This window comes from Vidua macroura, chromosome 8 (genome assembly GCF_024509145.1).
Source record: "Vidua macroura isolate BioBank_ID:100142 chromosome 8, ASM2450914v1, whole genome shotgun sequence".
Lineage (NCBI taxonomy): Eukaryota > Metazoa > Chordata > Aves > Passeriformes > Viduidae > Vidua > Vidua macroura.
Genome location: NC_071578.1, coordinates 16576231 through 16648319, shown reverse-complemented (window position 1 = coordinate 16648319; position 72089 = coordinate 16576231). Strand labels below are relative to the sequence as shown.

Genomic DNA, 72089 nt, shown 5'->3' with positions numbered 1-72089 from the left:
AAGAGCTGTATTAAACAAAAGCGCACTTTAGAAAACCCACTAATTTTAGAATGATCATAAATATTTACACCAGACAGACCATAAACAGCACCTTAGAGACCATGCTCTGTTTATATAAATCCCTCCTAATTTGGAAAATGTTGAATTGATAGACTGAGACAGCCATAGCCAACAAATGCATATTTGAGAAAAGTGCTCTACAGTCTCCTGTGACCAAAATTTCCTCATTCATATAATATTCAGCTTTTGTTTCTGGTTAAACCTACTTATATGAGTTGCATGCCATATTTTTTATAACACTCTATTCATTGTGAGTTTTCATGTTAAAAAGTTTGCTCAGGCCCAGAGATTATAGCTGGCAGCAAAGAGGCAGGTCCTCCAGCCCTGCTGCCAGTCGTGCAGAGGGTTTCTGGGTTTCTGGGAGTCCCTTGGTGGGCTCAGGCTCTGGCTGCAAGCTCTGGGCACCAGGGACCACACAGGGCTGGAGGGTGGGCACACTGCAGCTCCCACCCTCCTGAGCTGCTGCAGCACAAACCAGGTTTTTCATTTACAGCATTCAATGAACTACTGGGATTGTACATGGCTCAAAAGCACTGCTGTAACCAAAACCATTGGTCTGCTTAATGCAGATGAGAAAGAGCCTGGTTTACAGCTGTGTTTTACAGTGCCCTGCTCCTGTCACTGTCTGATTCCACAGGTCCAGCAGAAGGCAGGAAACATAAAGGTAGTGGAGGATGGCAGGGCAAACACGCCTTACAGCTGGATTGATTTAGAGTTGTTGAGAAATCATCATGCTAGTAATTATTTCTCTAAGTGTTTCTAAACTTCTATCTTGGTCTCAGGCCATATAAATCTCATTATCTGCCCAGAACAGATGATTATCTCTGGAAATATGTTCTGCTATCCACAGGTTATAATTACAGTTGGAAGCTACTTTCAGATCTTTTTACCTCAAAAAGATATAATTAAATGTTAGTTCTGTACAGAAGCTGTGTATACAAGAAAACCATGTTCCTCATAATCTTTCCATTTCATTTTCAGATTGCAATGGATTGTGCAGCAGGGCTATCCACTTAAAAATCATCTTTTATTATCACAGAGTAAAGCCTGTGATTGTCATTTTCTGATCAAAAGGAGGGGTTACCCATCTGTGATCAGGTTCAAAGCTCTTGGATATGGGAAGTAAGGGAGTTGCTGAGTTTCAGAATCTTCACCCAAGCCACTCCTGGCAAGGCCACTGGATTCCCCAGGGATAATGAAGCCACATTCCCCAATACAAAAGTATTATGAAACTAATATTTCCTATCCCAGTGAAGAAAACAGGAACCCAGTTGACCCAAAACCTTGTTAATGAGAAGTTATTTGCCAAATTTACCTGTTGCATTAAGATGATTCAGTATTTTGTACTCTTGCATTATTGTACTTTTTTTCCTTGAGTTTGAGCCCAGTTTCTTGAAATAAAAGCAATTTCATACAAAATGGGAAGGCATGATGTGGGGAACAGTAGCTGAGGCTTTGTGTACACAAATACCACTGCTGCATCTAGTTTTAGTAGCATGGATTGTGGGAAAGGGCAGCTCTTCTAGAAGGATTTATAAGTTTATGTGATGGGAGCAAAGTGCAACAGAGCTACAGTATATTCTGCCTTTTCTCTCTGATATCCTCATCCTCTGAGATCCAGATTATGTTCCACTGTTCTTGGCCATGCTCTGTGCCTTAATATTATGATAGTTTAACAACATTCTGAGCTAATTTACTTAGTTAACCCAAATAAAACCAAATTCCCAAGAATCTGCTGGGTTTGGTGGTTTGTTGAATCTGCATTTTTAACAGAACATTTATTCTTGTGTTTTGCCCATCTGCTAGACCTCTCTTTTTGCTTTTTAACTTCATTACTCATTGTTGCTGCTGTGCACATAAATCAGTGATGGCATCATATGGTTTTGACTGCAACTTTTCCAAATATAACTGCTTTATATGGAATATGTTGTAGTTACTGGGTGGAATAATGAATTCTTCAGAGAACTAGCCAGAAAGATGCTTCTCAGGAAGCAATGAGGCTAGCATAGGGTTGTAATAAAGCATTTCTTGAATGCTACTGTCTCACTGGTCCTTTCTTGATTTTCTGTAGAGAGACTGAGTGTTTCTTATTGCATAGCATATTGTCTTCACATGAACTCTCTCCCTTATTAAAATTAACACTTTTTTGTTTGTTTGTTTGTTTTTTTATTTTGTAGCATCCAAAGGAGTGGAGAAAGAGTTTGGACTTGTGTGCACTGAGCTGAGGTATATGCAGGGGAATTTTTTAGAAGGGGAAGGGAGCATAAGGAGCAATCAGGACTCACTGTCTACAATGGATTTCGGGAGTAATCATAGAATTATTTAGGTTGGAAATTACCATTAAGGTCATTGAGTCCAACCATAACCATGACATTGTCTAGTCCACCACTAAACCATGTCCCTTAACAACATGTCTACACAACTTTTTAATACCTCTGGGGACAGTGACAACCACCCCCACTGTGGAACCTGATCCAGTGTTTCACCATTCTCATCATAAAAATTTCTTCCTTGTATTTAGTCTAAATCCACCCTGTTTTAGTTTAAAACTGTCTGTGGTTTGCAGGTTAAAGTCAAGTTGTGTTGAGCGTAAGAGTATCTCCTGACAGTAGGAATGTAAGCTTGGGGCCAAACTCTGGCATGGGCATGTGGAATATTTCTCATGGAAATCAAGTCCAGGACAAAGTGTTTTTAATGCAGCTCCAGCAAGGAAAACCTCCCACTGAGCATGGCTGGTGGGCTGGGGGTAGGAAAGGATGCCTACCACTGACACTTCTGGCATTTCTCCTCACTTCTTAAATTGCTCTTGTATTTTTTTTAAGGTTCATTTAGTTCTGGGTTCTGAGAGATATTATATGACTGCTAGATCCCAAAAGCACACGGAGTCCAGAGGGCAGACAAGGAGGCCTCACACCCTTCATTTTTCAGAGATTTAAGGCTATAAATACATCTATCTTCTGACTCTGCAGTAAGTTAAAATTGTGGGTCCTTCTCTTAGTCTTCATATATCTATGCTTTTAAACCCACAACCTGACTGCATATTTTGGGGATTTAGTAGTCTTTGTGCAATAAAGTAGTCTGGCAGAAGATGAACATCCCTTTTCCTCCTCTGTTTGTGAAGACTTATGTGGCTGTGATGCCCAAGAGCCTGCGGGTCTGCATTGCCCCTGTAGTCCCACGTGTAAGTCCCTGAGTCAGACTGACCTCAGGAAAGGTGTGGAGGACAAGCTGAAGAGTCAGGAATATAATCCGGCCAAAGTGTTCTTTGGACCAACAACTTCTAACTTAAGGCATTCCACCCTGCTCCTCAAAGCCACAATGAATGAGAGCAGCTCCTCGCTGAGCTGAGCTCTTCTTACCCTGTGGCCAGAACCAGAAGGTGCAAACCTGACTTAGTGCACTTTTAGCTCCCTTCAGTCTCCCTGGAGGTCCCTGGGAAGCTACTGGGGGTACAGTCTCTTCCTGAGATATTTCTTCTTCTTTACCCAATTCTGCTGTATACTCACTGCTCAATTATTCAGAAAAAGGGTGAGGTGGGATAACCTAGATAAAGAATCGTGATATAAAAAATATGCAAATGAGGCTATAAGAACATACTGAGTGTGTTCACCTTTGCTGTCAGCTGTCTAAAAAGAACTTTAACCAAAAGTAGGCAAAGCTGTGCTTGAGGCTGAGGCATCAAGGTGAGCATAAAACACTCCATAATAGAGGCATCAGCTAGAGACACGGCCTCATTAATCTATAGCTTGAGTAAGGGTATGTACATTTCAGATCATGTCTCATTTTTGAATTAAAAAGAAAATCCTGTTCATTGAAAAAGAAGCTGAAACATTGTTTAAATGTGATCTGTTGTGGGATCTCCTTGGAAATGTGGTAGTCATGGCCTTATGGTACTCTCTGATAAAGTGAATTGATGAATACATGTTTTGCTACATCAGCATCACTGAAATTAGAACAGATGACTGTGTTTTATTTCCTATTGTGGCATCTTTACTACCTTTAAACAAGGTATTTATCAAGTGCTCAGACACATGCTTCAGTGTTGACTGTTTCTAGCCATTGTTAAATGCACAATTAATCTATACGTACTTGGAAAAATTTAATTTGTCACAGCTAAGAACTGTATAGGAACTCTGCAAAACTATATAAAGAAATTTGGTGTGTTTTTTTCTCTGGAAAAGGCAAATACTGTATGCATTTGAGAGAGGGATTCTGCCATTTTTTTCCTGTTGCAGATAAGTGGAGGAATACATTTCCCCTGGACAGCTTCAGGAATTGCTTGTGCATTTTATCCAATGGCAATTTAAAAATACTTAAGTGTTCATAGGGCAGGGCAAGCCAGGCTAATGCTTTAAACAGTAGACTAAGATAAGTTAGTTAAGATAGATTCTTTTTTTATTGTATGCAAGGAAGCTTTTTTACTATAACACATAGTGCAATACTCTGAAAATGCTGTTTCCAAGAATTTTCACTTAGAATCAAAGGGAACATTAGCTTGTGGGCAGGAGATGCTTCTAGAAAATATTTATTTGCTTTCTCATATTTGAAAAGGAGTCAAACTGGATGTCCTGTACTGGTGTTGAGGAGGCTAGTGAGGATCTAAAAGTGAGGGTGTTAGACACCAGTGGCTGCAGGAGCTCCCTGAGCCTGTGCTCCACGAGGCAAGTTTGCCATCTGAATTATTATTGCCATCTGAATTATTATTGCCATCTGAATTCCATGTGGTCTCAGTGAAGGGCCAGCACTGAGCTGGTGATGAGGGCATTGACTGGCTCCATGCCTGTGGATACTCCTTGGAGCACTGGATGCCTGCAGTGCTGTCAGAGTCCTGCAGGAAGGAAAAGTGCTGAGCAGAAACTCAGTAGCTTTGTGCTTGCAGAAGGACTCGTTTGTGGTTCAGTGCCTGAAGGGCAAAGAGGGAGGAAATGATGGAGTTATCAGAGCCAAGCTACCAAAATCCCATTTCCATTTAATCTTAGTCTCTCTCTGCTATCTTTATATCACTCTTTCTGTTTCTTTTATTTGACAGAAATGGGAATCTTGAAAGGAGATGGGTAGCTTTCAATTCAGGCTTTTAGGAATAAGAGGGAAAACCAAAAGCATCAAAGCATTTAGCAGCAGTGAATTATGAGAAAATTTTGTAGTACAAATTAGTAAAATGCAAAGTAAGTTATTGAGACAAGCAAGACTTAACACACACTTTCATATTGGCTAACTTCAATGGTTTCCATAACCTTGTAGCTTTTACAGAATTATTCCTGAAATGCCTTTACTCCCCTTAGGAAGAGAAGTCTCAGTTGGGAATTTAAGGAAAAATTGTTGCATGTTTAAGATCCAGTAATAGGCTTAGCAGCTTTCACATCTGCTCTTGAATGTGACCCCCCCTGCATGGCCACAGCACTCTCATTCCACTCACATCTTTCCCTATTTGGCCTTCACACAGTCTCTTCTGTTGACATTAAACACCCAGTACTTCAGTTCTGACATCTGTTCAAAATACAGTCAGTCTTAAAGAGAATATTTGGAGAATATACTAAATAAACAAATAATGAAATGTGGTTTTGTAAAATTAGAACATCCATAAAATACACTGTCTTTATTAGCATCTGCAAATGCTGTTCAGGGTATTACACATATTTAGGAGATAAGGAAAGATAATCTTGCCTTGGCCTTATAAAGCACTGCAAGGACAGCATGTCATTGCTGCAAAATACTTATAGGAAAAATATGCTAAGCATTGCATTTCTTAAGCCATAAACTAGGAGTTTCTTGTTCTTTATTGATTTGTCTTGTACAAATTATCATATAATTCCTAGGCTCTGTTTGGAAGGGGACACCAGAAAGGAAGAAACCACACCCAGGGCTGGAGTGCTGGCAGGGCTGGAGAGGAGCATGCAGACTTACACGTCCCACAGAACAGCCCAGTCCAGTGAGGGCTCAGCCTCAGCCTCATAAAGAGCTATTCCCAGCCATACAGTGGGAAAAAGAAATTAGCAAAAGTTACATTTTGGAAGAAATTACTTTGACTTTGGTTTACATGGCTAATTACTGTAATTTATAACAAAAATTAACTAAGCCAATCAAACAATTAACTGCTGGTTCCTTTTATGATATTGGTATGCAGTGCTGGTTTGCTCTTGTTTTAATGAATGTGGCAACGTAATCCCATGGTGGATTCATTATATAAATCCAATAATTTTGATCAGGCAATAGATTTTAACTCTGCAGTTAGTCTGACATCAGTATGGCACATCGCTGTGATACCTGATCAGCTGTCTGTCTCCATCTCCTTCAAAGCAACCAGTAAGCCAGAAACACATGAGAAGTGGCAGTGATTAAAAGGGCAGAACAACTGGAGAATAAGGTTTAATTGCTAGTGCCTCAGTTGTGCCAGAATAATACTATGTGCTCTGACTCATCAGACTCAAATGACTTCCAGCTCCAGTGCTGTGTTTTGTGAGAACTGAGAGAACATTTGACATGAAGAACAAATGGGAAATTGCTCACAGCACTTAGCCACTATCCCTGCCTTGCCATGGTGCTCTGATTGGCAGTCTAAGTATAATGGGATAGCCAATTTCAGACTGCTGCAGAAATTCTTTAGGATGGCTGCCTATTACACAATGATCTATGACTGTGAAGCCCTCAACCTGAGGACTCAGGTGTGGTGATTTCCAGAGTGATATTGCCAATAAAGTGTTCTGCTGAATCACCTCCAACTCCTTCACCACTGTCTTTCCTACAGATGAAGTGTAATTACTGCTGACTCACACTAGCACATAACAGCCTGTGAATTTCAGGCAGGGCAGGAGGTGAGAATAGATCCACAGCAAGTTTGGGAATTGAGGGTGTATGACAGGAAAAATTGCAGGAAGCCCAAGAACAGGGGCAAGCACAATAGCAGAATTGTTGTGTCACCTGACCTACAGAACTGAGAGCTGTCCAAGAAAAATCTTAACTGTTTACTGCATGTTCAGAATAGAGTTGGAAATTCAGCTGGATATTGAAAAATAGCTCCTTCTACTTCAAGAAGGAGTCTTTGCACCAAGAATATATTTTTAAAATGTGTTTGAAATATTCAGGCCTGCAGAAACATGAAAACAGGTGAAATGGTTTAGATCAGCCACACCTCCATCTTCTACTCCACTCCTTGCTAAACAAAATCCAAGTTTGATTTGTAGCTCTGGCCTTGCTGAATGAAGGAGTAAAATGCCTGTGAAAGAAGTGAGAGATAAAAATACATCCTCAGTTTTGTTTCCAAATCAGTGAAATTAGCAGGAGGCTCTCAGCACTCATCCTCCCTTCACTGGTCCATCTGTCAAATGTAGGAGTAAAATAGGTGTCTAAGAGGAAGCAGATGCTGGCAGTACAACTATTTCAGCATCTCCTTAGAGCAGAGGACTATTTCCTCTAGAAGTGCTGAGCTGCAACCCAGCCCTCAGTTGCTGAGCCTTCCCTGTCCCCCTGTGTCAGGAGCTGACTGGGCTCTGCTTGGCAGCCGGCGTGGGAAGTGAGGAGCTGCGGCCGGATGGTGGAAAATATCCAGGGACTTCAGTCCACGAGCTGTCCTTTTTCACTTTTGTGCTTCTTGCCAGTTTGAGAGGCAGTCACACATATCCCAATTTTGCTGAAGGCCAGAGGCACTTAATTTGCACCATTATGTGAAGGAAAATCTAAACTGTCCAAGAAATCATGTGGGCTCATGGTCTTGAAAAGGAATGCCCTTTGGAGAACAAAAGATGCTTGAACATAAGGAGCCAAAGTCACTTCCAGCAGGACTGGCATGAGTTTCAGAGGAGCTGCCCTACTGACACTTCTCCCTCACCAGAGTAGTCACAAACCCAGCAAATTCATAGTAACATGAAAGGTTATTTGCGGGAGGCCAGAACTTCAGCTGAGAAAGAATACATCCCCAACCACTGTGCAGATTTGTGTCTAGAAAGGCACACAAATAAACCCTTATGTAAATTACTTCAGGAGCTGCTTTCTGCTCTCACAAACTTGTGACTCAGACCAGGAAAGGCAGGAAATTGCTCTCACAAAAATTGAAACCATAGATGAAAATACCCACCACTGTCCCAAGATTATTTTAAACCTGTGGCAAATAAGCCTCTGGCACCTAAGCCTCAGGTTATGTACCTGTGAATGACACTGCTCTATTTACCAAAAGAACAGTATAAAAATAGAGTTAAAATACTAGGAATTTATTCTAGTTTCTAGTCATGCAAGGGTGGTGTGGTAACCCTGTTTTCTGAGAAAATCCTTCAAAAATGTCATGAGAAACATTTTTGTAAGTACTGCTTTAATAGTTCTGCCTTCTGGGTTTAAAAAATATTCAGTAAACAAGACAAATTGGAAAATAATAGAATGGTGTCTGGAAATTATCTGTAGGCCACTTCAAAAAGCAAACACTAGAGCTGTTAATAATGTTCCACTGAAAGTGGAAAAAACACTCATTCCCTTTATTGTTTTTAATTAAGATTTTTAGTTTTGTACATCCAGTGAAAATCATAGGGGTTTACTCTTTCCTCAAACCACTTAATCACTAACTGCAGGTATCAGTAAAGCTGTGATGCAATCCTTTCCCTGGCCAACAGACAAAACCACTCTTCTCTTGTCTCCTGAAATAATACTTCAACAGATCTCCATGCCAGCAATGAACATTTGATAGGGCTTTTCTCCACAGACTCCCTCTCCTCCAGTTGCTCCTGTAGTTCCAGAGGGATTTCTGCCCCTACCCCTCTGGGCTGCCTGCAATGGGCTTTCTTCTCCCCACTGTGCTCACACTGCAGCTGTGTCCCTTGGGCCCTTCTGGCTTTATGTGCAGGTCAAGGACCATTTTCTCTATTGCTAATCTAAAAACAGAAGGTAGCAAATACGCTTTACATTTTTAATTCTGCACGTCAGCAATGCCAGGCATTAAATCTCAGAGCTGAGAAGTCTTTGAAAAGGCTCCCAAGGGGAATAAGCAAACACCAAAGGGGCTAATAGAATCCATATGGAAAGGAACAGGAAGCAATATTTTGCATTTGGAATTCGCTCTTCTCTTGCTGCCCTAACAAAATAATTAACTATAAATATATGTCTCTGCCTAATTATTCTTTGTAAAGGCATTGCAATATGTTCAGCAGTGACTGAAGAATATAGTACACACCTCTGCACCATAGGTCCTTAGGAGTAAGATTTTCCTTCTCTAAGGAGCTTTTAGTCCAGGAAAGGTGACTGATTATGTAAAAATGATTACACAGTCTTCTCTTTTTGACTCTGAGACAGAATCACCTCTCATTGATTCTGTGATTCTTCATCACTGCCATGCTGACAGAAAGTAACTCTTTCCCACACTACCACAAGAGACAAGAAAGACTACAGGGTGAATGACTTCACAGCCACCATGACCCTGCCCTGGGCATTCCCCTGGAGCTGGCAGGAGTAAAGATAGGAGTTCTATTAACCAGCTAGCAGCATGTGATCTTAGAAACACTTTTCATCCCTCCTTTTTTCCCCCCTTCTGAATGATGACTGAAGCATGATGGGAGAAATCCAGCACAACCTTCTCTGTCAGTCAGCTGCTTGAGGCTGTAGCTACATGACTCCTTAACTTGCACATGCTCAGGATGGACACCTGTAGCATTTGTAAGACATTTTATATTTGAGGTAGCATATTTTTCACTGTATACAATAAAGTGCAATGTTGAGAATAATAATACAATAATTGACATTTGCAGTTCACCGAAAATAAAAATTACTTTTTTTTTTCCTAATTACTAGCTAAAATGAATATTGGAGTTGAGTTCTTCAGAATTCAGCTGCTCATGGATTTTGCAGTAGAGGAGCAGACTCTTATCATATAGTGTAGTGCCTGATTGCTCTCTTCCAGCTAAGTAGAGATGCTCTGTACCACAACTGTTACTCCAGCAGGGTCTGCACTGCATTCAGCTCAGCCCCTGCTGCTTCTCTGTTAGTGACTTGACTTTCTGCTTTCACCATGATTCAACGCACAAAGTTGGGCAACTGCTCCCAGTATACCTCGGATGTAGAGATAGGGGCCTGTGAAACACCCCTCTTGTTTTTCCTCAGCATGATAAAGGTTTGATTTAGAGGAGGAGGAATGTAATTCTGTTATTTAGTAAATAACCACCATGTATGCCATACAAGCAGTACCTGCTATACCAATGCAGCACTCACCTACCCCCCCCCACCCCAGGATGACATCAAGCTTGCAGGGAATTTGCTTCAGCAATAGCAGCTATCCCTAAAGCATCATTTCCATCTCCTGCCACTGGAAGTGGCTCTTAGTTCCTGTCCTTTGGAGCTATGACTGGTCTTAACCTATCTCAATTGCTGGGTTGCCTTTGCACAAGCAGACAGTTCCTTTGTACTGGAGTCATATCCTGCCTGGTGTCCCTCCTGAACAAAGATGATGACAGACCTCTGAAAGTGATGTTTTCCAGAAATTCAGACAATCATGGTCTTTCAGATTACAGCAGGTAAGAAAAGGAGGATTTTACAGCCTGAAAAAAAAAAAAAAAAAAAAAGAAAAGAAACTCTAGGGCTGGTGAGTGTGGTTTAGAAGTTAACTTTTCCTGACTTCCCAGTGCAGAGCAAAGGGAAATGCTTTTGGTGGTGCAGGTGCTGAGTTGATAGTTACAGACACAGAGACCATGGGCTAGTTTGGGCTATGGAAGAATATGACTGTTCCAAGAAAACAAAAAAGTGGAGCAGAAAATATTAGGAGGTCTTCCATTACTTGCCTTTGCTAGATGGAGAGTTTGAAGGGTATCAATATTTGACATATGACTGTGTCACCCAAACACAAAAATCTTCTTTAACTCTCCCCATCCAACTCTGCAGCCCCTGTGGGTTTCTGTGCTGTATCAGTGTGTGACCTGAGTTTCTGATGAGTAGAAGAGGGATGGCTGCTACTGGTTTTGGCTGAGCTCTGAGTTTATGGACAGATCTATTTTCCTGGGGTCAGTAGATTTGCTGTGGTGCTCTGAGCCAAGTCAAAGATGTCTGTGCTGTACCAAAATATTCTTGGCACCTCACCTGATAGACCTGTGGTGTGTAATTAGCTTTAAACTGAGAACAAGAACTGGGGGTTTGGTTTTTTGTTTTGTTGGTATGGGTTTGTGTTTAAGGGTTGGTATATCTCTATAAATTCTGTTGTATATCTCAATAAATTCTATTCACTTGTGGGCCAAAGTAAGGCTGGACGCTTTGAGAATTTATCTGTCTCCTGGTTCAATATTGATTTAGCTCCAGGCAAGGAAAATGGGAGGGGGATTGTGAGTGGGAAGGCAGGAGAAAAAGACAAAGCTCTGTGAAGAAAAGCACTTTAAAAAACACAAACAATCAAAACCAAAAGAACACACACAAAAAACCACCTCACCCTGACCTTCCACTGATTTCAGTTAATGATGCTTGCTGCATACTCTGAATTTATCTGTTAAAATGTTGTTTTCTCAAAGGGATTTCAGTAAGGAATGCTTTTTGAAAAAAAATATTGAGATAGTTGTTTTTGGTATAACAATTTCACAGATTTGAATTCATGGTTAACTACTATTGTGTGTGTGATTCAGGGATAAGGGGACTGTTTAGGGCAGGAGTTCTGCTGTGTGAAGGTTTTTGTTTTGTTTTCCCATTTTTGCAAGTGAGGGGAATTGTCCTTACACTCTCATTGCCACCAAGTCTGTAGCAACAGCCACTTTCATGTTGTTCCTGAAAGTAAGAATTGAAGCATATAAAATATTACAATGACCTGAAATATGAAGAGATAGCAGATGTTTTTCCCCCAATAACACCTTTGAGGCAAATAATTTCATTTAATTCTTCCCCATTTATTTCTTTTTACAATATAGTAAACTGTAGACCAATTTCTTTGTCTGGCTCCCTTACAGTTTCTGCGATGCTATGTTTGATTGCTTGTTCTATACTCACTCCTTTCCCCTGAATCTGCTTGTTAGCTTATTGTAACCATAATCCTACAGACAGTCCCTGCTGCCAGAGAGCCAAGCCTTAGCTGTTGAGCAGCCTTGTTTCCCCCCTGTGCTCAAAGAGCACTGGGGCTGTGACACAGGTACATGACTGCTGTGTGTTCAGGCTGCAGTGCCTGAGCAGCCCCACTGTGCAGGTTCAGGCTTTGCCTTACCAGAATTTACCCTGGTATTTTCTACCTCACTGTTTGAAAGGTGCACTTACCAAACTTGACACTGGCCCACCTGCAGTGAGCAGTGCAAAAGCTGGGGCTCTCCACACCTATCCTGTCAAGCTCATATGAATTTTGTTACTGGAATCGGGGAATGCTGCACTTCACAGAGAAGAAAGGAAAGCTCACTATGTTAATGACTATGCCAGAAAAGAGGTAAACAAAGTCTGCAGTGTTAGGAGCAGTTTGCAATATAGGGAGGAGGAACAGGAAAAAGACTAATGTTTTTAATGGAGGAAATGCCATTGTTAGGATAAATGGTCAGTGAAGTGCATCATGATTCGATCTGCCCAGCTGTCATGACCTTCACAGACAGGCTCTGGAGCACTGAAATGAGTTGTACATTCCCCAGGCCTTTCTGAATCAGATAGATGAAGCCAGTTGAGCAATGAAAAATGGGTACTGAGCTGTGCTAAGTTTTCACTGCTGAAGTGGAGGACCACACCATGAGGCTTTTGCCAGACTAGTCAAGAGTGATATTTCTGCTTTAAGGAAAATTCAAAGCTCTAACAGATTCTTTTCAAACAAGGGTGGAAAGTCAAAATGTTCGTTTTAATGAAATGAAGTTTTATGTAGCCTAGAGAAGGGATGTGGTGAGAGGGCAGAGAGTTGTTCTTTACTCTCAATCCATTACAGGCTATTGTAAAAAGAAAAAAATAGGTGTTTCTTCTTGCCTATGCAGAATAAAACAAGAAGCTAAGAGCTTAGTTTTAATCAGGCTAGGACCTGAGGAGACTCTTAAAATGAGGAAAGAATAATTGGAAGCCACTGTCACTGAAGGGCTGTAAGAGTACGTGAAGTGAATGCCAGCCAGGACAGGCTGAAGTACAGGTGGTTCTTGAAACAGGAGCAGAGACCACTCAAGAGGATTTAGCACATTCTTACTTTATTTTAGCCTCATGGAAATATTTTATTCTTGATTACATTTCATTTTAAATCTCAGAAGTATCTGAGAGAGATGGGAGTTGTTGCTTTATGCATATTTAACACTGTAAAATCTACCACATTACCATTAATGTACCAGATTTACCATATAAATTGTGGTGATTTGCTTAGCTATATTTAACTACAGAAAAAGACATTCACTAATTGCCCGTGAAAATCCTAATTATGTTCTCAGGAAATGTTCAGACACTGATCTTCCAGGGTGATAGATCTTTGTTAATATAAAACACCAGCAAATTCTAATTTAATTTTGCATGGCAAAATTAAATCTAGCTTCTCAAAAGTGAGCACAGCAATTAGGAACCCAACTTAAAACACTCATATTTGAAGAACAAAGTCTGTAAGCACTGTGCCACCCATAGGCTATAACTGAAAGTCAGACACTGCAAAGGTATAGGAGTGAATCCAGTTACTCACTGCTGTCACATTAGTGCTGGAAATACAGACCTACAGTGCAGCTGAAAAAGGGATTTCCCAAGAGAATGAGATGATGCCACAGGTTGCAAGCTTTTTCTTTCAAGGACCACACCTGCTTTATACCTTCAGGTTTTGGAACAGATATATCTGAAAGGGCAGCATCTAAGATGCTGAGACAATTTTCCAGTAGTGATGTTTTTCTCAGTGTTTGATGAAAGATTTGTAAGACCAGTATTTTTCTCAGTTAATATACCTCATTGTTGCTAATGCTTTTCTCCAGGAGCCTGTTACTTTTTTCATGGATGGGAGCTTTAGTGTTAAACATGAGCTGTTTTAAAAGAGGAAAGAGTGAAACTGTGTTGCTTTGGTAGGGAGTGAAGAAAGGAGAAATCCTTTGCCCTTTCAGCTGAGGGAGGGCTTTGAAGCTGCTGAGCAACACTGCAGCACCACATCGACTCTCTGCTGGGCAAGTAGGACCTTGCAAGGCATCTTTGCAAAGCAGCTGGCTTAAAGCCGAGGCTTGGTCAAAGGAATCTGTCTTCTGGTATTTTTAAGTGATTTATGTCTCAGTCAGGAGCAGGGCAGTTGGGCTGGCTGGTCTCAAAGCCTGGCTGGAGGATAAGAGATGCTGCTTTTCCTCATGCTAGAGGGCTTCTGCTTTACCCAGTAGCCTTACATCTGGTTTGTTGAAGCCAAATTTAACAAATTTCTTGACACACAGCAGCCTTTAAGCCATTAAAGTTACAAATCTCTCTTTAGTTCACTTTTTTTTTCTAGAGCAGGGACCTGGTGGTCCAGTATATAAGAGCTCCTACCCACTAAGATCCAGAGTACTTAGTAACTGAGTCTGAGATTGGTAGGTGGGCTCTGTGTCCAGCCAGCCATGTGGAAGCACTAAATTAATTCCTCAGGTCAGCAAATTGCTGTTAGCTTCATGTCTTCTGCCTTTCAGGAATTGCTTTTTCACAGTTAAAGCTAGATTTCTTGCTGGAAACCCTTGACTTTGTGTGCTGCAGACAGCACTAAACTGCATCTTGTCAGTGAGATAATGTACTAAGAAATCCTCTGTTCAGCTGTGCATGCCATGGAGGAGAAGTAGGGGTGTCCTCTGCCCACGCCCCAGGGGACGAGGGCCCTTGGAAACCTCCCCCACCCTTCTCTCCATTCTCAGTGCCTGTGAGGCCACGCCGCAGCACCACTGGTGTGTGGCTGGCTCACAGCAGACACTTCATTTCCCAGGGAGTCCTTTGGGACTGATGGCACTTCCATGGATTCCTGGGTATAACCTCCCACTGCCCTAGAGAGCAGCATAGCTGCAGGAGGCAGCACAACTGGCCAAGTTCAGGTGAAAGCAACCCAGAAAACATTAAGTGCTGCTGTCTAGATTCACCCATCCACACATATGCTCTAGCTCAGCACGTAAGTCTGGCCCTCAGATTAAGACGCACTCCTGCCAGACTTGCCCACAGCACAGCAAATTGCTTGACAAAATCTGTCAAACCAAAATATTCTAGGTAAATTTAGTGAGATACAGTGTTTCTTAAAATTATACAACTTGCAAGGTGAATACTTTCAAGGATCTCTCATTTAGTGAAGAGCTTGGAATTCGTTTTCAGGGTAATGCCAGCTTCTGATCTGAGATGCCATACCACAACCAGCTTTAGCAGATCCCATTGCACAGAACAAACAGGTTGTACCTTGTATCACATCTAAGTTTGTTTTATAGAAGCTGAGAAAATATATAGATTGAGCTGGCACAGTGAGAAGCAGATGTATCAAAATAAAATTTATTCTTAAAATGGCTAGTTTACACATAATAGCAAAGGTTACATAAGGAAAAGTGCAATTAGTGGAGGAGGCTTATTTCACCTTAGTATTTAACATCTCGTTGCACTGCAAGTAGCTTCACACTCAGGCTATTATACTTCTTAGCTGTGGACAAAAATGTGATTTATGTTTTGATGTTAACACCTTTTCTGTATAGCTAAAAGGTGTGCCAGCATTCACACCTGCTGAGCATGTACTGGACAATTTCTCACACAAGTCTTGCATGAAACCCAGATAACATTTAAAGTTTGACAGCTCACAAAGCTAAATTATAAGCATACAGATACCAAAGATATATTAGTTTACTAAAGTCTAAAAACAAAAACTTATAAAAATGAGGTAAACCAGAACAGTTTTCTATGTGCAAGCCTCTATTCAGTCTAGAGAAAACTAGTAACAACCCATCTCTTCTAAAGAAATTAGCTCTCACAAAGTGCAGCTAATTCACAGTCTTCAATATGAAGGACCTTGCCTATGTTACTTGTGAAAAGTCATGGCTAACGTTGCAATTAGGAGCAAGATGCCCAACCATCAGATGCTGTAAGATTAGATCAGGTGGCGAGTGGAATCACCTAATGATACTACAGAGTAGGAAATTCACAAAACACTTTGTTTTGTTGCCTAACCCTATTTTTCTCATATTAGGGTGGCTTTAAAATTTTTTCAAAGGCACATTTTTCTTTTAACATTGAAAGGCAACCATCTGCCTGCTAAATAAGTAGGATGATGAAGTCAAGGTTACATTTGTTATCAAATGCAAGGCTTCACACAAACACTAAGGACAGACATGACTTCTTAAAGCAGTGGTCACTTCTGCTATTCACTTTGCATCATTTTCTTTAGTCTTCTTTTTACCCCATATATCTTTCTCTGAGATTTAGAAAAACAGCTTTGGAAAGAAGTAATCAGAACATTGCACATCTCCAAGTTATGTAGCACATTCTACCTCTTCCCCTTTTCCCACTTGTCCATTATCCTCTCCAAGTTTCTTAACATGTATTGAGGCCACAACTCTTCACCATGCACCCCTACCTGCCTTTGCTACAAGCACATAGAGGGTCACAGCAAGCCTCCTGACAGCATTTACTGCACTCCTGGTAGGTGCAAAATGAGTTGAGACATTCTGTTTCCATCCATGTGCACACACACATGCTCTCACACACAGTTACCACAGATTGCTGAGACACCATTGCCTTCCATACTACTTTGCAAGTCTCTCTCCTAGTGACCCAGGAGAGCTGACAGCAGGAAGAAAGCAGCATATACATGAGATACAGGCAAGCTACTCCTACAGTATGTAGCATACACATGAGTTGCACCTTGGTTTTCTTCCCTTTCAAGGATAAAGTTTGGCTAAGAACTTCAGGAGCATAATATGGTATAACAAGTCCCACAGTCTAATGAACTTGGATTTTTTTCAGACAGCAAACAAAACCTGCCAGGTGGTTTCACCATGCAGTATGTGAACCAGAAATCTAGCACTGTTCTGTTGCCAAATGGAAGGATTCTTCCTCAGTAGTGTGGATCACCAATATGGTAATGAACTTTCAATCTGACCCAAGCTCTGCCACTGGGGAAAGAGGCCACTGGACAACCTTGGACTGCCCAGCTGATCAGGTTCTCTCTCTTGTCCTCTCCTTGAAGTCTGAAGATCTACATAGCCTTCCTTGGCAGATGGTATCTGAACACCATTAGGCTTCCACTCTGCATGTACAATTTTGTAATTCTGACCCTCATTATTGTCCCAGAAGGTATGTTCTCCACTTTGGTAAGAAATGCAAAACTCTATCTTCTCTTCAGAGGAAATGGCAGGAGGAAAATCAATGGTAAATGAGAAGGTATCATTTTCAAAATCACTGTAAACATTGTTCATGTACACACACTCAACATCTTTGTAGGTCTTCCACGTATCAAAAGTAATACGAACCTGAACCTTTTTTTCAAAGCTCACATTTTTTACTTTCACAGTGCCTGACAGGACCTTCTCTTGCAGGGTGCAGGTCTCCAGGCAGACCAGGTTCGTCTGCAGATGGTTCCTGAAGTCCAGGTAGTCAGTTGAGGGCTGAGGGAAACCCAGAATCAAGGATTTCTCCTCATGGAGTTTTAAGTCAGATGTTATGTCCTCAATGCCTAAGAGGTCAAATGGCAGATCCCACACAGGGGGCTCCTGGAACTCGGAGAAGGTGTGGATCACTGTCAGGGACAGCCCCTTGGAGTCTGCAAACACAACGCGCTTCTTGGCTCGGGCTGGCGAGTGGTTCCAGTCGCTCTTCTGATCTTCGGAGTCGCATTTCACATGAAGGCACGGCCTGAGAGGTTTGAGTCTGTTCACAAAGCTGTTTGTTTGGCAGTCCTCGAGGGGGCTGAGAAAGCTTTTCAGCGGTGGAGAATGGGCTATGCAAATTCGCATGGCCATATCCACAGGCATGCTGGAGCTGGGCAAGGGTCTCGGGTCCAAGACCTGTATCATTCTGAATGGAGAAGAAACACAGGATGTCATCGTTTATTACATCAGATAAGAAGCTTCTCAAGAATGTGTATTTACTTCATCCATTCTCTTAATTATTCATGGCTTCATCTCTGCACAGTTTTAAACAATGCAGCCTAAATCAAAATTGACAGTTCTACCTAAGGAACCATGCTGAAACTAGACTGTCATTTCTTGCCAATCCTAAACTTCTTCAATTCAAATCTACTCTCCTTTCTTTCTCCAAAACTCTGAAAAACAGATTTCAGTGAAAGCTAATTGAACATATTTTCCTGAAAATACAGGAAAGAACATTCTAGTAACAAGTAAAACAGATCCAATTAAAGTAGAAGTGCTCATCCACTTGAACTTCCCTCTCAGAGGCCCTGAGTGTGGTCTTAAAATTCCAACAAGCTGGATCAGCTGCTTCACCTCTGAGCACAGACAGCACTATATTAAGCAAGTTGCCTATCCCATCAGATCATCAGATGGGATTCTATATATCTTTATGCAGAACCATCACTCTGTGGCTCTGAAAAACTCTCAGTTTATCTTTTTAGGCACTTGTTTGGTTGAATAAAAATACTAAAGCACCTTTAGAAATATTTTTATGAGCTGTGAACCCAGGTCTAAGTCATAGGGCTCTTTGCACTGGTAATGTCAACTGCTGAGTGAAACAGGGAAAAAAAGTGGGAGAAGAGAAGGACATACTATTTTTTTCACCTCACTAGGCTTCAAAAATTGACTTTTGATAATCCCTAAAGATTATGCTGAAAGTCTACTCCAAGGATTAAATAAGAATGCTACAGTTTTTTTTGTAAAGAGTTACTCATAACCCTCCCTCTCAGATGATGGATATCAAAATTACTGCGCAAGGCCATGGCCCATGCAATGCCAGATAGCTTGAACATTTCTAAAAGGGGCTTCAACCACAGCACATCACTGCTGAGATGGATGCAGTCCTTGCAGGAAACAGAGTTTTGTTGAGTCACGGAAAGGCATTTGCCTTGTCACTTAAATAAATGGCTTTCTGCTTCCCAGAGTTCTCACTGGTATTCCAGAGCCCTGCCAAAAATAAAGCAGAAGCTGCAGTGGCCTCTTCTTACTTTTTTTTATTGTGGAGTATTTACCATAATAAGCAGTAGGAGGAGAGTACCGGAATCAAATTAATCAACTTTTGCTTTGCTTTATTAGGAATTGAACTAAGGCTTCAGAAAAATACTCTCTCTGCAACTTTGGTGACCCGAGCTTTTGCAGTGTCGGGAAAAAAAAAAAAATAAAAAAAAAAAAAAAAAGAAAGAAAAAGGAAAAAAGCCCACGCAACACCGAAATAGCAAACAAGCGCCAAGCATGCAAACCCCACGCCACGGCCGGAGCAGCTTGCTGGAGAGGGCTGCTGGAGGGGGCAGCGGGCGCTGCCGGCGCAGGGCGGGCGCTCGGGCAGCAGCGGGGACGGCGCCCGGCGGGACCCGCGGGGCGCAGCGAGCCCCGGGCGCCGCTGGCACAGCCGGGCGGGCAGCGGGGCCCGGCCGGCGCTTACCTGGTGCGCTGCAGTGCTGGGGCCGCCACCGCCGCTCCCGGGCCGCGCCCGCCGCGCCGCCGCCTTTATGGGGCCGGGCCGCGGCCCGCGGCCAAGGGGCGGCCCCGGCGGGGCCGTGAGGGGGGGCTGCGGCCGCCGCTCCCGGCCGGGGCCTGCCGCGTGCCCGGGGGCTGCCGGCCGGACACACCCGCGGTGCCCCTGCCTTGTCCGCGCCCGGAGCTGCCCGTGCTCCCTCGTGCTCCGGGAAAGGCGGCAGCAGCTGCGGGCACCGGGCTCCGAGGAGGGCTCGCCCAAGCACGCGGCTGTGCAGGCGGCCAGCGAGCGAACGGGGATTCTCTGCGAGCGCTTTTCGCGTGCCCATGTGGGGCTGCTTCGGGGCGCTGCTGAAGGACCTTGCCCAGTTCAACAAAACCCGTGTTAAATTATAGACTTCTGTGCTTCGCTGGAAAGGAGTTGGGACACTGAGTTGTAAGGTAATGTTCCCAGGGCCAGAAATCCATCATCCTGGAATCAAACTGCCTTTGTCCTCAGTGAAAAAGTACTTTTGAACTTTTAATGTAAATGGTGCAGATAGCTTTTCACCTCGCACACCTGGTGATCTGTGCACTGCCTGAGAATGACAGGCCCTGCTATAGGTCCCGCGTTTTATCTACTGCCTTTTTCCAGAGGAAAGGGACAAAAAGTGGTGGAAGGCAGCCCCGCAGCATTAGCCACAGCAATACTGTGGCACTGCCGGTGTTCCGCCTGCCTCCCAGAGACACGGTGACCGACAAGCCCTTGCAGGGGCTGTGGACAGCCCGCAGGTGACAGACAGCATGCTGTCTCCTGCAGGCTGAGTAATCCTACTAGAGAAGGTTCATCGCTGAGTTACTGCTCTTCAAAGACCATGTCCTGGTTGCTAATTTTCTCTCTGGGTCTTCTGTGGATCAACAGTTCCACTACCACCTTCTTGCTGCTCAGCTGCTCTTCCCCAATGGTGGGAGATGACTTGCAGTCAACCCACAAGATGTGATAGGGAGTCTATGAACTGTGGTTTTCTGAGTTCACAGCTTTTACCAGTAGATGAGACCACATACAAATGAACAGCAGGAAGTCCTATGTTCTACATGAAACAAAGGGGTCTTACAGTGATGAGCAAACAGTAAAGGATTTTTCTGTTCTTGATTTGTGAGCAAAAGAAATTAAAAGCACTACTGCTTATGTGTGAGAATTTATTAGAAGATAGGGTGTGAGCATACCAGATGATGACAAGGACATTTCCATCTTGGATTCAAGCTACATACTAGCAGAGGGAACAAACAGGAAAGGCTAGAGGCTTCTATGGCAGATGCATGACACATGGATTGGTATCTGCCTCTGTACATATAATGAGAGTATTCATAAGCCAGGAACACTTCAGTTTCTTAGTTCTGCCCCTTGGTGACTGAAGTTCCTGCCTTTTGTGATAGTACATGATGTTGTCACCCAGACAAAGCCTGGAGCAGTAACTGGCAATGCACACAAGGCTTTGGAAGGTCCTGCTCTGTTCCCTGGAGCCAGTTACTCAGGACAGCCTTCCCTGGTCCTCCAATTCTCAAGTTGCATCCCTGCTGCTCACATTGCTCTTCCTCTCCCTTCCCTTCTTTTATCTTTTGGTGACTGCTGGCTCCCTATCGAAGGCAGATGATATTTTCTCATTGTTTGTCTACAGAAAGTGATAGAAAGCAGCATCTGAGTTTTGGAAGCCTTGCTAGTAGCCTTCCTAGTCACAAGTTTATTTTTCTTTCGGAGGAGCTACAAAGACTTTCAGCCCCAGCCCCCCCCTTGCAGTAAGCCAGGTCAAACATACCCATGGGTATAAGGGAGGACTGGACACATGGCTGGCACTTACCAAATATTTTCTATTTACCCATTATAAAAAATGAGTAAATAACTCTGGAGTTTGTTTGCCTGTGCTACTTGGATCTTTGTCCATGGATCTTCCCACACACACTGCTTAGCTGGGTTGCTGTGTTAGCAGGGATCACGTGCAGCAGAGTTGGGGCTGCTCTATCACATTATCTGCAGACACTAAATAAGAGCTGCTTGAAGCCTGTAAAAAAGGAGTTGCCTCAAGGCTTTCCTACACGTATTTCTGTTGCTTTGTAGTAGCTCATTGCACTGTTGGTGCTATAAAATATTTTGCTCCTGCTGTGTAAAATACCTGTTTTGCCCAACTTGGAAAACATCTTGAAAGATTGTTTAAAGTGATATGTTTAGCAAAAAAAGGGTAGTGAGATCCAGAGCCTTTTCCCAAGTCAGTAAATAGAGACTGGATGCAGTAACTTTGTGCCTAATTGGTAATCTGGAGCACATTCATGGCCATGGACTGGTGTCCCAGTTCCTAGTTGCCAATACAAGCAGAGAGTGCTGTGCAGAGCAAGGGTAACTCTTTCCTCATCCAGAGAGGCATTCCTGCATCGAGGCAAACTGACAGGGTTATGTGAGTTAGCACACCAGTTTGTCCTGTCAGTGACGGTTCCCTAGCTGTGCTTTTTATAGAGGACTCAGGTTTCCAGATACTTTGGTTTGGCATGTTAAAATGTAAATCTGTCTGTCTGTCTTACCTTTCAAATAGTGCTGCTAAAATGGGAGCAGCAGAGGGAAAAAAAACCTACTGTCTTACTGTGCATTTGACAGCACTTTGTGGCATATCAGCTTTTCTGACATTGGTAGGTGCACAATGGCAGAAATATGTAAGTGGGAAAAGCACGGCTGATTATAAAATCAAGCCCCATCATAGGGGGTTATACCTCCAACTGCTTCTGAAGAAGGAAACCCAAGTCGATCACCCAGACTAGTTCTCTGCCTTTTCCTGAAAAAGTGGCACATTAGACCTAGTAAGTTAATTGCAACATGTTAGCTATACAAAACACAGTTTTACTATAGCAACCATAGTTTCACTAAACCTTAAATGTACGTTTTTAAAGCAGTTTGCAGACTAGATGGTCCAGATGCAGTGGAAGGCACAGGCTCACTTTCAAGGAGTTCATTGAGGTTGCTCAGTGACAAACTGGCAATTGGGCCCACACTGCTCTGTTCAAACGGTATTAGCTCCAAAGTAAATGTTTTTATATGCAGATGGTTCTCCAGGTCTTGCCATTCTTCACCTCACCTGAACTAACCACGACCTTTCAATCAGCAGTTCTGGGAACAGATAATGAGTGATTGTGCCTTCCTGTCAGCTATCACACCTCAATGGGCTGCTCTGGTCATCTCTTTGCTGGCTCTTGCCATTTTATAAGAGTGAAAGGACTGGTTTTTTTCAGCCTCTTTTCTGAGACTGAATAATTAAGCAAGGATTTTGTGTTTACTCTGACTTTATTACTTTCAGGTTGCTCTGCTTCTTTGCTATCCTCCCCCACAACTTCAGGAAGGAAGAAAGGAAATACATTGCAGTGGAGGATATAGAAAGAGTAGAGGATCTACTAGCATTCCATTAAAGCCTTTTGAAGCTTTTGAAGATAGGCAAATATTTCCTCAGAGCTAAGTAAAGTCATGACCACAGTTATAGGTAAAAAAGTCCAGAGAGAAAAACATATGTCCATTTCACTTGCATAGTAATGCATCTCTTGAGAAATCCTTGCTGTTTGCTGGGTGGGAGAGCAATGCTAGCTTAATGCAGTTACAGTATGCAATTGAGCAGGAAAGCCTTTGATTTGGTTTTGGGCGTGAAACTAAAATCAATTGCTAGGCCAGCTGCACTATACTGGTGTCATTAGAAAACAGAATGTGTCCACCTTATTTTGGCTGGCACGCTCCTGCAGCATCACACAACACTTGTGAAAGAGACAGAGCTTTAATGACTTAAAGAACATCTCTCGTAATAGAAGGGACAATTCTGTCACACAGGGTTAACAGCAGCCATTTTTTTTTTCCTTGTCTTGAGCTCTTCTGTTCAATATTTGTTCTCTGCTACTAAGACTAATCTTTGTGAATGTGATTATCTGTGAAGTTGGGTTGCAGTTTTCTATGAATGTGACTGTGAGGCAAATAGTGATATTTCAGATACATAGCAAGTCAGTTGGGCCTGTAAGCATGTGAAAATTCAAAATTACTTTTAGTGGTTTATCTGATGAAATATAGTAAGCAGAGTTTTATTAAGTCCTAATAGAAGGCTATATTCTTTACTTGCTTCTCAGAACCCTTTGGTGAACTTTGAAAATTACTAATGGCTGCAAATTTATACCAAGGAAACTAGTCCTGGGAAACTCTGTTATTGTTTTAGGAATTTCTTCAGCGCTAGTACAGTCCATAGAAGGAAGAAATAATTTTTTTTATATTTTTAGAATTTTTATTAGCCCATTTCTCATGGTTGGTGGGTGAGTGGTTTCAACCAGATCCAACATGCTACAGCTGTTGGGAAGCCCTCACTGAAATACCTGTAAATTCTAATCACTTGTTAATAGGCAAATCAGAGAAAGTCTGGGAAAAAATATTGCAGCCCTTACTGCAGTACTGCCATAACCATCCCCTAGAGAGCAGGGCAAGCAACATGCAGCCAAATGCACTTGCAAAGATGGATGGGGTTTATATTTTCTTACAGCAACAGGACATGGGTCTAATTCTTTGGGCATTCATAGGGGTTCTAGGTCTCATTCTATTTCAGTCACTAGTGCAAGTTCTTGCCACTCTTGGAACTTTCCACGATTAAATTCAAAGACATTTAAATTCTTAAACTGAAAGCTTTGGACTGAATTAGAAGCTATAAATTGATTTAAAATGTCTAATCTAGTTAAGGCTGATTAATGATAAATTAGTCAATTGCAGATGAGCCATCACTTTGAAAATGTATAGTGGCAGAGAAGTGTGTTGCTTTCTGAAAAAAGTGACATAGAAAAAGCAAGAAAGCATATCGCAGGCTGCTCAAATGTTTAATGTCATGTGATTATATTAAATTCAGGATATTTTGAGCAAAATTCCTTAAACTGATTTATGCAAAATGCAGTCTTTTAGAAGTCTTTGCTAGTATGTAGTAAGATGAAATAAAGACAATGCCACATTATTTATAGATTACTGCGATGTAGAGTGAAAAAAGAAAGAAAACCAAAAGAAGGAAGAGCATAAATGTAGGTATTCATTCTTGGAATAACCTGAACTTTCCATGAAGTGTTTTACAAGAGTGCAGAAAAAAACCACATACATATATTTTATACATAAGTATAAATCTGGCTCATAAATACAGACCAGATTAACTTTTGAGAAGGCAAAGGCTTTCCTAGATGTCTGAAACAAATGCAGTATTTCAATATTCCAACATTCTTTTTCTCAATTTTTTGTGAGTTTTATTTTTAACCACACACCTGAGATGGTTGAACCTTGACAATCTGTGGCCAAACATTTAATAAATATAAATTATGTTGCTGTGAATAGATAATCAGTGTTTATTCTCTCTTTTTTTCCCCTCGGCCCAGGTGAAGGAGTTACCTCTGCTGATGAATAGTCTTTTCCAAAGAAAACAGTCAGTGAAATGCTGCTTTGTGCAATTTGGTTTATGCTTAATGTTGTGTGAAGAAGCAAATGTTGGTTCAGCAGACACTTCCATCAGCTATGTGGGCAGTATTCTTGTTCTTTGCAATCTCTCAAGGAAAAATGTGATATTTTTTATGCACATGGGCACAATTCCCTACAGACTTGCAGGAGCCACGTGATTATTCAATATGATTACCATTCCCATAAAATTTATGTTGAATAAAACCTTCATCCTGAATAAGCATTGCTATATCTGACAGTGGCCCAACTAACAGCTGCAAGATGTTCACACAGAGTGTTGAGAAACCCTTGAAGGGTCTGAGTAACACTCCTTTTCTTGTTCTGCAAACCAAAAGACAAGATCCGTTTCTCTATTTTAGGTTCTCTTACAAGGTTCTTTTTGTCTTGTGTATCACAAGGGAAGAATGGGGCTTGGAAATCAGTACAGCGAAATTCTGTGCTGAGTTTTTATTGGATTTTCTGTGCAGGGAAAAAACTCCCCTATGACATATGTCTAAGAGATGAATGAATGAATCTTTTCTCTTTCAGATCTAGTTTAATTTCTAACCACTTCAGACAAAAAATTTGAGTTTACCAGGATCTGACCTAGTTATGCCTAGGGTGCAGCATACATATGTATATGAATGTATATTTCCCCAGTTTCACGGGGGTCAACTTTCATGCAGACATTCACTTCATTTTTAGATTTGCTGGAAAGAATGAAGCTCTTCAATCCAAGTGCTGTAACAACACCAGTCCTCTTTCATCCTGCAGTGGAAGGAGAACTAGTTATGGTCCTGAGTGTAGAAAGATTTGTGGCCTAAATAATATATTTGCAATAAATTGGTTTCTTTGGGTTATTCTTAGATGCTGCTTCTCAGAACACAGATGGTTTACTGTCAAAATGTGCTGCTCCATATATGCAATAATACTTACAGTAAGTTTTGCAAGATTTAAAATGGTTTTAATCAGTGAGAATTATCTTGCATGCTTCTCTGGAGAATTGCAGTCACAGAATAGTGGAGGTTGCAAGAGGCCTTTTGAGGTCACATAATCCAGTCTCCTCCTCAAAGCAGGAATAGCTTCAAAGTTAGATCTGGCTGCTCAGGTTGCTCGTCCAGCTGAGCTTTTAACAACTTCAAGGACGCAGCCTCTCTAGACAACCTGTGCCACTGCTAACAACTCTATTAATTTTTTCTATTTATCTGTCTGGAATTCCTTTTCTGCAACATGTGACCGCTGCCTCTTTTCCTTTTGCTGTACTTCTCAAGGGAAAATCTGGCTCCATCTTCTCTTGATTTCCTCTTAGTACTGGGAGGCTGCAGTCTGACCCATTCTAACTTAGCTTTTCTTTTGCAAGTTAAGCGAAGTCAGCTCCCTCAGCCTCACCTTCTGCAGCACATTCCAGGCCACTAACCATGCTGGTGACCTTCCACTGCTCTTAATGCAAACCTAATGTTCAAATGCAAACTTAACCCCCCCACATCCCTCCTGGCTAGCTCTTTTTATCCACTTTGGCACTGGGATAGACTCTAGTTCATTGAGCAAAACACAGCTCATGCCCTAACTTCATCTACCTTTCACTCTGCTGCAAAGGCATGGATCTCCCCTTGGTGACACTGACATGCATTTCCTAGTCCTAATGTACACTTTAAGGGTATGAGGAGTTGAGGACTTTCATCTGAAGAGAAATCACTGAGTGTGTTGGGGGGGGAAAGGAATTCTGTTTTTATTCCCAGACTAGGTGAAAACAATAAGCTTCTCTTAACCCAAAGGCAGTTAGAATTTTTTCTTTTTAATGAAGTTCTGATGTTTAAAGGAATAAATATCCAACAGAGTGCTTCTTGGAAACATAACATTTAAAAAACAAAACTCAACAAAGCCAACCTTTCTCTTTGCCTTCAGCAAAGATTTCTGTCAAGGATCCCTTCACAGAGAATGAGATGGGACACAAAATAACACATGGCATTCATGTCCTTCTCCTAGGTTAGAGAAAACCCATCCTGAAGTACTTGATCCTTTTTTATACACCCCAGCATTTCTCTGCAGTATATTTATGCATGCAAAGAGGCATAGCTCTAACAGGAGAGGCTCAGAGAGATGGAGTCCAGCCAAAGCAGTTTTCAGCCTATTCATAGGACAGGAGCTGGCTGTCACCAAGCCAAGGCCTGGCCATATCAACTGGCTATTATGGGAGAGGAAGTTGTGGTTCTGTCCTTTGGGAGCAAGTGGGGGAATGGAGGGATGTAAAATATTTACACAATAAATCTTTTTCCATCCCATTTAAATTACTAACTTTTTTAATTTCTCTGTACCCCAAGAGAAAGAGAAGTTGCTCCCTTGGTAGCTTTTTTTCTCAGGGCAGTAATAAAGACAGTGAGCATGAAAGAAAATAAACTCTAGTTCTGTATAAAACAGGTAGCACAGAAATTATGCATTGATTTTATTACTGCTGTCATATATTACACATTTGGCTTCTCAAGATAATAGCCATATTCATAATTTATACAGTCTGTGTTTGAATATCCCAGAAGAAGGTATTTAAGGAGAAACTTCTCTGCTAGTCATAGCAAAACAATGTTGAAAGCAGGATGGGGTGTTGGTCAATGGAATGTCTCTGTTTTAGAAATTACACCCTATTATCAGGGCTGCTAGTTTCAAAATCAGGTTATGCGTGCCCTGCAGGTATAATACCAGAAAATAAAATAGTATACCTGGCCCTTTTATGTAACACAATGTAAGTACAGATAGAGGAAGAGAAGTGATGATTCATTATCTGTTCATCCAAAAACCAAGAATGCTGATTCACATACTACATCCTAAAGCTTCACAAGTCTAAACATATTCTTGACTATTGTCAAATCATCTTTCTAGATGCTGTGCAAAGGAGACGGGCTATGCTTTCCATCACTGATCTTGTTCTAAATCCAAAATGTTTAGATCAGCCTTAGAGTCAGTAGCATTTAATGTCTCTTCTAGCATATCCTATTTCTACCATCCCTTGTTATAAGTTTTGCAAGTGATATAGTACTTGTTTTGTCCTCTATGTTTTCAAACGGCATACGAAACTCTAAAAATACATAATAGAGTTGATAGCCTACTACAGCTTTTTATTCCAGGCTTATGCTTGTGCCCTGTTTTTTATGATAGCCATATAAAAAATAAAGGCAAATTAATCCTTCTTGCAGGAAAAAGTAATTCTGTCCAAGACAGGGAGCTTCCTGGACTCTGACATTTATGGTTTTTACTTCTACATCAGTTTGCTGAAGCTAGCAAAATGTTCTTTCTACCATTTTTATCAAGAGAAGACATTAGTCTCCATTTTGTTTAAACTGTATAAACTATTAAGAGTTGGATGCAAAGTTGATAAGAACCAGCTGTTCCTAATGAAACTGCATGAGACCTACTCCAGTGTAAGCACATCAGACTGGTGTGAAGTATGAATAACATCCCACACACACACACACACACACACACACACATATATATATATATATAAGAAGTCCCTGTCCTGATTCTCTGGCTGACGTTTTTAATGAGACCTTCTCAGCAAAGTCAACAGAGATATAGTCTTTTGCTCTCATGGGTCTTTGAGGTCCTCTGTTCTCAGGATCATTTCCTTTCTTTATTCATATGAATTTGAAAGAGTAATTATACTCCTGAAGATCTTTCCCTGAACAATGTTACCACACACAGTGTGTAACCCTTACAATGCAATGATTAACAAGGGTGGGAACCCCCGCTTGAAACTCCTACCAGGCTTTTCTTGATGTGGCAAGATGATGCTTAGAAATGCATTCAGTGGGATGTGTTCCGAGTTTAGGGACAATTATGTTTTCACTGTGCATCATTCCCACAGCCACAGTAGTTTGCAGAAATTTAATAGATCATGGGGTTCCTTTGAATCCATGGGTTTCTGTACTTCAGTACCAGTATACTATAAAAAGATCAAATGGCAAATACCAACTCAAATCTGTTGTAATGCTGAAAATAAATGCCATAAAAAACTTACAATTTGATGAAGTGTTGCCTAACATTTATTTCATCTGTCTATATTGTCTGTTTATGGAAGAAGGAATGGTTAAACAGACCAGCTGAGCAAACCTTCTTTCCCTGCAGATTCATAGTGTAAGTTTAACAGTGGAATGACGATGTTTCCATGCTTTATCAAAAGAGTTAGATAGGTGAAGATCTGAATTAGAGCAAGACTTTATAGCAGGAAGGAAACATGACTTACAGATAAACCAGACACTCCAACAACCTGTAGCCAAAATACTGTAGAACTCTTTGAGGTGCTGCTATGTCACACAGTATTTTAACTACTACCAAAATGCATTGTGACCCTATTGTTGATATATATTATCAAATCTAAATCTGGTGTTCTTCCTTTCTAGGTCTTTTGAGTAGATGAGTTAAATTACCCACTGAGACTTCACTCCTGCAGATAATTGACTACTCAACCACCTTAAATTTGCCTTTGGTAGCCAGGCTCAGAGGGCTGATGATAGGATAGCTAAAGCAAAAAGCATATGCATGGATTTTGAGTGGGTGAGAGAGATATAAGCATACATCCTGAGAAAATGCTTAGTTTGCTTGCTCTTTTTTAATCTGAAAAACAGGGCACTGATTTCCTGCCAGGGGACACTTTTGAATAGGAATGTCTGGAATTGCCTACTAAATTTGGTTTAACTTGGAGTAGGTGGCAGAGAGCAGGAGGAAATCATGACGGAAAAAAAATGGATGTCAGCCTAGGAAAAAATTGGGCTAGAGGCTGTGTATCTAGAGGCGTTATTCTGTCTCTGAGCAGATGCTATGACAGAGGCCTATTTTTATGGGGTCATGCATTTTCTTCAAAGGGTACCCAGAAGGGAGCACTGCCAGTTCATGTTGGTCCTTTTTTCCTATCACAAATGTCATAATTTAAATGTAAAATGTGCCAAAAAAAAATCCAAGCAAAAATAATTTAGATACATTGTCAAAATATGAAGGGAAATTTTATGCCTTCATAAATTCTGTATTTTCACTGCAGGTAAGTGTTTTGTAGGCACATTTGAGTTTATCTGAACATCATTACTCCAATAGAAACTCAGTCTTGGGTGTTATTTAAAAAAAAATCTTTTAGTGTCTTCGAGCAGTGCTAAGCACAAGGTCTCTAATTCAGAGGAGATGCTGGCCGCTGCCCTCCCTTTGCTCTGTTTCCTTCACCTTTTGCCTCAAGTGATGCAGCAGAAAATTTAGGGAAAGATGACATCTAAAATGACACGTGACATTTTAAGAAGCACGTTTTCTTGACATCCCATTTCTCCATTTCTCCTCCTACCTTTTTTTTTTTTTTTTTTTTTTTTTTTGTCCCTGCAGTTAGAGGAGCTGTGCTAGTCATGAGTGTCTAACAGCTCTGTGTGCCAGTCCTGAGACTGAGCTCACATATCTGCAAAACAAACTTTCCACAGTGGAAAACTCATCCCTGCACTGAGGCAAAGCGGGTTACTGGAGGGAATATAATAAGGACTCAGTGTATCATTCTTGCCCAGAGAACACGAGGGGAAGGGATCAGATTCATCCTTGCCTCCTCCCACTTGTAGCTAACAGAAAACAGTCAAGAATTTTTTCAGTGAGTCTTTCTAAGAAATTTAGGGTCAGGTGTTTGCTGAAGACAGAGCAGGACTTGAGATGAACTCCTTTGTCCTAAAAAATGACTAAGAGCAGCCCTGTTTTCAGTTGCAGCTGAGGCAGCTTCCAAGGTGCACAGCCTGTGAGCTCCACAGTGGTGCCTCACAGAATCAGTGAATTAGTCTTACCATATGCTAACACACCAGGTGCAAAAACAAGGTTAGTGTGTCGGTGGGTCTGTTGCAAACACGTGCCAATTTGGTAGCACAAAATCGCAACTATTCACATATATTTTAAAGGAAAGGCTCTACTCCCTATTCAGAAGCAATTTAAAAATAGGAGAGTGTTAGTTTCACATAGATAAACTTGGAGGACTGACATAAGATAATAAAAGGTACATAGCAAAGGAAAAGAACATTCAAATAAATCCCTGCAGGTCACTGTAGCCTTGCTTTGAATTCCTTCCAAATTTAGCCTGGAGTGTCCATACCTATGTCAAGTTGTTTTTGTACACGGCACCACAGAACTGGTCCAAGCTAACCTTCAAACAGAAAACCAAATTCCACTATCTCTTTCATGTTTTTCCTTCTTAATCACTTGATAACTTAAAACCTCCCAATACCTGACAGAAAATTTTCTAGTTAAGCTGTTTAGAGATCCCTGAATTGAAAGACATAATGTGAAATGAACACCAATCAAGGTACCAAGGAACTGTGGAAGATCTTCTCAATGACTAGTCCCTGGAAAGGTTGTTACTGTTTGGGGCTTATTTTGTAAACATAACTTTTTCCTACAAGAGAAGGAATATCATTTTTCCTATTAAGTAGCCACAAAGTGCAAATAATTGTCAGTCACTGGTAAAAATATTTCCCCCTCACCTCCCAAAATTCAAAAAATTCTTAGACTTTTTTAATACAGACTTTTTTTATTGTTTGGGATTCTTGGTTAACATTTATGTAAATAGTTCCATTTAGTAATTTTAAGTGCAACGGTGTTTTGCAAAAGAACAGGGTACAAAATATCCTGTGTGCTGAATTACAATTTAATTTGTTAGTCATATTTCTAATGCATTTTTTTAGCATAACAAAAGTACTGTTTTGGCCTAAAAAATCCAGGTCTTTTACTGATTTTAAATTTCTGGTTTGAAACTTCTTGACACATAATTCACATTATGTTTATGGTGGTTTCTCTTCATTCAACTTCTTTTTCCTTAAACAATGGACAGAAGGCAGGGTTTCCAAATGGCACTATGTTCTAAAATTTATCAGGGTGCTTGGCATCAGAATTAAAAAGACCATCAGACTTTGCCATTACCTCCAGTAACCACATACCCAGCTGCTTTGCACAATTCCTCCAGATATAGACACAGAGGGGCTATATTAAGCCTTGTCACAGTTTGAATTTGGAACCTCTGTCCAAAGAGTATAATGTCACCTAAGCTTTCACATTTGTGCTGGGAACAGCTAGAGCAGAAGCAGGGGTTTAAACTAGGACACTGGCAGTTTGCCTGAAGAAAAACCAAACTGCCAATAAATCTTCTGTCTAAAGTATTTGGACAAAGTGTAACTTAGAAATTAAAAAGAATCAGTAACCAGGCAATTTCAAAATACAAACACACAATCTTGGATTCCTTGTTTCTTTGTCAAGAAAAAGTATATTTCCAAACTAAGTCTGTTAACTAAAGGTTAAATCTGATTCCTCTGGCTGCTTTCCTAAAGGAGGAGCTTCAATGCTGTCCCAAGCTGACTTCTGTCCATACATACAGATCTCAGTCTTGAGTAACGCTGTGAGCTTGGCCTGTGTGGGAGCATAGCTTGAATTTCATCCTTTCTGATCAGACTAATAATAATAGCAAGGCTATCACTACTCCATTCTGCCAACAGAACTATTTAGGTGGTTTTAATATCACTTTGCAGAACATCTGCTTTTACTTCACTCCTTTTTCATTCTGGAATTAACTCTTACCACACCTACAGTGAACTTTTCTACCATCCCAACTGGGTAATTACCTCAATAAAAAAGACAAGATAGCTGTACAAATGCTGCTTTGCAAGAAGTGCAAAGCAGTGCACACTTCACACAGCAGCACTGCACTCCCTGCCCATCCTCCATCAATCCTGCTGCCTCACAGGTTCCTTGCAGCCTGCAGCCTTAGTGGCCCTGTGCAGTGTAAGGCACCAGCTCACACCATATCTTAACCCAAGCTGCATCTGCTGGACAAGGATGTTGCTTTAGAGAGTGGTCTCAGGGTGGCCATTAATGCATAATTTAGATCTAACCACTATGGTTTCTCATAGCTTTTTTGAACAATGTAAGTAGCACGAATATTTGTTTCATTTCTTACTATACTGATGCATAATGTTCTGATTTCTGGTTCTTCTCTTCAGGGATTTATTAAATATTCCTTTTAAGAATGTTATGAGCTCAGCATCAAAGTACATTATAAATCTGTCCAGAAATAAATAACACAGTGCTGAGGAATGTTAGCTAAGGGAATCTATAGTAAATTTATTTCTTTCTCTCCCACTCTTCTGCCAGTGCAGAGGCAAAGCCTTCAGATTCTTCTCCTATCCCAAAGGGACTGGCAGTTGACCAGCTTAATTAGCAAGCTCTCTATGTAAGTCAACATGACTACTCCAAATATTCCAATACTTTGCTAGACAGAACTAGGCCACATGGGGAAAAAAATAACTAATTCAGCTCTTAACCAAGGTGGGCTTCACTTACTGGACTCTTTGAGATCTCTGCTAAAAGCAGACCAGTTCTTCCCCAGAAGATGGTGTTACTGTGCTGTTAGATGCAAAAGACAGTTTCTACTTCACATTCTCTATAGGTAAATCCAACTTCCCAGAACTTCCCTCTCTGTGTTGCCTGAGTAGATGCCAAGTGAGAATTGCTCAGAAAAGTACAATTTTATTTTATTCCAAGTTTGTTTTGCTAAAAGCTCTTTTGGCTAAATTGGAGGATTCCCAATACCTCCTGATTTTTCCTTACTGTGATTTCTCTGCCTTGGAGAAAATGAACACAGGCATGTATCAGTCATTGTGGTAATGAGGCCTCTCAGATCTTCACTACAGCACAGACTGCTTTTGGGTCTCTCAATGTAGCTGTAAAAAGGGAAACTGATATTCCTAATAGCGTTATCAAATACTGTTAGTGTAAGGTGGCTGAATGGAGAAGAAAACCCCTGAGCCATTTGTGCATGCACTCTTATCAGTTCTATGGTGCTCTGCACCCTTCTGAATGCACAGCTGACTTTGCTGGTTGTGTCAAACTGACTCAAATGATCATTTGTTTGCCTACCATTTAAGATCCCTAGTAACTAGCATGCATTCCATATATTTTTTTTTCCAGGAATACTATTTCTCTTGGATCAAAAACAAATTAGGCCAACTTGTATCCAGTGTTTATCTGTCACAGAGGACTTCTGTTTACAAGCTAAGAGGGCCACAAGAACATCTGGGTCCTATCATCTGGATTGCAAGGGCTATTCTGGTCCACACTGAATAGTTTCAATGCAAGGACAGTATTGAGGAAGACAGCAGTAGCTCTGCTCCATGAGCTGTCCTGACAGCAGAGAAAGAATCATCAGCAAAATTATTTCTGAAGAAAACCAGTTAGTAACCTAACGTGGAAAATGCTATTTCACTGTTAGATGCCTATGGGACCTTGATTTGTGTGCACACATATTGTGTGCAGAGATAACATTTCAAATGTCTTTAAAGTTTTAAGATCTTCATCATGCCCACTTATCCACACCAGTCTAACCTTCCATTCAGCTGCTCTGTTTCCAGTCTTGAAGTTGTTCAAGTCATGAAGCAGATCTGGAAGTAAAATAGGCTCCCACTGGGCATTTTCTGGGGAAGTGAGGTAGGAGATACAGTTCAGTATTTCTCATCTTGAAGACCAAAGGGCCTGGCCAGATGAGGCAATGAATTGAAAAGGAAAGAGAGAAGGATGATCATTCATGCTTCTGGAACCATTCCAGAGAAATAGAACCTAAGATATATTTAGTAACCTTGCTGTTGAAAAAAAATCTCGTGTAACTTCACCTTAGCAGCAATAGCCTGCATTTATGTAATCATGCAAAGTAAAAATGACCTACTTTTTAATTTTAAAGAAATGTATTCAGTAACCTCTAAAATATAAAAAGGAAAACTTTTTATTTCCCAGATAGCTGAAATCTTCATTACACAGCATTACCCTATACACTAAAAAGTATTGCCATTTAAAGAGGAATTTATCAGGTATTAGGCATTGGCTGTACTGGCCAAGTACCATGTGTCGAGCTAAATAATCACATTCCCAGGTGAAATTTAGCACCATTTACTATTTTTAGGCAGTCAGATTACATCCCTGTGTACCCATGCTTTGAGAGTCACCATAAGGCAACATTTCAACAATCAAAGCCTGTTTGATAAAAGAAGAAAATTAGTAATTTTCTAGACTTAATGGCAAAATTATCTTCCATGGATAAAGACATAAATTACTGCTATAAGGCTTCATATAAACTATATAGAAGAAATCTCAGTTGCTTATAATAATTAGAGAATTTATAAAGTAGATCACAGAAATAATCCTAGAATAAACTGCCTAAATAAAGTGTTTAAAATTTTCTCTCTCTTGATAAAAAAGAAAAAAAAAATCCAGAGAAAGGCTGTGTATACACATAAATGAATGGTATGTTGCCATGCATTTATGTCCCTGAACCATGATGGAAAACAGCAATACTTAATTTGCTAATATTTCCCCATTCTTTAAATGTATAATATTGACAATAAACAAAGCCAACAAATTTACTGTTCCACCTAAAAATCACTTTACTCGTGGGTTGTGTGCGTGTGTGTGTGTGGGAGAAGAGAGAGAATGATGCCGAAGACATTTTACTTTTAAAATGTTTTCATAAACTCCAGTGTAAAATTCAGTAAGCCTTTTTGTAAAGTATCAGTGAAACCGGGGCAAGATTCATTTTCTTGAACATATTTAGTCAGTAATATATACAAAAATAAAGACCTGTGTAATAGAGTCTTAAAATGTTGCCAGATTAAGGGCTTTTAACTTATTTTTACAATTTAATTTGCTTTCAACACTGTTCAAGTATACAGTTATTTTAGAACTTTCTGACTACTCAATGTTTTCTAACTTTTGTTAGACTCAAGCCTTCAATAAATTTAAAGTGCCATCAGCAGTTCTGTTGCTCTTTTTGATCTCAGAGGTCTGATAAAAGGATTCTGTCTTCAGTTGACTCACAGAACAAATACGTGAAATAGATATCCCTTAAGTGAGGATTAGCCACTTATTTGCAGATTGGCTGTCTACTCTGCATTCAGGTAGAAAGGCAAATATCTTTATCTGGTAAATATCTGGGATTATGAGATTTTTCTGTTAAAGACAAAAATGTCTTTGGATGAAGATTTTAAAACTTGCTTGCGGGTACATAAGAATTGTCTTAATGGAGCATTTTTTTCCTCAAAGAATATCCCTAACAAAATGTACTCTGCCCTTTTTGAGACATTACCGGTTATGATGAATTTTAAGGTGTGGGAAAAATCCTCCCAAAGGAGAAGTTTCTAGTTGTGAAGCTGGTTTAGCTCCATGATAACTTATGCTTAGTAGGACATATACATAACTGTGTTCATTTCTCATAATCCTCCTTTTAAAAATAAAAAAAATGTATTGATTTTATAGGCTTTTACTGAAGATTTCTGACCATTAGAGTGTGACTCCTACAACCATTTGAATGTTTCCTACTTTCTGTCACTCAGTTAAAAATCTGCATAAATATATTCTTCACAGTAAATCTTAGGATTTTAATGATTTAATGTCTGATTTCAATATCACTGTAATGACATTCCTTCTTCTCATCACAATTCCTCTTCTGAATCACTGCCATGGACTACTTTTCAGCAGGAGCCTTCCATCAGAAATACTGAAATTCACTGGATTTGACAACTATTACTTCATGGTGAAACTATAAAAACTTCTTAAACTAAGTAACTTTTTCTTAGGCTGAAGTCAAGAATAGCCTGTTCATTTTCCTATTTTTTTCCCCTGGACTGTGGAACTAGCTGTTCCAAGAAGCTATCACTTGAATTGTTGGGAAATTATCTCTCAAAGATCTGGCCTGAAATAACAACTTGACAATCTATGTGCAATTATTTGGAGTGGTACACTACTATTTCCTCAAAAAACACTACATTTTTGCTTTCCTTCACACTGCCTGCTCTGGATGGTATTTACATACTATAGGCAACCAATTTAGGTATCCAAATTAAAAGTATAGGCTTCTTATGCCATCAGTGGAAAGAGGAACAGTGCTTCAGAGGGCAATTAAGAGTAAAACACTGAGAAACCTGCCTGTTTGGCAATTTCTTGGAGGACCTGGACACTTTGTTAAAGGCCCAGGACAGATTGTGAAGATGTCTGAACCTCCACAGAGCCTTTTTTATTTTTTTGCTTTTAATTGGGACAGAAAACAAATATTGAAATTTGTTAATAAAATGTCACTTGAATTGCAATTTAAATGCATGGAGAGTCTCTCACTACTTGTTGCTTGCTTGTTCTAAATATTCTCCCTTAGGATGATTTTTCAAGAGAATTGCTCTTTCCTTATTCCTAGCTCAGTCACTTCTACACAGATTTTAACCTAATTGCCCACAATTTTTTTTTTTTTCTTTTGATTGGCTTCAGAGAAATGAATTTCATGGCTGGACAGATATTCTGTTTGCCTTCAATTGCTTTTAGCATTTTCATATTATTATACCTATTTGAGGTACAGATGAATCTGTTTTGCTGGCATCCCCAGTCAATGCTGATCTTTGGCCCTACTGCTCCTCTGCTGCTTGTGGTTTCTTCCCAATAAAACGTAACAACTTCCCAGGCCTCTGCCGTGTTCTCATGCTGGCACCCTGTGTAATTCTGCTTTGCATGCAAGGAGCCTACGCTTTTAGAAAAGCTCTCTGTCATCCCAGAATGTTCCAGGCACAACAGAAAACAAACAAGAGCTCCATTTAAGCCCTCTAGACATGTTTCTGTCTAGCAGTTTTTGACAGAAAACTGGAACAATTTTAAACAAGTCACAGGCATCTTGGACCAAAGGCTTTTCTTTTCTGTGTAATCTAGTTTCCATGAACTCTTATACACTTATCTGTGCTGCTGGTATCCAGAAGCTTCTCCCTAGCACTAAAATGAATCTTCTCTAACTGCTGCCCCCACAGCTGGTCATGAAGCTGCTGAACAATTCTCTTGGTTGCTGCATAAACAAATACAGTATTTTGATAACTAAATGGCCTACCATTACAGCTTGTGAACAACTGACAGGGTATCCCAGTCTCCTATAGGGACCACTTGGCTTTGTGCTTACTCCTCTCTGAAAAGCTCAGTCTCTCAACATTTCACCATCTCCGTGTCTCCTTTCTTTCTTTTTAATCCCTTTGCTATTCCAGAACAACATTTTATAATTATTACACTTTAGCCCCAACTGCTGGTAAAATAAAGGTGGTACATATAAAACACCACTAACTACACAGGGGTAACTGGCAGAGAAAAAGAACCAGTTCCTGCTTGTCCAAGGGACATAGCCAAAGTACTTGATGGACGAAATAAGAAGAGGAAGGGAGAAAGTTTCTTTAAAGATCCAGTATTACACATATTCACTGATGTACAGCCTGTACTGCTTTGATTTTGCAGTGAGCCTGTATTTCGTAAATTGATCTTTTCATTTTGAAAAAGAAGCTTGCACTGAGAAAGTTTCTATTTATAGTTATAAAAATATAGTAATAAAACAACAGATCAAATTAAATATAAATAATAAACCAAAATAAACCATTTTCTTTATAGGAATGTTTTATCATTTCCTGATGTAAACATTCATTATCCCTGGTTTGGGCTTTTTTTCCAAGTCTCATCTGGAAATACTTCGAATGGAATAAATTTTAAATCATTCTCCTTTTGGAATAAGCTATATTTCTGAACTCTTGAAATGTTCTATTTATTCCAGCATTTTACTTTGCTTCCAAGAGCAAGGCAAAGAACTTCAGGGACCAATTAGAAAGAACTGGAAAATCCTCATAACATGAAGGGCTGATAGCAAAAAATCCTAAATCTGATGGACTGCCTTGTAGATTGGCATGAGCAATGTCTCTCCCCCTAAGTAAACCTTAATCTCCTAAGCAGAAATGAAAATCATTTATTTTTAAGGCTGCTTTAGTGTTTCCATGCCCAAGAATCCCTCTTTTTCTTTCTTTTTCTATATCTTTCTCAATTTATTTTTATTTTTCTTCTTTTTTCTTTCCCCCCCCCCGTCATTTTTTTCTATTTTTTCCTTCCTTATTATCTCCTTTCCTTTCCTGCCCTCTAGTGACCAACCAAGCATGTTCCTAAACAAACTGAGCACACTTCCAAAATACTTCATGTCTAAAATGAATAACAGTGAAATGTTTCTGAGCTCTTCATGGCTGAGCCTCTCAGGCTGGGTTAGTAACAGGTGGGTTACAAGCCCCCTGTTGCCTCCAGAGAAGTCCCTACCACATGTATTGGGTGGGATTTGGCATATATTTCAGCTATGCTTTCCTAACCACGCCATTGTACAGAAGAAAGAAGAAAAATATTGGATTTTACTGATTATTTTCTCATAAAATAAATTTTAAAATAACATAAAAAAGGGGAAGTGTATGTATGGTGAATCTCAAAAGTCACTGTGAAGGCTATTAATACACTAGTCCTAAAATATGCTGAGAGTCTTTGCTTGCTTGAATTCAAAGCTAATTGAATCCTGCTCTTACAGTGTAATTTTTTAAAGTTGTTTCCATTCATAAAGACCTGCTGTAGTTTCTTACTCAAGTTATCACGAAGACATGCTGGAAAAGGAAATCAGGCTGCAGATAATTTAGAATAATAGTACCTTTTGGGTATAGTGATGTGGAAAGAAATGTATTTATTTTAGGCCATGCTCTTTATAATCGTGTTCCAGCAGAACAGTGAAATATTGTTCTGGATTTAAAATTACTGAGAAGACCTGAGGAGCAGGATGTGTTTGTATTTACACAGGTACTTGCCCTTCCACAGATTTCTAGATACAAAGTCCCTTCTTTAATTTTGAAATGAAAGCAGTCAAGTTAGTGCATTTGCTACTTCTGCTGTAGGACCAGAGAAGGGTTTATGAACTCAAAAGCTTGTATAGCTTTCCAAGCATGTTAATGGTGACAATAAAAGATACAAATGGCAGCATTGCAGGTCTTGTTTTCAGTCTGTGGTGCCTGCAGGCAGGAAGGGAAGCTTTGCATCATGCACACTTTGGAGAAGTTGGGAAGGTCTGAGAGGGCCTATGAGCCACAGCTGATGACAGTTTATGCAGGAACATTATGGCCCCATGCAAAGCAGTGGATGAATTATGTATGTGTGGGACTCTGGCTATTCCCTGCCTGCTGAGCACAGCTTGGAATTTCGATGGAGGCACAGAGAGAAGCCAGTGGGATTACAGAAAACACACATGACCGAGGCATCACGTTTGTCAACGCATGTTGTTTCTGCCCTGTGCTGGCTGCATTCTTCTGTCACCCTGCTGCTGTGGCTATGTGTAAATTACCAAACTGAACAGGAAACAGGACACAGACACAAGCATCAGACCTTGATCTGTCACTAGAGCATGGTGACAGCCTGGTACAGCTTGTAGTCTCCCCCAAAAGAATTTCTGGGTGCAGTTTAGGAATTAGCATGGACCTGAGAGAGAAAATTTGGATGTAACTGCCTTGTTTCAGTGACAGGGATGTTTGACAGAATGGAAGACTGTACAAATGTGCTAGATCTTTTTCCTTGCACTTAAGTCTTTTAATTTCTGAATGTGACAGCAGTCTGCAAGGTGAATGAGTTTGGAGGTACTCATCTCTGCATTTGCAATAGGAAGGTACTGACCCTATTCAACTACCTTTTCCAAAGTAAGTGTTTTAATATGGTGTGAGTAAAAAAACATTTCAGAATTATCAACTGAATTCTCTTCCAGTCAGTCCCATCTGGGGTCAGGCTTCCCCACCAAGCCAATGAGGTTTATTGAAGGTCAGCAGGGGGAGAGGGACTGAGACTTTCCGTTCTCTTCCAAAACCTTGAACTGGCAAAGTCAACTAACAGGTTTTTTAATATCTGTTTTTCGAGATTAATAAAGAGAACTATGCTATTTATGTTGCTTAATTTCCATTTCATAGTTATTATGCAAGCACTGAACTTCCTCGGAGTCACAGTATTTTCCTATATAAGCAACTGTGCAAGGATCATGAAGCCATCGGCACCCAAATGCAGTCTTACACGCTTTGCAGGGGGCGGGGGGTGAATCCCTGCAGAAAAATCCCTACATTTAATTACTGAAAGCAGCAAAGGCACATTTGTTCTGGGGCGGATCGCTAGTGCTGTACCATTCTGCTCCTCGCCGTCCCTGCCACGGGAGCAGGCCGCGTTACGGGCAGCCTGTGGCCGCGGTGTCCCCGCGTCCGGCCGGGCCCGCTCCCGGGCGGGGCCGCAGCACCGCGGCCCGACGCTGGGAGGCTCCCGCCGCGCGCGCCTGCGCACCAGGCCGGCGGTGCCCGGATCCCTCCGCCGGGCGCAGCGCCCGCCCGGGAGCGCGTGCGGAGCCCCGCGGGCCGTGAGGGGCGGCGGGGGCTGCGCGGGGCCCGGCCCGGCCATGGCGGGGCGAAGGTGCGCGGGCGGCGCGGCCGCCCTGGCCGAGGCGCCGGGCTGCGGCGCGGCGGCGGCCGAGCCGGCCCGGGAGCTGTTCGAGGCCTGCAGGAACGGGGACGTGGAGCGGGTCAAGCGGCTGGTGCGGCCCGAGAACGTGAACAGCCGGGACACGGCGGGCAGGAAGTCCAGTCCGCTGCACTTCGCCGCAGGTACGGTGGCAGGGGGAGCCGGGGGGCAGCGGCGCTTCCCCGGGGCGCCGGGCCGGGCCGTGGGGGAGCGCCGGGCCGCTCGGGCCTCGCCGCTCAGGCCGGGCAGCGCCGGGGTCCGAGCGCTCCGCCGGCCCCTGAGCATCGCCCCCGCCCCGCGGCCCCCCGGGACCGAGGCCGTGTCACCCACGCGGAGGGGTCGCCGAGCGGTACAGCTGCGTCTGCTCGCTTATTTCCTTTTTTTTTTTTTTTTTTCTTTTTTTTTTTTAAAAAAAACCTTATCTGGCTTTAAGGACGCATCTGGAGTGGGGTTTATGCTGTTCGTGTTGTGACACGTGAGCTCTGACAGGGACACATGTCCCACGTTCAGTTCTCATGGATTTCAGCGGGCCTGTGCATTTTTGGAATTGAACGCATGAAGGTGTTCGTCAGATAACACCGTTTCTAAGCTTTTTGCGTTCTTATCTTTGACAAATGGACTTTGTTAATTCAGGACGTAAGTAAGCAAACAACTGACGTCACAGGACAACTGCTTTCACTGGCAATTGGCCAGAAGATTGTATCCCACCTTTTCAGACAAAGACCTGACTGTGACTGTTGTTTTCATGTTGGTTGTTTTGGTTTAATTACAGCCTTAGATGTAGGACTCGAAGGCTGACAGGCTGCAGAAAACAACAGCTTCTTTTCAGCTAAATGATATGGATAGTAACAAAGATGTTTGTTTCTTTATTAGGTTGTCTTAGTAAGGTTTCTGCTTCAGGTATCCTTTCCTCATGTTAAAAGAGCTTGACTCAGGCTTAAGAGGTCTAAGTTCTTGAAAGCCTCCTCAAAACAGCAGTATTTCATAAATTCAAGAAGCTTAATCAGCAAGAGAGCTCAGGAGACAACTTAAAATATCCTGTCAGAGGAAAACAATTTTTGTAGCTGTTTTTTTATATGCATCAATCCTGCCTGTCCACTTATAAATTCTGAACTTCTAAACAACTGTGTATGTTTCAGAGCATTTTGGAGAAGTGAGGGGTTGTTTTTATTTATTTATTTGCTTTTTGTTAGTTTGGGTTTTTTTTTGCCTAAGATGTTTCTCATTCACTATAATGATCTAGTTTATCTCTCTGAACAGGGGTTATCTGTCTTGACTTTAAATAACTCCTGATCTGTAGAAAGATTTTTCTTTAAAAAATGCATAGCCATAAGTTCAGGTAGTTGTTAGATTTCTGAGGTTAAACAGGTTACTGTGTAAATGGGAGACACTGCTGTCATGCACGAGCCACCATGACTTGGTACAGAGAAATTAACTGTTCTTCTCAGGGGCCTGTAGGAGATGCTGAGAGTTTCTGGTTAACATGGGACAGAAAACACTTGTGTGATTTCTCCATGGAACTCCCTTTACCACCTCAGGTCGAGCTCTGCTGTTGTCAGCCCACCTGCAATAGGCTCTCTGTGAAAGGTGGACATAAGTAGCTCTTGGACTTGGGCCTGACTGATTTTGTTTGGTTTTGTCTTTCCCCTATTATTCACAGTTGGAATAATACTCACTTCTTTTGTCTTTGCCTCTGAAGGAGTCACATTCCAGGAAGTAAAAGCAAAAATCTGTTGTATTCTTGCTTTCTTTATGGGTGTTCCTAGAAAATGCATTACAAAACTTCTGTGACTAGTTAATTCAGTTTCAGGACTTCTTTTATGGAGGAGTTGGAGCTGAAATACACCGTGTCACCACGTTTTGTATTGCTCTTTTTTCCTTTTTAATTGACATTCTGGATCTGAACCTGGGTTCTATTTTTTAAGACTTTTCCCAGATCTTACCTAACAATTAAAAAAAAAAAAAGAACCAATTCCTCTTTTTCCATGTGTGCATTTGTAAAGGTGGATTTTGAAGTAAAAGATGTAAAAAAAAAAATCAAAAAACTTCAAGCTATCCCTAGAAACGTGTCATTATCAGAAGTAATACATATTGGAATTTTGCTGGAGCTTGCTGTTTGGATTTTGTAGTACACAACTGTGTGTGTGATAGTTAAGTTATCCTGAAGGTTTAGTCAAGAGCCCACCACCTTTCACAATAAAAGAGGCTCCATTCTCTCCCATCATAAACTGCATATACTTCCTCAAGTCAGTCATTTTCATCACAGACTGTGTCAAAGTGTCACAAGGTTTTAAGGACTTGGCAGGTACCAAAATGCCCCTCCTGTAATCTAAATTTCATTAAAAATATGAACACCCATGGTAGGGGAGAAGAATTTGAGCTAAGTTCTTTCTGTTAGCTTTTTATCCCATCAGAAGTAGCTGAATGTCAATTATGACCCACAGTGACTGTAAATAAATACCTTTTTAAAATTATACACAGTTGTACATTTCTACTGTGATTAATAATTGCGAATTGTCAGCTAAAAATTTGTAACTTTCCAGGCAACAAGTGCAGTGAGCTGCTCAACTGTCACAGGTGGTAGAAGAGTGTCAGCTCAAGGTCCTGAGTAGCCAGCCTTTCTTGTTGGCAATGAAAAACAAACAGTTCGTGATGATAAGACCATTATGTTGCACAGTTGAAAGGTGTGATGCCATTTAGGTGGTCTAAACAACAGCTAAAGAAAACCCCTACCTCTTAAAAATTACAATGTTGGGGTTTTTTAAAGTGTTGAAATAGTTTTTACTGCAGCCAGCTGCAGGTAAAGAGGAACTGTTAGAGTAGGCAGTGACTGCCTTCCCGTGATAGCAAAGGCTGGCCCAGCTTTCCACTCTCAGGAAAAACACCAGAGGCAGAGACCATTGTGCAGTTCGGCCACTTCCTCTGCACTCATGCATCCTTTAGAAAGTAATGGGAAAATAATTCCCCTTCCATATATGGTGCCCTGTTCTACAGATGCTTCCCCAAGGAAGTAAGGAATCCCTGCTGTGCACTCAGTGCTGGAGAGAAGTTACAAAAGTTGGTGTGATACAAATGAGTTAATTTCATGACATTAAATTAGATACAGAGGTGTTGCTGTGCTGAGGGTACTTTCTGAGTAGATGCAGGCTTTGCTGAGAGAGAAGCTGTGGATTGCTCATAAATTGTTCTGATTGAACCTCTGTATTAAATAGAAGGATCCAAGGGAATTCTCTGTGCCTATTATAAGGTTTACTACAGCTGATTTTCAATTGTGATGTTGATTCCTGATGAGGAATTTTACTTATAAAAAACTGGCTTTACATCAATACTTTGAGGGGTAGGAATGCCTTCAGTACAAGAATGAGTGGTTTAGCTACCAGATATATAACAAAGAATTTGATCAGAGTCTTTCCTAACATAATTGCAGCAGTCCTGGAGAATATTTTTTGGTACTCAGAAGAAAATACCAAGCAGTCTGTCATGAAATAACAGTTTTGATTATGTGTTTGCAGGACTCCAGCATATGTGAAGGTCTCTTTTGAGTAGTTTCTCAAAATAATTTAGTACGTTTTGAGTATGTATTCAAACTATAAACAGAATTTTTTGAAAGCTTGAAGAAACAAGAAGAATATCGGGACACATTTAAGAAAAATAACAGTATTTATAATACTTAGAATAGCTGAACATACTTAAGATTGAGAAACACGATGTATATAATGTAATATAGACAATAAGGTTGCATGGCTATAGCTACTAATATTTTTTTTTGGCAGCAGAAATATGTTTGCATGTGCAGTAAATATGACTTACTGTGCCTGTGCAGATAAACTGGTTTTGCATGGACCATGTGTCTGATCCAGTTCTCATCTGAAGTATGCTGAGGTTCTGTTCTCTTTTAGGACAGGCAGGGTGGGTAAGTGGCATGGTGAGACTCAAAAGTGAATTTGTGTAGGGTCTATCATAGGCAAGGTGCTAGTAAGGTAAGATTTGTACCATCAGTATTGTATTTTGAAGAAATGCATCACCAGTATTTTGAGGAAGCACATCACCAGTATAGACTTAGGACTGTTACTGGAAAACACCTTGATGTTCATGCTGTGATTCAAAATGATTGTCATGCTGTGACATAAAATGATTGTTACAATAACGATGAATCTGTGGTGAATGTGGTTCCTTATCTGACTTCTGAGGGAAGAGTAAAGTGAGAATTTAACTAAAATATTTCTGAATACTTGTCCAGGCCTCTCTCTCTGACATATGCAGCTTTTCTACAAGACCTTCTCTTAGCAAGTGGGATCCAGAAATTGCTTAATAATGGCAATGGGTTTTTTGGGAGCTCCAGGTGGTGAAAGTGCTTCTTGCTCCAGAAGAGGGATTTACTGAAGTCAGGTTTAGTGAAGAACATGCTATGAAAAGGTTCAGTCACAACTAAGCTAAGACTGAAAGTTCAGTTATAACTGAAATGCTGACTCTTGTATGCTTTGGTGACTTTGTCACTGAAATGCTGTGTTGTTATCAGGAATATACATAATTTCTAGGTTATGGTTGCAAGGACTTAAACCTACCATGGGCATTCTATGGCTGATCTGTAGCAAAGTTTAAATTCACTGCAGTCTGGATATCAGTGGTGTTGGCAACTTCATGGTTATTGCCTCAGAGGGGCAAGCTCAAGACTTCATCCAAATCTTGATCTGTTCAGGAAAAGAGTTTATAACTCAGATATTTAAAGGAAGGTGAAGTCCTGCACACATGAGTTATTTCCCAGAAGGTACTTGGCAGAAGACTGATACATACTAAAATATGGCTTTACCTGCCCTAATAATTGCTGAGACCCACAGAGACATTCATGGAACCTTTGAGGTGGCCTTTGGGACATAACCAGATGGGTATAATGGCTACAAGCAGAAATCCTAAAGCGTTCTGGCCTCATGTGGAGATAGTAAAGCAAATATAGATACAATTTGATGTCCTAGTTCATTTGACATTATATAAATATGCAAGATACAGCTGAATTTTGAGGGAACCCTATATTAGTTGATTCTGTAATCTTTAATATTCCTTTTCTACTGCATTTAATCTAATTTTTAAGCATTTCAGAAACATCGTTAATATGTAAATGCTTCTTTAGTAAACCATGCCATTTGTGATTGTCTTTAGGAGTGGTTACTATTACTGAAGTTTGTTGGTTTAATCTGCACTTCTGGGGCAGGAATTTCTCTTACCCCACCCTGAAGCCTTTTCTCCCTTTTCCAGGTTTTGGTCGGAAGGATGTAGTTGAGTATTTACTTCAAAGTGGTGCCAATGTCCACGCACGAGATGATGGAGGCCTTATTCCTCTTCACAACGCCTGCTCTTTTGGCCATGCTGAAGTTGTCAATCTGCTCCTGCGGCACGGTGCAGATCCCAATGCTCGAGATAATTGGAATTACACTCCCCTTCATGAAGCTGCCATTAAGGGAAAGACAGATGTCTGCATTGGTAATTTTCTCCCACTCTTCCTGTGACTGACTCGCTTATTTTCACTGTGAAAAATCAAGAACCCTTTTAAGACCATTTTAACTCTATGGAGCAATGGCTGATAGAAGGGTTAAAAGTAAATATCTTTCATAAACTTCAATTCATATGTCACTCTTATAATACAGGTTTTTGGATTTCTTTTTTTTATAATTGTCTACTTATAAAGGTTCATCATGGAGAAACTGCTTTAAAGTGACATGATGGAGCTAAATTCTCTTCTATTTCAGCCTAGATCTTATGCTGCCTTCTGTTTCTCACCACAGTGCAGTGGGAAGAACAAAAGTGATCTTAATAATGGATTCATTCTGTCTTATGTGTAGCAGCTGTGTTAAATTAGTTAAGGATGGGAAAACTTCAATTATATTGACTACCTGTTTTACCTACACAGTTCTTAAGAGGAGCTCTTTAAGGAAGAGGTAGAAAGTTAGACTTGTAGTCAAGAAACATTTCTTGTGTGGTTTGCTGCCATTTATTTTAAGAGAGCTGTAAAGCTTTAGAGAGCTGTACAGATAACATTGCCTGTTCAGCCTGAGTGAAGCATGCACAGCCTGCCACTGCTGTATGCAGGCTAGGAGAGCACAGGATTTGGGGCAGCATGCTCTGGAGCTGATGAAAAATAGCTGCTGAGTTTTTGTGGTGGGTCAGTCACAGTCTTTCAACTGAGATTGTCTCTTGTCAGTCTGTGGTTGTTCTCTTTCTGATCTGCTTTTTTCTCTTAGAATGTGTCTAATGTGTTCACATTAGATGTGAAACATCTGATGTTTCATCAGATATACTGGTCACAGATGACGTTGCAGAATGCTGACATTAAAGATTTGAAAAAGGAAGTTAGAATGTTTCTTTTGTTGTTTGCAGATTACAGTAATGATATGTCTCATAAACCTTGTCTTGTAGAATTGTTTTCTCATGGAAAACTTTGGCATTTTTGTAGTACTGTTGCAGCACGGTGCTGAACCAACCATCCGGAACACAGATGGAAGAACAGCTTTGGATTTAGCAGACCCATCTGCAAAAGCAGTGCTGACTGGTAAGTGATACTCTTTAGATTTCTTTATTACTAGTAACAGTTGAACTGATTCAACACAGTAGTTTGGAGCTTGTCTTTTTGATACTACTTTAACTTGTCTCCAGTCTATAGTTCTAAATAGAATTCCCTTCCCATATGGCTTTCATCATCTCAGTCATGGCATGTGTTCTGGATAGTTTATCATACAATAATGAACTGTCAAATTTTTAGAGTCATAGAATGGCTTAGGTTGGAAGGGACCCTAAAGATCACATAGTTCCAACCCCCTGTCATGGGCAGGAACATTGACTAGACCAGGCTGCCCAGACCCCATCCAACATGGCCTTAAACACATCCAGGGGCAGGGAATCCACAGCTTCTCTGGGCAACCTATTCCAGTGCCTCACTACCCTCTGAGTAAAGAATTTCCTAACATTTAACCTAAATCTCTCGTCTTATAGTTCGAGCACATTTCTCTTTGTCCTCTCAGTACCTGCCTGTGTAAAAACGCACCCTTCCTCTTTTGTAAAAGCTCCCTTTAACAACTGAAAAGAGTATTTGTAAGTACTTCTAGCACTTACATTCTCTAAAATTTTAGAAGAGGAAGATAAATCGTGAACTTCACATATAGATATTTATTTGACAGCTAAAGAAAACCCTTCTGTCTTCTAGGTGAATACAAGAAAGATGAACTCTTAGAAAGTGCCAGGTATGTATGTTTGGAAAATAACTGGAATTAGTTACATTTGCAGAATTTTGTGTAATTAATATATAGATAAGTAGTCTTTGGAGCTTGCATTCTATCTAGATGCTAAGCTTTGCCTGTTTTCTGTGAATGAAGCTATGCAAGTAGTTGCATAAATGCATTTTTGTTTTCTTTTTAATGTTGACAATACAGAGGGGAATGTGTTCAAATCTGTTGAACATTATCACAGTGAAAAACATAAAATCAGAATAAGCTACTAAAAATTGGGATAAGAATATTTCTGCTCATTTCACATCTTGTTTTTCAGGAGTGGAAATGAGGAAAAGATGATGTCTCTTCTTACACCATTAAATGTTAACTGTCATGCAAGTGATGGCAGAAAGGTATTTTTGTTTAAAACCTAGTTTAAAAGTAGTTGTCTCTTACATGATCCAGTTATTGTTTGACCAGATTTTAAAAATGTTCAACATAAAATCTACTTTCTTCACTGTGTGTGGGAAAATAAGATTCTACCTCTCTAGCAGCCAGCTGAGGTTTTTTTGTTTGTTTTTTAATCTTGAAAGGACTATGCAAGTAATTCTGTATAGGACCAATAAACACCTTTTCAATTGAAACTTCTGCTTGACTGTCATATCTGATAAAGAAGTGATAAAGAAGCAAGGCCCCTTTTCACAGATTTTTGTCCCTATCAGGGAGAAACACACAGGTGCTTTATATGACATGCATCCTTAGGCAAGTTACTGATTCAGGAGCAAGCTGCTCATTGCTGTAAGTAATGGTAAAGAAATACATAAAAATATTCAGAATCTCCATTCTGAAAAATCCCGAGTCTTCTGGGTTCAGCCCCTAGCCTACAGAACATTCAGGAGTATTTTGGCATCATTATTCTCATTAAGTATTTGTATTCATTTGCCCCAGTTTTGATCCAGTTACTTCCCCTTTGTGAGGCATTGTGGTAAGATACTGGGATCTCCAAAACACGGATACATCTCTGTTTTCTCATCTGGTTATGAGGCTCATCCTCTAGGAACTGTAGAAATCTGGTTCAGTGGATGGATTTGAAAATTCAGAGGATAAGATTCCTCCTCACTAATTTGTAGCTCTGCCTTTCATGCTGCTGATGCTTGAATGCATTTGCTAGAAAAGATCATAGAGCAGTTAGTTATCTGTCTGCTCTCTGGAGGGTGAGAGTTTAGAAGAGATTAAATTTCCCCCACACCCCACTCACTTACTGCATTCACAAATGTGGATAACAATCCCTCTTGATAATTTTTAAACTTACTTCACTGATTGGCAGAGAGACTTCTTCATAGTTTAACAGTCATTGCTGTTAATGGTCTTCTTACTTCCCCTTTCACAAGGATATAGTTTGTGCTAACAAAGTATTGCTATGGTAGGCTAAAAAACCAAAAGTAGCCTTTGTATTAGTAATGGAGTAAATTTGGGATTTGTGCTTATGTTGACTTCAAGAGTAGACAGTGAACAATGAACATAGTTATCAAATGTCTGATTCAAGCACTCTGGGATTTTTTTTAATCTTGTTAGTCTTGAAAGACTTCAGCGTTTAGTACTGTTAACAAATCATGAAAAAAGAAATAGAAACTCAACCTTGATTTTGTGTTACTGATATATTCTACATTCTCTTGTTTCAGTCTACTCCATTACATTTAGCAGCTGGGTATAACCGTGTAAAAATAGTCCAGCTCTTACTGCAGCATGGAGCTGATGTACATGCTAAGGATAAAGGGTAAGTTCCTTTTTCACTTTGTTCAGAATAAACAGAATTCATTAAAAATTGAGGTGAAGTGAAGAGTGGCAATACTGTTTTACCCATGAAGAATTTCCAACTTTAGACTGTTCTGTCACCTTTAACCTTTCTTGTGACAGAAATGCACGTTGATTCATTTTCACAGGAGAAGATACTACAGCATTGTTCTTGTGAAAAAGGATATAATTAGGAACATCCCCTTGGAACATCCCCTGCAGATAGTTCTTCATGCTTAGGTTCCAAGTCTGAGTGGAACCATTTCATCTGCAGTGAGACAATGCAATTCACTTATCATCTATTGATTATTTTAGATGTTTACTGTTCTGATAAATGCTGATTTTCTGGTTTCTTCTTCAGCTTTTTATTTCCCCATATTTTCATTTGAACATTTGTCATACTGTTTTTGTAAAATGTTCAACATGAAGCGTGGTACGAGTTGAAATGTGTTAGATGCATTTGAAATTAATATATGTGTACTAAAATAATCATCCCTCTCCTTTTTCTTCTATGTAGAGATCTGGTGCCACTTCACAATGCCTGTTCCTATGGTCATTACGAAGTAACAGAGCTTCTAGTAAAGGTTGGTCTTTGAAGAGATCAAATTGCATATTATTAAAAAAGAACTGTTTATAATAGACTAATACAAGTTGCATCTTTTTTTTTATTTTGTACATAGATTTACAAAACTTAAAGTGATAAATTGCTTTTGCTCTATGTGTTAGTGATTATTAAGCTGGAGCTACAGAATCTTCTGCTTGCAAGGAAGCTTTTTCTTTATAAATGTGCTTTCTGTTTTTAACTCTCTCTCTCCAAAGTTGAGTATTTTCATACCACCAAGTAAGTACGGCTTATCTCAATATTTCTACACTCACCAAAAAAAAAAAAAAAAAGAAAGTACTGAAAACCCCCTAAAAACTCAGTGATGTTTTGAGTTTGACAGTAGAAGAATATTTTAGAAGACAAAGCAATAAGAGCTGTTTGAAAAGAATACTGGTAAAAACAGTAAACGTTTTAAAATTAAAGAGCAGTCAGTCTTTTGAGGAAGTTAACTTTACAGCATCAGTTCTGGCCCTGAATTGTATCCTTCAACCCAAAGAAAGAGAAACCTGTCAGTTTTCCTAAGAAAAGGGAACTCCTGGAACTGAAGCAGTGTATCTGGCTTATGTTAGTCTTGAAGATAAGTATGATACACATTAAACTAGTGGCTTGAAGATGTGAGCTGCAGCATAATATGTGTACTCCACCAAAGGAGTTTTGAGCTGTGCCTATTCTCAGCTGCCACAGCAAATCAAGATTGTTATAACAACTGAGAGTGTTGTGCTATCTAACTGCAGACATTTGGCTGCTCAGAGGATAGCTCTTGTTCTGCTCTCTCTGTTTCAGCCCCCTACTAATTCCATATATCTTTCTACTTGTTTAGCAAAAAAATAAAGTTAAAAAAACCAATTGAAATAAGCTTACATTGCAGTAAATATAAATAGTCATGATTTTTCTTCAGGGGCCAGTTGTAAAGTGAATTTTTACAGTGCTGGTACTAGACACAACCCCACAAATGAGCTTTTGCCTATCTATACATTACTGCGTGTCTTAACGATTTAGCTAGAGTTGTATTCTGTATTGGATTTCTGCTCTAGAGAATTCTGAATTACTTTTTGCAAAGCTCTACAGCTTTAAGAGAAGCAATGGGAAAGAGCATGTACTTGCTTACAGACTGAACTTGAAGTACAGTCAAAATGTTACTGGAGAAGAATTACACATACATTACTCATCCAGGAGTGTTACTTGTAGAATCTTGTACTTAAATGTTTTGAATTAAAATTGAGTGCCCATGTCAGTTTAGATACTGTGGCATTCATATCTTCGGGGTTATTCACAGAACATGTATTTATCTTAGTGCAGCTAGTCACTCTAGACATTTTCAAGAGCTGCAAAGTACCAGAGCTTGTTCACAGGTGATTTGGAGAATGTGAATATTTCTCTTTCTCTGATTTGGCCTGTAGCAGAGTTCCTTTCCTTTCTGACAAAGCCTGAAAAGACTAGCTGGCTTTTGGCTTCTTTGAATGTACCTGTGGGACACCAGGTGATTAAAAACCACAATGTGCTGAAATGTTGTGTTAGATTGAAAATCAGTGTGTTGGAAACAGTTTGCATATAAGCATTGATGTTTATTTTAACAGTCTACTGTATTAAAACTAATAACATAATCTTTTTCTAACGTCCTGGTTTTGACTGCATCTTTTTTTACCCCTTTCCCTTTTCAAGCATGGAGCATGTGTGAATGCAATGGATCTGTGGCAATTCACCCCTCTGCATGAAGCAGCTTCTAAGAACAGGGTGGAAGTATGTTCTCTTTTGTTAAGTTATGGTGCTGACCCAACACTGTTGAACTGTCACAACAAAAGCACCATTGATTTGGCTCCAACGCCCCAATTAAAAGAACGATTAGCATGTGAGTATCAAGTGGGATCAGTTCTGCAGTTACAGCTTGTAATGTGTAATTAGATTCCCTAGACAGTGACCTGCCAGAAACCAGATTTAGAAAATGCTTACACTTTAAAAGTATTTGTGCAATGTTACACAGTATATTTCACTGTTTATAATTTGAAACTGCTAGATTTTCTGAATGTAGGCATTTAAAATCATTTTACTGACAATTTTGTAGTCGAATGGTTGGGATGGGTTTTGTAGCTTTTCCCCTATTAAATGTTTTCCCTCATGACCTTGCCAATACACTTTCATTTCCTATACTTGTTCCTGTCACTGCATCAAGACTGTTGAAATATTAATTTTTATTCCACAGTTTTTTGTTTGAAGAATAGAATAACTGTTTAGAATGCTGAAAATGTTTGAGTGTGCCACAATCACTGAAAGTTTAAAAAAAATTATGCAGGGCACTGATTTTTGTCTAGCAAACTTAGAGTGACCTCAGATTCTGTCCTTGAGTGGTAAAACAATAACTTTCTGGGATATTTACAAAAATTGTCAATAAATACTACACTAGGCTTCATGATAGCATCTAGAAGTGGTTTTCCAAAAATAAGTCAGAAGTGGAGATGTTTATATGCTTGAGTTAGTACCTGTGTAAACAGTAGAATCTACACAGTGGTGAGTGAAATAGATCTTGTGCAGCCAGTTTGGATGTGTCTGGCTTTGGTTTAGAAACAAAGCAAAATTTGTGTAGTGTTTTGACTTAACTAATAAGTTCTGTCAACTGATGTAATAGCTTGAGTCAGACTTGGAAATGTGTGCTCCATGGTCTGCTGAATGCAATTAATTTTTTTTTAACTGAAAGAAGCAATTCTCTTGATCCTTCTTGATCCAAGGAGTGTAACCCTCTGCTATGTATTTCTTTGTTTTTTAAGATGAATTCAAAGGTCACTCACTGCTGCAGGCTGCAAGAGAATCGGATGTAGCTCGTATAAAGAAACATCTTTCTTTGGAAACAGTGAACTTCAAGCATCCTCAGACACACGAGACAGCATTGGTAATATCTCAGGATTTATTAATGGTTTTGTATGTATCGTGGCTAACCTAAGCATACTAGGTAATGGTTTAGCAATAAATATTGCAGTGTCAAATGCTGTAATTCAGATCAACCTGGAATACCCAGGGTCTAGGTAAGCAAATAACACTGATTAATATTTTGTTCTTAAAGTTCATGAGAAGAATAACATAAGTTATTTAGGCCTGTTTAGATTGTCTAAATGACTGAGTTTTGTAGAATAGTCTCATTTTAAGCAACAGCAAGCTATGTATGTTAACTTTGTTTTGATGGTTTCCAGCAGTTATTAGAAAGGGGAGTTCTTGAAAATACCAGAGTAAGTCCAAAAGCCCATGTGGAATCTTCCAAATTAAGAAGCACCTACATGTTTTAGGATTTTTTTCTGTTGTCTTTGTACACCACCAGCTCTTAACTGCCAGCTGATCAGCAGGTAGTAAAACCTGGATATTGCTAGCTGGTTGTTAATTCTAAATTTTTTCTTGTTTACAGCACTGTGCTGCTGCATCTCCATATCCTAAGAGGAAACAAGTATGTGAATTGCTGCTGAGGAAAGGAGCCAATATCAATGAGAAAACAAAAGAGTGAGTGGCTACAAATGAATGCTCTGTTTGCTTAGACGAATTTGCAAAATACATTTTAAATTATTCTTTCTTTTTTTTTTTTTAAGCTTCTTGACTCCTCTGCATGTGGCTTCAGAAAAGGCTCATAATGATGTTGTTGAAGTAGTTGTGAAACATGAAGCTAAGGTATGAGTTTCATACTTTCATTGACGTTCATGTACTGTACAGGTTTTCATACCATGAGAATGGACAGTTTTTGTAAAATAATTTGTTTTGGAAGGTTCTAGATTTGTAGACTTCAGCTATAGGCCATCAATCCATCAGTACAGCCATATACATTACAAAATCATCATTAGTTTGGTCTTATTTTTAAGAAATGCAGATGTAGTTATCTCTGGGAATGGAAAAGTTTCAGTGTCTTATTCAGTGCTTCATTGTCTACCAGGAATAATGGAATACATAAGGAAAAAAATAGGGGGTGTATATGAACAGCAAGCAGTTAAACTGAATTGTGTGACAGATAGACTTTACATGATATTGTATGCAGTAAAAAGTAAAATGAAGGCAAAATGTTAATTCATAACACAATGTTTAGCTCAAACTTCCACAAAAAGAAAATGAGGAAAGGAGAGACTCTGTAATGCTTGAACCCTCCAAGACTGAGAGTTGAATCTCTCTCATGGAAATTTGATTGTAGCCTGACTGCTATGAAGTCTCCCAAACTAGAGGAAGAGTAGGGAATGAAAGTAAGGTTAAGGTTTGGGTGCAGAGTTTTAAACAGTTGAATACACTTTGACTGAGCCAACAGATAGGAAGTCCTCAGTCTGAGAAACCACAATAAGCCAATACAAAGTAGAAGCTGTTCTACATCTTAGCAGTGAAGTTAGTACTGTGAGGAGCAAAATACTGAATTACTCCTGTTTGTGGTAAAAATGCACTGGATTATTCCCATGCTTCTGAAAGGGGTCTACTTTATGAACTGCTTTTGTTTGGAATGTGATCACCTTTGGAAATACACTAAATATGTTCTTTTTATTAAAGTAAGGATACTACTGGTGAAATGTTCCCAGTCAGCAATGAAAACATTTTAATACTAACTTGATGATGGTATTTCTTGTCTGTGTTATTTTTAGGTTAATGCATTAGATAACCTTGGCCAGACCTCTCTTCATAGAGCAGCACATTGTGGTCATCTTCAGACGTGCAGGTTGCTGCTGAGTTCTGGATGTGATCCTTCCATCGTGTCTCTGCAGGGCTTTACAGCCTTACAAATGGGGACTGAAAGTGTGCAACAGCTACTACAAGGTATGCTGAGTTATTCAACATCCCTGAGGTGCTTAGTTTTACTTACTGTTCCAAGTGCTGTCAAATAACAGTGAAGACTAGTCAAGAAAAAAAAAAAAGTTGTACAAAAGACTGAACTAGGTGTTGTTTTACTCCCTGCTTAACAATATAATTAACAATCTGGATGATCAGATATGAAGATTTATAGCCACCTGGAATAATTTTACTAAAATCCTGACATAGGGTGGGGGGAATCTTGAAATTAGAAAATGAGTTTATAAAACAAAAAATGCTTGCTTTGCATTTTTGAGTGGAGGTAGCAGTGTTCATGGATTTTCAAGAGTAAGGTTTGGACATTATAATACATACATACATTTGATCTGGTCTAATTCTGAAACTGAAATAAGAATGCTTTGTTGGTTCCACAATATTCCAAAACATGCAGGAAGCACATTGCTGAAGTCAGCTTCCCAAACACTATTAGCTCTAGCAGCTGTAGTTGTACATAGTGAACAGAGATGAAACTTGTCTGTTATTGGTTAACTTTATTTCAAGGATTTCCCTTTAAAAAAACTCAAGTTATTTCCTGTCTTAACAAATTTCTTCAACTGCCTACGCTTACCTGTCATGCAATCTCATTTATTTTGCAGAAGGTATCCCATTAGGTAATTCTGATGCAGATCGGCAGTTGCTGGAGGCTGCAAAGGCTGGAGATGTGGATACTGTAAAAGTAAGCTTAAACCTCTCCTTAAAAATAAGAGGGAATTTGTCATGGTTTAACCTCAGCCAGCAACCAAGCCCCACACAGATGCTTGGTCAATTTCCCCCCAGCAGGACCAGGAGAGAATCAGAAGGGTAAAAGCTGGAAAACTCGTGGGCTGAGATAAAGGCAGCTTAATAGAGAAAGCAAAAGCCACACACACAAGCAAAGTAGAACAAGGAGCTATTTCACTGCTTCCCATGGGCAGGCAGGTGTTCAGCCATCCCCAGGAGAACAGGGCCCCATCTCGGATAACAGTGACTTGGGAAGACAAACTCCATTACTATGAACATCCCCCACTTCAATCCTCCTTGTTCCCCCACTTTATGTACTGAGCATGATGCCATCTGTTCTGGAATAGCCCTTTGGTCAGCTGGGGTCACCTGTCCTGGCTGTGACACTCCCCAGCCTCCCGTACACCCCCAGCGTGGCAGCACAAAAAGGCCTTGGCTCTGTGTGAGCCCTGCTCAGCAATGACAACATCTCTATTATCAGTCCTGTGTGCAGCACAAATCCAAAACAGCCCCATACCAGCCATGTGAAGAAAATTAACTCCACCCCAGCCAAAGCAGCACAGAATTATATGTCAGTGTATAATTTCTCGAAGTAAGCAATCAAACAATCATCTACTGACTGCTTTAGAGATATGAAACCTTTGTATTACACAGTTATTACAGATTGCAGAGGACAATATTCATCACCTTCAGATGTTTGCCTTATATAAAAAGCATTAATAAATCAGAGGTGTGGATTTGGGAGCAGGTGGATTTTTTTCCTCAGTACACAATCTGTAAAATGTAAAGACTGTAAATTTTTTTTTTTAATTGAAAACAGTTGAAAACATCTAAAATTAGATGCATATAACAATATTCTATGACTAAATTAGAGGTGTCAACACTATATATAATGGCATATGTTTTGTTTGGGGAAATTCACAGAAGCTGTGTACAGTCCAGAGTGTGAACTGCAGAGATATTGAAGGACGTCAGTCTACACCACTTCATTTTGCAGCTGGATACAACAGAGTATCCGTTGTGGAGTATCTTCTTCAGCATGGAGCTGATGTACATGCAAAAGATAAGGGGTAAATGCTTGAATATATGTTTTCTTGGCAATTGTAATTGGTCATATATATCAGCTTTTGAATATTGCTAGCTGATAAGCATCCCATTTTTCTCAAGACATTTTTTTTATTTTCATGGGAACTTCTGTTAGAATGAAGATGTTAAGAATAAAGATGTTAAGAATATCCAAAAGCATTTTGCAGTACTTAAGATTAGAGCATCAAGAATTTCTCTGGCCCTGTGCTTTTAGTTCTCTTTAGTGCCCCGCTGATTAAGTTTTTACTGCAATAAGTATTCCTACTATATTAGACTGTTGAGGGGGTAGGGAAATATTTTGTTGTGGTTTGATATGGTCAAAGATGCATTGTGTTTTAAGTTTATATCATTGCTGAAAAAATACCCTGTTTTTAAAGAGAATTTTTCTCTTCTTTTAATTCTTTCCAGAGGACTTGTCCCTTTACATAATGCCTGCTCATACGGTCACTATGAAGTTGCAGAACTGTTGGTTAAACATGGTGCTGTTGTCAATGTAGCTGATTTGTGGAAATTCACTCCCTTGCATGAAGCCGCAGCAAAAGGAAAATATGAGATTTGCAAACTCCTATTACAGGTATTACATATGCTAGAGGGAAGTAAATTTCTTTCTTTCTTGTTCACTTTCGAAATCCATTTACGTTTCAGAAATTGATTTGTGGTTTCTAAATTATTGTAGTTAAATGTTTTCATTAAAAGTGATACTGTTAGTACCTGTGTTGTCTTTTTTCACACAGTAAATGAAAGGCTCTTTGCAGGATTCCAGTATATGTCAGAATATTTGCTCAAGAAGGCATTAGATGCCTAAGATGCAGCATGTTTATTCTACTGACATACTTACCACTTGTTTTTTGTGTGCACAGCATGGAGCTGACCCTACAAAGAAAAACAGGGATGGAAATACTCCTCTAGACCTTGTTAAAGATGGTGATACTGATATTCAAGACCTACTTAGAGGAGATGCAGCTCTCCTAGATGCTGCAAAGAAAGGTTGTTTGGCCCGAGTAAAAAAGCTCTGTTCACCTGACAATGTCAACTGCCGGGACACACAAGGACGGCATTCAACACCACTACATTTAGCAGGTCAGTGTTCTAATTAACCAGTTTGATTGGTTACTAATTACTGTGGCTGAACTTTCTATGTCTACACAACTTTATAGTTTGGCCTCAAGCTGGAGGATTCAGTACCTTTTCTTTAAAAAAATTAGATTCTTATGCATATTAATGTTAGGCTGCTTTTCAGACTGTTTAATTATTTTCCTGTTCTGTCTAGATAGAGAGGATCTTTTATTGTTTATTGACAGGTTTTAAAACCAAATACTCTTAAGGTAATGCTGTCCTTCATAATAGGTATTGCACTGCCTTCACTGGGACTGACAATTTAACTTACTTTCAAGTAATTTAAGTTAATAATTAACTTCTCCACAGCCTTTTTGGGGTGGTGTTTTAATTCTGTTCATTCTGTCCTTCTGCAATTCCAGCTGGTTACAATAATTTGGAGGTTGCAGAATACCTGTTGCAACATGGAGCAGATGTGAATGCACAGGATAAAGGAGGCTTGATTCCTCTGCATAATGCAGCATCTTATGGGGTAAATATCTCAGACTTTCCAAGACTTTATTTATTTATAAAAAATGGTACATTTCATTGACAGCACTTTGAGCCTCTGTAGAATGCTTTTGGTATTGAGTTATAGTGTAATCTTATTTGTAAGACACAGAATGAATAATTAGATCACAGCTTATGTTGTAGGTAAAGACTCTTATGAATTTGTAAAGTCACAAACGGAGTTTTCTGACCATGAATGCCTAAAAAGCCAGGAGGCTGAAAGGTGTTCTGTAAAATGCCTTTCCTTACCTGTGCCAGTCAAATTTTATTAGGAAGATCTCACCTTCACTTATATGACTGCTGTTGAGACAGCAATTGTTTTTGTGAACTTCCTGAATCTTTGTCCTTGATTCAAGTCTTTGACCAAAACAGTTGGAGAACTTTCCAAACTAGAAGTTCAGAAACAGGCTTTTTTCCCTTCATGTTCCTCTGGATTTGGAATTTTGTTTTACTCTGTCCTTTTTTCACAAGAGAGCAAATCTTACTTAACTCTCTGCTGGTATGTCATAGGTGAAGAAGAAAACACCTTGCTTTAATACTTTGAAAATCATAACTAAATGCATTCTAAGAAAATTCAGAATTACTCTGATTACAGAGAAATAGCAGTAATAGTTCTGAATTATTTTAGTACACTTGGAATTTAACAGGTGTTTTTTACTTTTCCAGCATGTTGATGTAGCAGCTTTACTTATAAAGTATAATGCATGTGTGAATGCTACGGACAAATGGGCTTTCACACCGCTTCATGAAGCAGCCCAGAAAGGAAGGACTCAGCTTTGTGCCTTGTTACTGGCACATGGGGCTGATCCTACTCTGAAAAACCAAGAAGGACAAACACCATTGGACCTGGTCACTGTAAGTGATGGGCTCTTCTTGGGAAACCTGTACTTACCTATGTGTGACACCTCATTTAAAACTATCATTTAAACCTCATTAAAAACTATCATTTAAACCTCATTTAAAAAATCCAGTAATGCAACCACTTCTGCAAAATTAAAAATACTGTGGTTTCTGTGGGGTTTGTATGTGCCTGGCAAGGGAAGTCAATAGAGCTTTATAAACCGTCTTTAAATAATTTTGTGCTGTAGGCATCTTATTTCAGTATGGAGTGGTGGGGGGGGGGGAACCTCAAAATGCTAACAAAATGAATTAATGGTTGTCATTTGATGCTTTGAATTCAGTGCTTATAGTTTGACTAATACAAAAATTGTGATAATAAAATATAAGCAAACCTTGTAGCAGCATAAATGTAAGAAGCTATCTGTCCCTTTAAGTTCTTAAGGGTGTTCTTTCTTTATTATAATGTAATCCAAAACTACAGTCAGAGTAACTGTTTTGTTTCATAAATTCTAGTTGCCAGTAGAAGCTTCTGTTCATTTTTGTAGCAAATTAATTCTATTTGACTGCCCCTAATTTTTTTAGAAATACTGGAGTCTTTTACTTTTTACCTTTTTACAGCTTTTACGTATAGACATTTTTGGGTTTCATGTATGCTTTTGCAGAAAAGGCCATTTGTAAGCTGCACTGCAAAATGCCTGTTTTCCCAATATTATTTTGCAGTGTACTTAAGAAATCTGATATAATGATAATGCATTCTAGGAAAAAACATTGTGCAAAAGTGTTCCTCTGTTTTAATGAGTTGTTTTCTGCTCTTTAGGCAGACGATGTCAGTGCATTACTGACTGCAGCAATGCCTCCTTCTGCCTTACCAACTTGCTACAAACCTCAGGTTATAAGTGTGTCTCAGACTACAGGTTCTGCAGCTGATTCCCTCTCTTCTGTTCCATCCAGTCCATCCAGTCTGTCTGCTGCAAGTAGTCTTGACAACTTGTCTGGTAGTTTTTCTGAACTTCCCTCTGTTGTTGGTACAAACTGTGCAGAGGGAGCTACTGTTCTGGAGAAAAAAGAAGGTGAGGCTTTCTCAGGAGTGAATAACATTGCTTAACAAATGGTGAAAAGAACACAAAGGTGTGAAGTTTCCCATACATTCATAGAGGTATGATAGCACACGCAATATTTAGATTCCTTATGATGTCATTAATGAGGAACAGAAGTCTAAAAGTCTTGCAGTATAAGATTTTACTGTTTTCCCCTTAAAGAGCCTTTACATTTTTTTTCTGAACAGAACCAACATGGTGAATTGTGTTTTAAAAGAGAAGTCAAATGAAATTTGGCTGCATACCAAGCAGTATTTTACTACAAATTTTATCTAGTTTTTAGGAGGCTGTTCTTAGATCAGGTATCTTAAAAAGGTTACTTCTATGACATTTTACTTGTCAATATATTTCCTGTAGTAGTGTGCATTTCTGGTAGCTGGTTGCCTTGTTCTGTGGCAAAGACTGCTCTTTGGGAGGTAGAAGAGCAAATTAGTTGCTACTGGTCAGTGATATTTAATATTTAATCTACGTCTGCAAAAGACCAGGAATTTCTGCCTCTCTCATTATTGCCACAGACAGGAGGAAGTGTGTATGCCTTATTTTACAATACAGGTATGAATGTACATTGTGTTTTTCTTCTTACCCAGTTTCAGGTGTAGATTTTAGCATTAATCAGTTTGTGCGGAACCTTGGCCTTGAACATCTAATTGACATATTTGAGAGAGAACAGGTAAGTGGTTATATTTATTTTCAGGTAGTCTGTGCTAGAAAGCAATAGAATAAATAGTGACTGGTTAGTATAATGTAATAAGACAGATTTTCACTTAGTGGGATGAAGGAAAGGACTGTAACTGAATTTCTAATTGATATATTAAAAAATGTGTCTTAAAATATATGTGTATATATTAACATATACATAACGCTTGCAAGCAATGCAAGTTACAATTTGTAGTTTGTAGCATGTTTACTTAAGACAAAAAATTAGAAGAAAGCAGTTGAGTAAAAGTAAAATACGAAAATAATACTCTGAAGGCTCTAATATTTCTGTTCTTTTCACACTTGCTTTTTCTCACAGCTATTGTGAGGTATATTTTCACTGTCATTGGCATTTGTTCTAGTACAAAAAACGTGGTCTTGCTTTCATTATAGATAACATTGGATGTATTGGTTGAAATGGGACACAAAGAATTGAAGGAAATTGGCATTAATGCTTATGGCCATAGGCATAAAATCATCAAAGGAGTTGAAAGACTTATTTCTGGACAGCAAGGTATATGCTTATTTTAAATTATCACATAATACTGCCTTTACATAATCAATTTTTATTAATTACTTATGTTATTCCAAATTGTATCTCATTAAAAAGATTTGGTAATATAACCTGACCTAGAAAATGGCACTTCAAATGGTAAGAATGTCTGCTGACTTGAAACTTGGGCACTTTTATTCATGCTGTGAATTACTGTGAATCTTACCTTTCAGGTATCTGATTTATATTTTTTCTCTGTGGTCACTCTTTTTTGTTTACATAGGTGAAGTGTTGACTTAGTGCAAAATGCTCATAAGCTCCTTGAGGTTGGGGTTATTTATCTTCATCAAAGCACTCTGAAGAGCAGAGCACATTCTGTTGATGAGTTCAGGCCTGTTGGGTCCTGCCATAGAATGCTGTCTGCTCACTCAGAAAGCCAGCTGAAATTCTTACTTACACTTTTCTTTAAAAATAGAGTTGGTGTGCTTTCAGTGAACCAAAATTAACCTAATTGCTTTTTTCAACAGCTTTAGCTGACGTTGAAATTACTGCTAAAGCCTCTTTAGTTGTGCAGGACTGTTGATACCAGCAGTTGTGAATTCATCATCATTTAGTGTGCTTCATTTAACTATGGCTGCGGAGAAGGCAAATAAAACCCTCCAAATCTTTTTTTTTTCTTCTTTGACTTATTGAAATATCACTTACTGTTGTTTTGCTGTGTTTCATAGAAATGAAATAAATTGAAATTGGTAGGATTTTCTCCCTTCCTGATTCACTATTTGTGAAATCTTATTCTAAAATTTTCACTCCATAGTCATGAGTCACTATCTCAAGCTCTAAATTACTTTTTGCTCCTTAAAACAGTGTGAACCACCCCTAAGATAAGTAATTCCTTTCCTGATAATGAAGTATTTAAGTGAATCTGCATAATTTTCTTGTAATTGTCAGGTCTTTCTGGACAGACTCATTGAGTAATTTGGATAAAAGTTAGTGTTAAGATGTGATTTCAGCCTCGTGCCTTGTTTGAGTTAGAAGTTTACATAGCCACTAACTGTATACTTTGCCTTTTAAGTAGGCCTGATGTATTTTTGAACATATGTATATTTGTACATATGGCATCTCTTCCTGAAGTATAACCATTGTTTTGAGGTTAGTAGTGGATGAGCTTTATTTTGGTTCTTTCCATTTTGTTTCTCCTGAGCACTATTCCAGTTGCACACTGCTAACATGAGGTTCCAGACTGCATGAACCTGTAATTTCCACTTTTCCCAGATTATTCCTTTTAAAGAGCTCATGGCAGACCCAGTGTTTAATTCTGGTCACCTGTTAGTTGTCTGGAAAGGCCATGGCCAGAAAAGACCCTTGATACACACTGTCTTCATATTCTTATGTCCAGTAATTACGCTCCCATTACTTGCAAGTTGTGACTGTAGTCTGTCCAATGCAAACTGACATTGTATTCTGTGTAAAATTCCAAAGTTTTTGCATATTTAGAAAGATAGAGAAGTTTCCTTTAAACATCCATTGTCTTTTAAGCTTTCAATACCAGGCTCAAGTATGTTGGATTGACAGACTTAGTTCTTTGTCAGTTCTTTCTGCATGACCATGGGAAAAATACTCCTACTAAATTAGTGTTTCAAGTTGCTCTTCCCATTCATGATGCCTTTGCCACCAGTAGTTGTGGACTCTGTACAAGGACTGGTTGCTTGCTCTGTCACTGCCTAGAGTTGAAATGAGCTCTGAAGTAAGCACGTGTTTACGAGTTATTTCCCCTGTTGTGTGTATTAGTATACTGAGCTAAGCATGGATAAATGAGTTAGTGTGTCTGAAATGATGATTCTTGCTGAGAGAAGGATCAGTCAGTGTCCACAGATCAGAGAAAGCAATTGTGGTTTCTGAGACTGTGTTTTATTACATTCACATACATTTTGCTGTGCTTTATTGCATTCACAGGACTTAACCCATACCTGACTCTAAATACTTCTGCTAGCGGAACTATTCTCATAGATCTTTCTACTGAAGACAAGGAATTTCAGTCAGTAGAAGAAGAGGTAAATGCCATTCTTTGTAGTCCCTCAGTATTTTTGCTATTGCTGCTAAAGATGCAGATAAAGAAGTATTGCTAGACAGTTTAACAGTGCAGTAAACATCACTAAGTTTTACTTAAACTTGCGTAAGGATCTTTTAGATTCCCAGCTTTGACTGCACCACTTCTGTGGTGCACCAAATCTGGTGGTCATGCACCAAATCTGTGGTCATGATGTCTGTAACTTTTTTCTTTCTTACATTATTATTGCTTGTAGTATTTTTAAAACGTCTGCTACATATAAAACCTCTTCAATATAACATAAATTCTGTGCTACCAGTGGCACAGAATTTGGCTACCTGTTTGTTTTAGATAGTTTTACATCGCTTCCATTTCAAAGTAATCACACAAGGCAAAATTCTGAACAAACACAATTTTAAACAGATTAGTGACAATCTTCTCCAGTTTGAAGACTAGACCATAGAGCAGTCAAAATACATTGTTTTTTTTAAATCATTAAACCTATTAATGTGCATTCACAAAATTTGGCATTACTTAACAACCGGTCACCTAAAAATTTCTCTTATGATTTTCAATTGTGTTAATACGTAATTAATTCTTTTTGTTACTTGACTTGTGTAAAGAAACATGTGTTGAATGTCTTCTGAAAGAATGTCATCCTCTTTAAATTCTCAATGTTCAGATGCAGAGTACTGTCCGAGAGCACAGAGATGGAGGACATGCTGGTGGAGTCTTCAATAGATACAACATCTTAAAGGTGCCTGTTGGTTTTTCATCCCCAGTGGTTTTACACCTTTAGAGTTTTGTCTAAAAATAACATATCTGTAAAATGTTCTACACTTGTTTGAGTTCCATATGGTGACAAGATTTGTCATTCTGAGACAGGCACAGGATAAAGATCACTTTCCAGGGAAATTCAAAGACTTAAGTTTATACGGAAAAGCTATTTATGGGTTAATAGTCAGGAAGAAATTGATGTAGAAGAATGTCGCTCAAAACTGGAGAATATTTGAAGAAAAAGGCAGGAAGTTACATAGGAAACAGAAGAGGGTGTCTTTTGAGGGAGAATGGCAGGAAAAAAAACAAAAGAAGGAAAAGCAAAACTTTTGAACTCTTATTTTGGCTTGATTTAACATCAAACAAGTGTCAAAAAATAGGCGGTAGATGAGTTTAAATAATCTAATGGAATTTTGCTTTGTATTTATGTGGTTTTCCCTCTGAAGTAATGGTAATTTTCATTAATAGTATAAATATTTTGATTTGCAAGTAAGTACTACTAGGTTTTATTCTGAACTGAAGTTACAGTGGAATTACTATGCTATATCTACACACACGATGCTTTGCAATGCCCAGCATACCTCTGCAGGGAGTATGTAATTTATTTTCTTTTAAAAGTGTTTCACAAATCTTCATGGAAGGCATTTCTTAGTTTACTGATTGAACTTTTTACTAGTGATTCGGCATCAAGAAAAATTGTGACTGAGCCTGCTAAATTTAAATTAGAGCGTATTTAATTAATTTAATTTAACCACAAAATTAACAAGGAACTCTATAAGATGAGTTGATTCTTAAGTATATAGTTATTACTTACTTGTCATAAAATGACAATCAGTTTGTGCAGGGTAAGTCACTTTGTGTTCCACTGAATCCCAAGGAAAGTATTATCATTCCAGTGGCAGTGTAACTGTACTGTAGTATAGTAGCTATAGGATATACATCTGTCCAGTAAAGTGAAATGAGTTTTTTGGTAATTTTGACTGTTTCAGATTCAGAAAGTGTGCAACAAAAAACTATGGGAAAGATACACTCACAGAAGGAAAGAGGTCTCTGAAGAGAATCATAACCATGCCAATGAAAGGATGCTGTTTCATGGTGAGAATTTGAAATGCACTTTATGAACTTATTTCATCAGCACCACTCTTCATTGGAGGGTTTCTAGTGTCTCAAACAAAGTAAATTTCCTCAGTGGAAGTAGGATCTAGATTTTATGTGAGTTTTTTTATGAGCAAGTGTTTGTGTATTTCAAAAGGGATGATAAAATATACTGTATTGTTCTTCTGAAATTTGCATCTCCTTGTCTCTCCCCGAAGGAGACCTCAAACATCTAAGTGAAAACATTTCAGCAATTATGAATGAAGATTAAGTAGTGTGCCTCCTCAAGTCTGTTTTATCAGCTGTATGACCAAAATGATTAAAGGTCAAACTTTATTCTGTTAAGGATTGTTTTGGGGTGGGATTTTTTTGTTGGCTTTCTTGGTTTTATAAGTTGATAAGTTAGTTTTGTTAAGCATTCCAGAAAAGATAGCTTATCATTAGCAAGGTAAAGCCAATTGAAGTCTTTCCTGTACACAAATACAGAGTTTATCCTGGTGAGCAAAGTTCACAGTGCATGTTCATAAGGAAGGCTACATAGTTCCCAACACAATGGGAACAAGTGATTGAATTGTGACACATACAAAAATCTGTGTACTGTATTTTCAGTATTTTGCTTCCTTTCTCTTAGGCTCCCCATTTGTGAATGCAATCATTCACAAAGGTTTTGATGAGAGACATGCCTATATAGGTGGCATGTTTGGAGCTGGGATTTATTTTGCTGAAAATTCTTCCAAAAGCAATCAATATGTGTATGGAATTGGAGGTGGCACTGGATGTCCAATTCACAAAGATAGATCTTGCTATGTTTGCCACAGGTAAGTCCCCTGAAAGAATCTGATTTTGCTTTTGTATATTGTGTCGTAGACTATCGATGCAGCAGTCTCTCTCTGAAGAAGGGTTTACTTGGTAATCAGACCTTCTCAGTACTCTCTGTGTGCTGGGCCTAATAGAAACTTTGAGAAAACTTTGACATTTCAAAGTCCTAAAGAATCCTTGACCATCTTCAGTGTATTTAACTATATCTTTGCCCTTAATATAAAAATCTGACTTAGGGAGCCCGAGAGTGAAGAGGATCTGCTAGATGGTAATGTGAAAGATGCAGCAATATGAGAGTTTAGTTCATTGGCTGTTACAGAGAAAGGAGAAATTCAGAGATACTCAGATGCAGTATTTCTTTGAGGAGGATGTACTTTATAACAGTCAGCCCTCACATCACTGGTTTTTCACACACTGAAATAGAGATGTGGATTTGTGAATTCTGCACTGAGTTCTTGAATCCACTTTTCACTGTCATTGTAGTAGGAACATGTATACAGAAATAAGAGCCCTTGTTGAGTCTTTTAATAGTGAAAACAGCATAACAAACTGACAAATGCTAGTCTGAGGTATTTTGCATTGACCTAGAGTTTGCACTTGGCCTTGATATTGACTTGGCTGTTGGATACAAATCTAGCATTAGAACACTTGTGAATTATGTTGTCAGGATGAGTAATGGGGGGAAGGGATAAAAAACTTTTTCCTGAAAAACCCCAAAAAATTAAAATAAATAAGTAACAGACAAAGAAAAGGTGGTGGCAATCTCTGAGTACATGGTTAAGCACACTGTTTCCAGTAACTAAGGTAAACATTTTTCCATATTACTACCAACCCTTTCCTTGGGCTAGATCTTTCCAAAGTGAGTGCAACTTTTGTTCAGCAAAACAGAACCTGCGAAATTTATGAACTATGAAAGCTGACTAAAGTGGTTTCAAGGTTCAAAGTCATAAGCATTGTGTATTCGTGGTCCTTTTTCCCTTTCAACACAGGCAGTTGCTCTTCTGTCGTGTAACATTGGGCAAGTCCTTCCTGCAGTTCAGTGCCATGAAAATGGCTCATTCTCCCCCAGGACATCACTCAGTGACTGGGCGCCCCAGTGTAAATGGATTGGCATTGGCAGAATATGTCATTTACAGAGGAGAGCAGGTAAATAGCTTTTGAGTTGGTTTTACAGACACTTTTTTGTCTTTATCAAAAGCATGTAATGCTTTGGGGGTTTTTCCCCTAGGTTTCTGGTGCTTTTGTCTCAGAACAAGCTCCAGCTGCAGTTGCAGTTGAAAGAATGCATGTTTCCTGAATGATCCAGGGATTTTTACCTTTGATGTTTTGCCCCTTTTTCCTTTGGCACTAATTTTTTGTCCTTCCTAACAAACATTATGAATTTATCCAAAGAATGAAATAATAATAAACAATGTGTGTGTCACTCTTCCAGGCTTATCCAGAATACTTGATTACTTACCAGATTATGAAACCTGAAGCCACCACTGAAGCTTAAGACAAGTTACTTGTGGGAAACCATCAGACTTTGGATGCGAAGATATCGATGGCTGCCATCCCAATAATTACAAGTTTTTGTTGAAAAACTTCCAAATCCCAGGTGGTGTGGTAGCAAATGTGAACAAAATATACCAGTTTTGACTTGATAAAGCTTTAATAATGTACAGTATGTTTTTCTAAAATTTCAAAAATGTCCTCTTTTTCAGCACTTTAACAGATACCATTCCAGGCATAAACTGGGGTTTGGCTGTACTAAATTATAAACAAAAATTAACTTGAAACAATGGTTTTATACAATACTGCATTCAAACCTAGCAGAAATTGTAATGGTCTATACAGGAACTCATTTTACTAATACTGTGTTCTTTAAAACACTGCATTTACACTGAAAACGTTTTCATTTGTAAAACTGTAAATAAGAGCTTTTGTACTAGCCTGGTATTTATTTACATTGCTTTGTAATATAAGTGTTTTAGAACTGCAATCTTGTACAAAATGTTCTTTCCAGATGTTGGTTTGTTCATCTGTGTTTCCTCATGCAAGATAGATTTGAAAAGTCAATTTTTTTCAGGTTTTATCACTTAATTGTTGAGGGAGAAAGCAAATTTTATCTGAAGAGGTTTAGAAATATCCAACTTTAGATTGAATACACAAATTTTTGTTCTCTATTTTTATTTATGAAATATACATTCCTGAGAATGATGGGCTATGAAAATAGAATGTTCCAGACAAATACTAAAGTGGTTTTCCACCTACTTCCTAGAGTTGCATATTTTATTTCTGTAAAATGCCTTTTGAAGTTTTTTATTTAACTATAGGTATAGTTAATCTGTATCCTCACTTCAAGGCTAGTAGACCTTGCAAGTTACAGTTTTAGTAAATTATTTTCTTTGAATGTAGATGGAAAATTAACCTCAAGAAGTTCTTTCTTGAGTTTCTCTTGCTTACATTTAAGCCAGGAAGTTAAATAGTTTATTCCTAATATGAGGGCAAGCAACTTGGCCTTTTTTGTATGCTTTTTTTGGTAGATTAATCTACCTGTTGGTGCCCTCAGAATATGAGCATTGCAAGGTGGAAATGTTAAAAGCCATCCTCTCATCTCCTGTGTCTCGTCCATGTTAACATTCAAGCTGTGGTTGAAGCAGGTGTGTAGGAGTGTGTTTGTCTCTTTTCAGCTGAGTGGAACTGCTGGGCTGCACCTTCTGCTCCCAGCTCAGCCAGCTGGGAGAGGAAGAGCAGCTCTGCCACAGCAGCAGCTGCCTTTGGTAGCCCTGGTGAGGTCCCTTGGACAGAGGAAGAGTGCAAAAGGTCCAGCCCTGCCCAGGTGTCATTCGGGGTTCCTGGCTGCACCCCCTCGCTCAGTCAGCGCTCTCATAGCTCTTGTGTGTATTCTGCTTTTCTGCCATCTGCAGTTTTTACCTACATATTTCAAAAATATGTAAATACAAATTATAAGTTACTTGGGGTTAAAGTGGGTAGGAGTATATTTTAGTTGTTTAATATTTCTACATACAGAACACTGTCCCAGAAGACAATTTGTTTGCAGGGCATGTTATCTTACCATGATTTTAAATGTAGTAACTGATCAAGATAATGAAATCCTCTTGCTGATGTGGTGGTTATGTGATTATGCTCTATGTAAAAATGTACTTACCCAGTTATGTGAGGAAACTGAATAAGATTGCCGAATTCTTGCAGAAAGTAATATTGGCTATGGATAAAAAAGGCTTTGATTTTTAGGTACTTTCTCCCAGCATGTTGCCTGTTCCTTAGGTATAGTAATGCTGGAATTTGTGTTCATGCAAAATCTGTTAATTATGTTTAAAATTTTTTTGTTATTGGTAAAATGCTTCATTCTATATGAATGATCACCTAATGTCTTGTAAAATATTGTGGTATGATAGCATTTTAAGTGGTACCACAATGTTGGTTTTGTCTGTTTGGGGATTTTTTGAGCTGTTTTTTTGCATGACATACCTTGCACTCTGAAGATGGAAGCTGTAATGATTTGATAATACTGACTGTTGAGGTGAACCTTTAATCCCTTGTGCAATTAGTTCTGCTTTACTCATCTTGAAGTGTCTTTACATGTACTGTATGACATTCCATATCCATTTAACACTAAATAAATTTCATTCACTGGTTTTCTGGTAGCTTGGGAGTAATTACACATGTAGTATGTTAACCCGTTGTTTTAAATGTGAGCTTGCACAATGCTGTAATAAACTGCATCACTGGAGGTAAAATTAATTACATTAAATAGAAGAGCTTTTAATGTGGATAAAAACCTGTAAATACTGTGAAAACTTGTAGTTTGATATGTGGCTAACTAACAGCTTTAGCTAGCAGTGAAAATGTCTTAGTAATAAACCCAGAAGTCAGCTGCAATTTGTGCACTTAAAACTCCATTATATAGTCCAGAACTGAGAAAGAAAACTTGCTTACATTGGTTTGGTAAAATGAAAAGTAACCTGAAGAGTCTTACCTTTCAGATAACGGCATGGGTGTGATACATACCTGAGCAACAGCAGAAGGAACTGTTTAGATCACTGGTAGTATTGCAATAAGTAAGTAATTTTATTTCAGTAGGACCATTTATATGGTGGTAGGTTTCCAAAACCAGGTTTGTATAGAAGACTTAAATAGACATGAGCACTAGAGGGCAGGAAAGCAAATGTTTTCTAAGATCAATGGTAATGAAAATCTTTAAAGGGTTTTGGAAACATAACTTCTGATAAGTGCTTCTGAGAGTGCTGCAGCCTAGGAGCCATGTCCCTTTCTTCAGCCAATCTCCTGAACTCATAAAATGGATTTTCACTGGAAACAGCCCCATGGGTGGCTTTCCTTCTGCCTTCCAGTTTAAAAAAGTAGTGTAGAGACTTGATTGGTATTGAGCTGAAGGCTGCTTTCTTGCCTTCAGTGACCTGGCAATGAGACTGACTGAGGCCTGCCCCTCTCTGGTTCTTGGAGCTGTGCTTAAGTTGCAGTAGGAGGTGGAGGTGGTGCCAGCAAGGGAAGTGCTACAGTGGAGGGCATAAGGGGAGGTGTATCCCTCTTCTTGTCCCTGTGCAGCAAGCATAAGCAGTGGTGCTTCTGAGAGTATCAAGGGGTTTCTTCCCTCTCCCTGTGGCTCACTAGGTCAGAAAAAGCTACAGGCAGCCACAGCAGAACACAGAAGAAAAAGCATGTAGGTGACTGGTTTGAGGATCACAAGTTCTGCCCTAAAATGGGCAAGGTTGGCAACTGAGAGAAGACAGCAGGGAGAGAATAGACAAAATAACCTGCAAAAAAAGAAAGGCAAATTCTACACACACTGAAAAGGCATGTTAGGAATAGCAAATGTAATTGTTAGGAATGGTCAAAGTAATCATGGTACCTTAGCTTCCCAATTTACATTTGACATAAAAAAGCAAACAGCCATTGATGTGTGGACATTACGGGGCTCTCTTTGAGAAGAACACACATGTTTTAGAAGGGGAAAGTTGCAGCCAATTCAAAACATTAATGTTAGACCTGGGGAAAAGTGTGTGTGCAAGAAAAGAAATAGGGTTTAAATACCAAAGGCAAATGCCCTGCACAACAGATCTTCAAAACTTTGGTTTTGAAGCATTGATTTAGCAGAGAC

General features: G+C 39.4%; 2 protein-coding genes and 1 long non-coding RNA gene across 3 annotated transcripts; 2 read left to right on the top strand and 1 right to left on the bottom strand.

Annotated features, from left to right (window-relative positions):
• Positions 1–15398: 15398 nt before the first annotated feature.
• Positions 15399–19520, bottom strand: PPP1R3C (protein phosphatase 1 regulatory subunit 3C). The gene is made up of 2 exons (XM_053983744.1): positions 19462–19520; positions 15399–17925 (listed from the first exon to the last, which is right to left on the bottom strand). Exon 2 carries the CDS (start codon positions 17922–17924, stop codon positions 16980–16982), a length of 945 nt encoding a protein of 314 aa, XP_053839719.1. The 5' UTR covers position 17925; positions 19462–19520; the 3' UTR covers positions 15399–16979.
• A 162-nt stretch (positions 19521–19682) lies between these two features.
• Positions 19683–34101, top strand: LOC128810872 (uncharacterized). The gene is made up of 3 exons (XR_008438161.1): positions 19683–19934; positions 24894–24940; positions 33916–34101. It is a non-coding gene; the product is annotated as an uncharacterized LOC128810872 (long non-coding RNA).
• Positions 34102–41233: 7132 nt separating this feature from the next.
• TNKS2 (tankyrase 2) lies at positions 41234–70714 on the top strand. Its single transcript, XM_053983774.1, has 27 exons — positions 41234–41438; positions 46549–46773; positions 47744–47839; positions 48491–48527; positions 48832–48907; positions 50177–50271; positions 50806–50872; positions 52555–52741; positions 53655–53776; positions 54284–54375; positions 54462–54540; positions 55488–55659; positions 56289–56368; positions 57337–57482; positions 57907–58072; positions 58359–58578; positions 58977–59086; positions 59770–59958; positions 60761–61013; positions 61628–61710; positions 62130–62250; positions 64183–64280; positions 64959–65033; positions 66043–66148; positions 66780–66966; positions 67957–68113; positions 68400–70714. Exons 1-27 carry the CDS (start codon positions 41234–41236, stop codon positions 68460–68462), a joined length of 3507 nt encoding a protein of 1168 aa, XP_053839749.1. The 3' UTR covers positions 68463–70714.
• Positions 70715–72089: the final 1375 nt, after the last annotated feature.

Coding starts and splice junctions, on each gene's coding strand:
- TNKS2 (XM_053983774.1), top strand. CDS start 41,234: ATGGCGGGGCGAAGGTGCGCGGGCGGCGCGGCCGCCCTGGCCGAGGCG. Junction 50,272..50,805: donor GTACATGCTAAGGATAAAGG/GTAAGTTCCTTT, acceptor TCTTCTATGTAG/AGATCTGGTGCCACTTCACA. Junction 58,579..58,976: donor AACACCACTACATTTAGCAG/GTCAGTGTTCTA, acceptor CTGCAATTCCAG/CTGGTTACAATAATTTGGAG.
- PPP1R3C (XM_053983744.1), bottom strand. CDS start 17,924: ATGATACAGGTCTTGGACCCGAGACCCTTGCCCAGCTCCAGCATGCCT.